At 38.3% G+C, this 72089-nt stretch overlaps 2 protein-coding genes across 12 annotated transcripts; one reads left to right on the forward strand and one right to left on the reverse strand.

Annotated features, from left to right (window-relative positions):
• Positions 1-17789: 17789 nt before the first annotated feature.
• On the forward strand, positions 17790-19841 carry LOC138894008 (uncharacterized). Its single transcript, XM_070178681.1, has 2 exons — positions 17790-18507; positions 19762-19841. The coding sequence occupies exons 1-2, from the start codon at positions 17790-17792 to the stop codon at positions 19839-19841; spliced, it is 798 nt and encodes a 265-aa protein (XP_070034782.1).
• A 12046-nt stretch (positions 19842-31887) lies between these two features.
• LOC104097004 (uncharacterized) lies at positions 31888-59528 on the reverse strand. 11 transcript variants are annotated; one of them, XR_011408564.1, is made up of 22 exons: positions 59211-59528; positions 58843-59035; positions 51946-52008; positions 47881-48221; positions 47622-47712; positions 47452-47529; positions 47310-47369; positions 47092-47196; positions 45902-46012; positions 44859-44900; positions 44655-44747; positions 44382-44566; positions 42669-42940; positions 42247-42368; positions 42046-42088; positions 41880-41971; positions 37823-37871; positions 36530-36600; positions 36282-36401; positions 33844-34038; positions 33480-33525; positions 31888-32078 (listed from the first exon to the last, which is right to left on the reverse strand). XR_011408564.1 is itself a non-coding variant. In XM_009603501.4 (22 exons), the coding sequence occupies exons 2-22, from the start codon at positions 58981-58983 to the stop codon at positions 32028-32030; spliced, it is 2064 nt and encodes a 687-aa protein (XP_009601796.1). In that variant the 5' UTR covers positions 58984-59035; positions 59211-59528; the 3' UTR covers positions 31888-32027. The 11 variants fall into 11 exon arrangements, 9 of the variants coding, with proteins under 9 accessions (XP_009601796.1, XP_009601794.1, XP_009601793.1 ...); XM_009603501.4 differs by having other exon boundaries at positions 33938-34038; positions 47881-48008; XM_009603499.4 differs by having other exon boundaries at positions 33938-34038; positions 47452-47508.
• Positions 59529-72089: the final 12561 nt, after the last annotated feature.

Consider the following 72089-nt stretch of genomic DNA (forward strand, 5'->3'; position numbering starts at 1 on the left):
CTCCAACCATCATATGCTTCAGTGATATCTTCTCCCATGAACGACACCTCCTCGTCGGGAAAATATCTTTTCAATGGTTCGTATTCTCCGTCTACGGGATTTTCTGCCAGATGATCTGCCAATGCTTGTCCTTTGACTGCCTTCTGAGTTACATAGACGATATCAAACTCGCTCAGCAATATTTTCCACTTTGCTAACTTCCCCGTAGGCATGGTCTTCTGAAAGATATATTTCAGTGGATCCATCCTTGATATGAGATATGTAGTGTATGCACAGAAATAATGCCTCAACTTCTGAGTTATCCATGTCAAAGCACAATAGGTGCGTTCCAGCAAAGAATACCGGGCTTCGTAGGGTGTGAATTTCTTGCTCATATAGTATATTGCCTGCTCCTTTCTTCCAGTTTCATCATGTTGTCCCAAAACGCAACCAAAAGCTCCATCCATTACAGACAAATAAAGCAGCAGTGGTCTTCCTGGCTCTGGTGGGACCAGAACGGGTGGTTTAGATAAATACTCATTGATTTTGTCGAAGGCTTTCTGGCATTCTTCAGTCCAGCTTGTTGCAGCATCTTTCCTCAGCATCCTGAAGATCAGCTCACATAACACGGTTGATTGTGCTATGAAGCGACTTATATAATTAAGAAGCCCTAAAAAGCTCATCACAACTTTCTTATTCTTCGGAGGTGGCAAGTCTTGGATTGCTTTGACTTTTGATGGGTCTAACTCAATTCCTTTGCGACTGACGATGAATCCTAACAATTTCCCAGCAGGGACTCCAAAAGTACACTTTGCAGGATTCAGTTTCAGGTTATATTTTCGAAGTCGATCGAAGAATTTCCTCAGATCCGCTATGTGATCCGTACTCCTTTTGGATTTGATGATAACGTCATCCACGTACACTTATATCTCTTGGTGTATCATGTCGTGGAAAATAGTTATCATGGCTCTCATATAGGTGGCTCCGGCATTCTTCAGACCGAATGGCATCATTTTATAACAATATATTCCCCATGGCGTGATGAAGGCTGTCTTTTCAGCATCCTCCTCATCCATCAAGATCTAATGGTACCCCGCAAAGCAATCCACAAAGGATTGGAGTTCATGTTTGGCACAGTTGTCGATCAATATGTGTATATTAGGCAACGGGAAATCATCTTTGGGACATGCTTTGTTTAGATCTCGGTAGTCAACACATACTCTGACTTTCCCATCTTTCTTTGGAACTAGCACAATGTTGGCCAACCAAGTCGGGTACTCGACCACTCTAAGAACCTTGGCTTTGATCTGCTTGGTGACCTCCTCTTTTATCTTCAAACTCATATCCGACTTGAATTTTCTGAGCTTCTTCTTTACCGATGGACATATAGGATTAGTGGGTAACTTGTGAGCTACTATGGATGTGCTCAAACCCGTCATATCGTCATAGGACCATGTAAAGATATCTTCATATTCTTTTAGGAATCTGATGTACTCTTATTTCTCTGACGGTGATAGATGAATGCTTATGCGTGTTTCCTTGACCAGTTCGGAATCCCCTAAGTTAACTACTTCAGTTTCGTCTAAATTGGACTTTGGCTTGTTTTCAAAATTTTCCACTTCTCTGACGATTTCCTCAGGTATCGTATCATCTTCCCGGTCTTCTGAATCATTATCCTTATGTTGCATTGTTTCATTACATGTCACAGTCACAGATTCATCGTGATAGGTAACAATAATGCTGTAAAAAGAGAAAATGTAGAGAATAATAGTAAATACTAAAAGTAGCAATGCATTAGTTGAAATCTTTAAAATGTTAACAAATGCGACTCGATGACTCGAGCAATTATTTCAAAGCAAAATACTGAAAATGTCTCAAATGCTTAAAAATAATTGATACTAATCTGCCAAGCTACCCAGAAACTCGATGGGCCCGGGATGGTGTAGCAGTCCAGTTTTTGAGAACAGCTCCTTGGTGTAGATCGGGTTGCTTCCATCCCCATGGATAATCACTTCTTGATGATTCCATTCAAACTTCACAGCCTGATGCAGAGTAGAAGCCACTGCCCTAGCGGTGTGTATCCAGGATCGTCCCAATAATAAATTATAGGTAGCAGATATATCCAGCACTTGGAACTCAACATCAAACCAGGTCAGGCCCATTTTTAGGTTGAGGTTGATTTCTCTGATTGCGGCTCTTTGGGATCCATCAAACGCCTTTACATTCATACTTCCCATTCGTATCTTGTGCAGGCCTTTACCCAACCTCTTTAGAGTAGTCAGTGGGCATATAATGAGACTTGAACCCCCATCTATCAGGACCCTGGCGATGAACTTATCCTCAAATTGCACTATGATGTGTAGTGCCCTGTTATGACTTAGTCCTTCTGGTGGTAATTCATCCTCGTGAAAGGTGATTTTGTGGCTTTCCAGTACCTGCCCGACCATGTTGGCCATCAACCCACTAGTGATGTCAGTGGGAACATAAGCTTCACTCAGCACTTTCATCAAGGCATTCCTGTGTGTCTTAGAGTTTTGCAACAGTGACAAGATGGATATCTGAGCGGGAGTTTTGTTCAGATGATCGACGATAGAGTATTACCTTGCTTGTACTTTTCTCCAAAGGTCATCAGGACAGTCTCAACAATAGGCGGCTTAGATGCAGCTTATTTGCTTGTTCCTCCTAAGTGCTCAAGTGTATAAACTCTGCCAGTTCTAGTCATGCCTTATGCCGCACCTGTTTCCTCCATTTTCTTTTTCCTTTCCTCCTTGCTTTCGCAACATAATCCCATGGGATAGCATCAGACTTGTAAGATATCGTGGGATCTACCATCACAGTGAAGGGTGTGGTTACCTCGACTTCAAACAATGCTGGTGTGGTTACCTCGACTTCAAACGGTGCTTGGGTTTGTACCACAATGGGTGTGAGGGTGATCGGAGATGTTTTAGGATAATCTCCCTCTCGAATGAGTCCAATTGACCCTTCCGGATCCCACTCCTCATTAGTCTCTATGACGTTCACTCCATCACCTCTGTGATCCGGGAGAGGATTGTTACGAACATTTGGTGTAGCTTCATTTGCCTGTATGACTTTAGTGTCAATTAATGTCTGAATCTTGTCCTTCAGTGTGCGACACTCATCAATGGTATGACCCTTCATGCATGAATAATAGGCACATGTTTTGTTGGGGTTAACCCACTGAGAAGAATTCTCCATGGCAATGGCGGGAATGGGAGTGACATAACCAGCAACCTTCAGTCTCTCATATAGTTGGTCTATGGGTTCAGCAATTGGGGTGTATTGTCTAGGTGGTCTGCAGTCGAAGTTTGGTCTTGGTTTTTGCAATTGGAGTGTTATAGGCATGGTAGGTAGTAGCAGGTTATCAGTATCTGGGGGATGAAATCTGGTATGTGGGTAGAGGTATTTAGTATGTAGGTGGAGGTGTTTGGTATGTGAGAGGAAACTTAGGACCCTGGGTGAAAGGCCCCGTAAAAAAAGGAATTCCTAAAAACCGGGGTTCCGTGATGCAGGGGTAGGCGTAAAGGTTAATAATGGTAGAAATTCTTCGCGGCGAGCTTGCGAACTGCGGTTCAAACTTTTTGGATTGAACAGTACGCAAGGGAATAGAAGGAAAATGTTGGGCAGAAGTAGGCATTTCTGCGGTCCGTCCTGCGACCGCAGAATCACTCTGCGGATCGCAGAATGGCCGTAGAGTGGAGCAGTCTTTTGGGCCATTTTTAATGTCATTTTTGCGGTCCATTATGCGACCGCATAACCATTTCGCTGGCCGCACTCTTGTCGCAAATCCCACTTTGAGATTTTTCGGAGGGAGGTTCTGCGGTGCACTATGCGACCGCAGAACAGGTCTGCAGGCCGCATAGTGACTGCAGACATGGTGAGTTCTTTTCCAGTTTTGGCACCCCAATTTTGCGGTCATTTTGCGGACCACATAACCATTATGCGGTCGCATATGCGACTGCAGAACCTGTTCCGGAGATTCATTTTGGGTTTTTAAAAACCGACCCTACTTCGTTAAAATAGATGTAAGGGGCCATTTTTTAGCAAAACCTGATATTTTAGAGTGAGAGAGAGAGTTCTAGAGGGATAAAGTGATCTTCATCAAGTTACTCTTCAATTCTTGCATAAACCTTTTAAGATTATCAAGAGAAGCACCCTAGGTCTTCATCATAAAGGTAAAAATCTATACCCTAGCTCTTAATTTCGAAAATCTTCTAAACAAGGGGGATAATTCTTGGGTGTGGGGGTTGTTGTCTTGCATGCATGTATCCTTGAAGTATGTGGGAAGGTTGTGAGCTAAAAATGGTAGAGAATGGGTTGGGGAACGGTGGAATCATCCACAAAAAGGGCCTTAAAACATTAATGCCTACCTAGTGTTTGATAATGTGCTCAAATGAGCTAGAATCATGATAATCTTCCTAATTTTAGTCCAACTTGTTATATTTCTAAAATAGATCGAAGTTGCTAAGAATTCTGGAACGTTGTAAAGTTTAAGGAAGCTCAATTGAGGTATGTTGGCTAAACCCCCTTCTTCTTAGAATCGAATCCCACGGTGTTCATGTAATTGGAGTAAGTCCTTGATTATTATTGAATTGGCTATTCCTAATGTGGTTGTGTTGACGGATGTATGTTCAATACTTATTCTAAATGCTTCATCATGTCATCTTGTCATTTGAGAATGTGTTCAAAATGTGGAATATGTGTTAGAAATGTTAAGACTTCATGTCAAGATCAAAATAAATATTGTTATGCCAATTAGTATGAAAAGCCTCTATGTGCCTAAGATTTCCCAAATTTCTCATATGTGAATTTAATGTCTTGAATGGGAAGCCCTATTGTTGTTGATAATGATAATGATATTTGAATGTGGAAAAGGGAACTGGAACTATGAAATACGGCCAAGTGCCAAGAATGACTTTGTAATCGTGATCGATAGTGCCAATGAATCGAAAGAATATGAACGAAGTATGATGTGAGATGATTGACTGAAAAAGGTAATGTCTTGGGTGAGACGGCCTAGTCGATGGGGCCGTGATCGGACACCATGCTGCACACATGGTGGTGACTGTGCTGAAAATAATAATTAAAATTGTGGTTATGGTTGATGTCTCAAGTGAGACAACCTAGCCGATCGGGTCGTGATCGAACTTCGTGTAAGAATACGGTGGTATTGTGAATTGTGGAATATCGGCACTAAAGATCACCCAACCTAATAACATGGAAATTGACTTGAAAACTTATGTGATACTTATTTGATGTTTTAGTATTATTTGAAACCCTTATTGAACTCATGCCTGTTTTCCCATTGTATTATTATTCATTCTATTGAGATGGTGTTTAGCTTTACATACTAGTACTATTCGACAGTACTAACGTCCCTTTTGCCGGAGGCGCTGCATCTTTAAATGGATGCAGGTGGTTCCATAGTAGGTAGTGTTGATTAGCGATAGCAGTACACCTTCCTCCTTGCAGACTTGGTGAGCCCCACCTCATTCCGGGGTCATGTTTCTTTTGTATATTTTGTTATCACGTTTTGAGGTATAGCCGGGGCCTTGTTGCTGGCACTATCATAACTCTATTTTGTATCTCTTAGAGGCTCCGTAGATCCTATGTGGGTTGTACATGGGTGCTAGAAAAGTTAAACAGATTATGTTGTGTTCTGATCTCTTGTTCCACTTTAGACTATAAAAAGGTGTGTATTTTGAGACTTAAAAGTGAAGTAATTAATATAAAGGTTTTGGTTTGTATTCATGATCTCCCTATTGTCTAATTAATGAATATATGTCACCTCTTTTTCCATGAGTGAGTTTGGGGTAGAAAGTATCTAGCAGGCTTGCTCGGCTGGGTTCACTCAGTTGAGCATTGGTCGCGTTCCCCGAGTTTGGGGCGTGACAAACTTGGTATCAGGGCCTAAGGTTTTAAAGTGTCCTAGGATGTCTCAGAGCCGTGTTTAGTAGAGTCCTTCTTATCAGTGTGTTGTCGACCACATCTATAAGTTGGAGGTTACTTGGACATTTTAGGAATGTTACCCTTTTTCAACACTCCAGATCGTGTGATAGAGCTTGACTATGAGATTGTCTTCTAACTCGTGCGTTGAGGTTCAAGGTAAGTTTAAACGCTCTTTCGTTTACTCCAAGTAATGTTGTCATATGACATGACAAATGGGTAAAGGCCTGAATATTAAATAGATGGCACATGTATCATGTTGAATGAATGGTATGGTCATATAAGATACGTATATAGTACCATGAGCATACTTTATATGAGAAGAGTGCTAGAAGTGATTACCCACCTCCAAAGAGGCATTGATGTGCTAAATGAGACCTAAGCTTAACTAGTACATGTGGATAGTGTGGGAACCATATATATGATTCTAAATTTGTTACATAGGCACGTGATATATGAAAGGCATGGCCTGAAGAGTAATGATAAATGTGTAGGTCTCTCACGGGAGATAAGAAGTTATGAAAGGAGAGTTAATTGAACCCACAATAAGAAGACCCTAACACTATGAATATTATAAAAATCCCAGGAATGTGCGAAATTGTGTTACACTCCAAAAAGGATATTGACACGAGGGATTTGGATCCCAAGCCTGTGTGGCTGAATAAGAGTAGAGAACTTATGAGGTTAATACCATGGGGACTTAAATCTCCCTAATAATCAATCATATACAAAAGGACTAGAGATTTGAAACATGTGTCCCTCAAATTTCTAAATTCAAGACTTGTGTCGAAATGTGAAACATTTACCCCAAGTGGGGAGGGAAGGGTCATGGTGAGGCTATTTAAGTACAATAAAACGAGAGTAGGGCCATGTAGCTATGATTTTTGGATATTTTGTTGAAGATATGTGTAGTCTAGAAAAGTGGTAAGGGATAACGTGATTCTCTGAAAGGATATGCAAATGATAAACCACTAGTACAAAAATAATGTGGAAGGTTAAGAAATGTAAATTCTTCGTATGTAACAATATACATGACATGGTCAACGATACTAGAAACTAAGAGTAAGGTTTGCAAAAGGGTTTTATACTTGTCAGAGAGTCAGGGACAATGGAACCTAAGAAAGTACTGCAGATCAAATGTGAAAGGCTTGCGAGTTCTTAGAATGAGTTAATCACGGATTTATGATTTAGCTAAAGTTCCAAGGCTTTAAGAAAGACAGAATGAGTGGGAGAGATAATTGTGATGTTATAATAACCCAAGAGTGCATCTGGACTTGATGGAGAGTCTCTTAAGAATATTACAATCAAGGATGTGTTAAGTGATACACGGATGAACACACTTTCCCCCGGATATCCCAACAAGTGTCGAGAGGCGAGTAGGATGAATTCATAACTAAGGGAAAAGACCACGTAACGTATAGAAGAGTGCATAACTATTCACTAGCTGGGAAGAATGAGGCGAGAAGAATTGGAAGAAAATCTATAAATTGAGATGGTCATGGTTATCGCAAAATAAATCGTATCAGAATGGTGGATTCGCCTAGAGCACAAGTGTTAATAGAAGATATAAAGGATCAACTATAATGTAGCCGACTTGAGTAATGCTGAATATCAACTAAAAGATTTAGAGGGAGTTCATGTCTACATATTACATTGGAAAGTGAGACGACTGGTGATGAAGTGGTGGTGTGATAAACTCAACAAACCAGGCACAAGGGTACTACGAGTTCATGGGAGGTAGATAAGTGCATGGCACAATAAGGCTGCCAACTATGAATTAAGGGCAAAATGGGATGGGAATGAATTCTCCAGTCACAAAGGAAATATAGTACCAGCATATGTTCGAAATAGATTGAGAGAGGATGAACACTTGTTACGAACCAAACATGTTTAACATGATAGCTCTTAGGCTGCAGTACTAGGAAACACTATTGGTGACTACAACACTCGAAATAAGGTGAGTTACTCATCGAGGATGGAATCTAGTGGACTAAGTCCTACATTTATAAGGAAAACAAGAAGTCGTCGTTGAAGAATTTAAGAGGATCTCAAGTTTCAGAAAAGGCCCTGTTTGGGCCAATGACTTTTACTGAATTAAATATATATGAAGGGAGTAGATATGTATTTTGGGAAGTGTTTAGGAGTGAAGAGGGATCGTGAGAATGTTCACAAGGTAAGTAGAGTGGTTTCTTAAAATCCTATAAGACTTATAATGAGGAAAGAGGGTGGCTAAGAAAGGTCTGAGCATGATGTTACTTCACATTTGAGGCAATGCCATGCAGGTTGATGTTATCAGGGTGTGCGCGCAAGCTAGTAGATGTTATTCATTTGAAACAGATGGTCCTATAAGAAAACTGGCCTAGTAATGCCTTTTGTTTAGAAATTTGGAAAAACAAGTTGCAAGTACTAATAAGATTGTAACTGTATCAAGGATATTTTTGTAGAACTCAATTCCTAGGAGGCCATATGAAAGAGAAATCTAATATAGATGTTCCACTAATGATGCAATGTGGCAAGATGATCATTTATGCCTCTAGGCAACTCAAGAATCATGAAAAGAATTATCCAACACTTGACTTAGAACTTGCGACAGTGGTTTTTGCATTAAAGATTTGGCGTCATTATCTGTATGGGGTCCATGTGGATGTATTCACGGACCACAGGAGTCTTCAATATATTTTTAAACAAAAAGAGATGAATTTGAGGCAGAGAAAATGGCTGGAGTTACTCAAGGATTACGACATCAATATTCTGTATCACCCCAGGAAGGCCAATGTTGTGGCGGATGCTCTTAGCTAGAAATCTATAGGTAGTTTGGCTCACTTTGAGGCATGTCAGAGGCAGTTGGCCAGGGAGGTTCACCAGTTAGCTAGTTTGGGAGTTCGTCTTGCGGACTCTAGTGAAGGAGGGGTAATTATGAAAAATAGGGTTGAATCATTGCTTGTTGTGGAAGTCAAAGAGCATCAATACGAAGATCCATTGTTGGTACAGTTGAAGGAGCGGATTCACAAATATAAAACTATGGCTTTTACTCTTGGCACGGATGATGGTACACTAAGGTACCTTGGCGGCTATGTGTTCCAAATGTAGATGATCTAGGGGAAGGAAATATGACTGAGGCTCACACTTCTAGGTATTCCGTGCACCCAGGTTCTACGAAGATGTATCATGATCTCAAGGAAGTCTATTGTGGAATGACATGAAGAGGAATGTAGCGGACTTTGTGGCAAGGTGTCCAAATTGTCAGCAAGTAAAGGCCGAACACCAACGGCCTGGTGGGTTGGCACAAAACATAGAAATTCTAATGTGGAAGTGGAAAATGATTAACATGGATTTTTTGGTAGGATTACCACGTACTCCACGCAAGTTTGACTCAATTTGGGTGATTGTGGATCGGCTCACAAAATCAGCACATTTCTTGCCAGTTAAATCTACCGACACAGCGGAACAATATGCTTAGTTGAATATCAAGGAAATAGTAAGGCTACATGGTACTCCAGTTTCTATCATTTTCGATCGAGGGGCTCAGTTCACGGCTAATTTTGGAAGAAATTTCAGCAAGGTTTGAGTACTCAAGTGAATCTTAGTACAGACTTCCAACCACACACCGATGAGCAGGTAGATCGGACTATTCAGACGCTTGAGGACATGTTGCGTGCTTGTGTTCTCGACTTCAAGGGTAGCTGGGATGATCATTTTCCACTCATATAGTTTGCTTATAACAATAGCTTTCATGCTAGTATTCAAATGGAATCATTTGAGGCATTATATGGTAGGAGATGTAGATCTCCCATTGGGTGGTTTGAGATTGGGAAAGCGGAGTTGATAGGGCCAGATCTCGTGCATCAGGCTATGAAAAAAAGTTAAGATCATTAAGGAGCGGTTGAAGACTGCACAGAGTCATCAGAAGGCCTATTCAGATGTTCATCATTGGGATTTGGGGCTCAAAGAAGATGATTGGGTATTCTTGAAAATTACCACCATGAAACCGTAATGCGATTTGGTAAGAAAGGGAAATTGAGTACGAGGTATGTCGGACTGTACAAAATCATTCAGAGGATCGGTGAGATGGCATAAAAACTTAAGCTATCACCTGAGATGTCATTAGTGCACCCGGTATTCCATGTATCTATGTTGAAGAAGGTAGTTGGAGATCCGTCAGCTATTGTGCCGGTTGACACCATTGAGGTTAATGAAGAATTATCATATGAAGAAATTCCAGTTGCCATTCTTGAAAGACAAGTCCAAAAGTTGAGAAATAAAGAAATTGCCTCCGTGAAAGTGTTATGACGAAACCAGCAGGTTGAAGAGGCCACTTGGGAGGCCGAGGAATAGATGAAGAAGAAGTATCCTTACTTGTTTGAATAGCTGTGTAATCCTTTTTATGAACTTGTCGCCTATGAATTTTGAATCACTTGTTCAGTTAATGTAAAGGTGTTCCTTTTGATTATATGTTGTTTACATGAGGCCATGGTTGGTATTTTTATGAGTAATGTTACATCGTTGGTTTGTGTACATGTTTTTTTGGGTGTGATTCTGGGGATCTCTGACAGGTGGATAGGCCTAGTTATAAAGGAAACTCTGGCGAAATTTTTGGAAATTTAGGGAGTTAGTCGAATTTGGGGCTGCTGGTGTGGGGTATGAAAACTGAGTTGCATAAGATGCTAATAGTGAACCTTGACCCTCATTCGAGGACGAATGATCTTAAGTGGGGGAGGATGTAAGGCCCCGTAAAAAAACAATTTCTAAAAACCAGGGTTCCGTGATGCCGGGGTAGGCGTAGACGTTAATAATGGTAGAAATTCTTCGCGGCGAGCTTGCGAACCGCAGTTCAGACTTTTTGGATTGAACAGTGCACCGGGGATTTGAAGGAAAATGTTGGAAGAAGTAGGCATTTCTGTGGTCCGTTCTGCGACCGCAGAATGGCCGCAGAGTAGAGCAGTCTTTTGGGAAATTTTTAATGTCATTTTTGCGGCGCATTATGCGACCGCATAACCATTTCACGGGACGCACTCTTGTCGCATATCCCACTTTGGGATTTTTCGGAGGGAGGTTCTGCGGTGCACTATGTGACCGCAGAACCGTTCTGCGGTACAGTATATAATCGTAGAACAGGTCTGCAAGTCGCATAGTGACCGCAGACCTGGTCAGTTCCTTTCAAATTTTGGCACTCCAATTTTGCGGTCATTTTACGGACCGCATAACCATTATGAGGTCGCATATGCGACCGCAGAACCTGTTCCAGAGCTTTATTTTGGGTTTTTAAAACCCGACGCTACTTCATTAAAATATATGTAAGGGGCCATTGTTTGAGCAAAACCTGATACTTTAGAGTGAGAGAGAGAGAGAGAGTCCTAGAGGGAGAAAGTGATCTTCATCAAGTTACTCTTCAATTTTTGCATAAACCTTTCAAGATTATCAAGAGAATCACCCTAGGTCTTCATCCTAAATGTAAGAATCTATGCCCTATCTCTTAATTTCGAAAATCTTCTAAAAAGGGGGATAATTAGAAAGACAATTCTTGGGTGTAGGGGTTGTTGTCTTGCTTGCATGTATCCTTGAAGTATGCAGGAAGGTTGTGAGCTAAGAATGGTAGAGAATGGGTTGGGGAATGGTGGAATCATCCACAAAAAGGGCCTTAAAATATTAATGCCCACCTAGTGTTTGAGAATGTGCTCAAATGAGCTAGAATCATGATAATCTTCCTAATTTTAGTCCAACTTGTTATATTTCTAAAATAGATAGAAGTTGCTAAGAATTTCGGAAGGTTGTAAAAATTTAAGGAAGCTCAATTGAGGTATGTTGGCTAAATCCCCTTCTTCTTAGAATCGAATCCCACAGTGTTCATGTAATTGGAGTAATTCCTTGATTATTATTGAATTGGCTATTCCTAATGTGGTTGTGTTGAAGGATGTATGTTCAATACTTATTCTAAATGTTTCATCGTGTCATCTTGTCATTTGAGGATGTGTTCAAAATGTGGAATATGAGTTAGAAATGTTAAGACTTCATGTCAAGATCAAAATAAAGATTGGTATGCCAGTTTGTATGAAAAGCCTCTATGTGCCTAAGATTTCCCAAATTGCTCATATATGAATTTAATGTCTAGAATGGGAAGCCCTATTATTATTGATAATGATAATGATATTTGAATGTGGAAAAGTGCCAAGAATGACTTTGTAATCATGATCGATAGTGCCAATGAATCGAAAGAATATAAACGAAGTGTGATGTGAGATGATTGACTAAAAAAGGTAATGTCTTGGGTGAGACGGACTAGCTGATCGGGCTGTGATCGGATGCCATGCCGCACACATGGTGGTGACTGGGCTGAAAATGATAATTGAAATTGTGGTTATGGTTGATGTCTCAAGTGAGACAACCTAGCCGATCGGGTCGTGATCAGACTCCGTGTAAGAATACGACGGTATTGTGAATTGTGGAATATCAGCACTAAAGATCACCCAACCTAATAACATGGAAATTAGCTTGAAAACTTATGTGATCATTATTTGATGTTTTAGTATTATTTGAAGCCCTTATTGAACTCATGCTTATTTTCCCCTTGTATTATTATTCATTCTATTGAGATGGTGTTTAGCTTTACATACTAGTACTATTCGATAGTACTAACGTCCATTTTGCTGAGGGAGCTACATTTTAAATGGATGCAAGTGGTTCCATAGAAGGCAGTGTTGATCAGCAATAGCAGTACACCTTCCTCCTAGCAGACTTGGTGAGCCCCACCTCATTCCGGGGTCATGTATCTTTTGTACATTTTGTTATCATTGTTTTTACGTATAGCTGGGGCCTTGTTGTCGGCACTATCATAACTCTCTTTTGTAAGTCTTAGAGGCTCTGTAGACACTATGTGGGTTGTACATGGGTGCTAGAAAAGTCAAACAGATTATGTTGTGTTTTGATCTCTTGTTCCATTTAAGACTATAAAAAGGTGTGTATTTTGAGACTTAAAAGTGAAGTAATTAATAGAAAGGTTTTGGTATTGTATTCATGATCTTCCTATTGTCTAATTAATGAATATATGTCACCTTCTTTTCCATGAGTGAGTTTGGGGAAGAAAGTATCTAGCAGGCCTGCTCGGCCGGGTTCACTCGGTTGAGCGTCGGTTGCGCTCCCCGAGTTTGGGGCGTGATACTGGGCCACCATTACAACACTCACCTCTTTCTTCTTCGAGATACCTCCTGATTGCAAGGCTTTATTTGTGACCTGCAGTACTTCGAAATTCGTCACCATCCCACTTTTAATCCCTTCTTTTATTCTTTCTCCTAGCTTGATGATGTCAGAGAATTTGGGTTCTGACTGATATACCAAGACAACACATCTCCGGTGAGGCTTCGCGTGAACAGTTTCATACGGATTTGTTCATTTTTTCCCACTCCCACAAATTTGTCACAATACATCCTCAGATGCACTTTTGGATCACCAGTTCCATCGAACATTTCGAACTTAGGAGGTTTGTAACCCTCCGGCAGTTCCACATCTGGCTGAATGCACAAGTCCTCATAGTTTAAACCTTTAATGCCTTTACCACCTTCGACACTCTGAACTCTACCAGTGAGCTTCTTGAGTTCTTCCGCCATGTTCTTAATGAGCAGGTCTTTCTCGGTTGATTCAGGTATGAATAGGGTTTGTTGCGGGGTGTGGGGTAATGTCTCCACATATATCGGGTTGCTTTGGTGGACTCCGGGGATCTGGGCATAAGGGTGATCATTTGTTGAGTTTTGGAGGTCAGCAGTGGGTTGTGGTATATTCTGGGGAGTATGATAAGTGGTAGTCTGTGGGTATTGGGTTGGGTGGTGATGATATTGTTGCGGGGTTGGTATTGGAGGAGGATTAGTGTTTTGGGGAGGTGTAGGGTACTAGTGTAGTGCAGGAGGGTTTGGTGGCGGGTTTTGATTTTGTGGGTTTTGTGGTGCTTGGTTATGGGTATTTGGATTTTGTTGGTCAATATCAGGGACATTTAGAGTGAGAGAGAGGTTTGCCAAGTTTTGGACCTTCTCAAGTTCTACTTGTAGCTCCAAAATCTTTTGTTCCAGATGTAAGACCAGTTCATTTTGTGTCGGGGTGCTTCGACCATCTGAAGTTTCGACGTTCTCAGCTATAGTAGCATTGTCCTTCCTGATACCACTTAAATCATCCATTTTTCATTTCCCTTTGCTTTTGCCTTTAGGATCACTTTGTGGAGGACCTTTGGATCTAGTGTGATATTCTAACGATGCTAGTATGCACGAACCAACCTTAGGGAATGGGAATAATCAAAAAGAAGAAAAAGCAAAAGCTAACCAAGTTAGGAAGGGGTATTGAAAGAATGCTTGCAATATAACATGTATTGCAAAATCATGTAATAATTCGCGTCCTAATTTGGGGACCTCCGGGGTAGGCCTAAGCGACACATAGACTTGAAGAAAATTGATGCCAATAATTGCGTGTTATATCTCGCGTTTCTCGTACGTTAAATTTTCGTCTTCAGTTAATTGACATAGACTCGGGGATGAGATTATCTTGAGGTTAGCATATTTATGCTATTTATAACGAGCGATAAGTAAGTACCATGAAGGATAAAGGGTACACGAATTAAGAAAATGAGTTTCGTTGAAGGTTGTCGATTTGGGATCAAATACAGTCCGAGCTATAATACCTGATATTTATGGACTAGTACCATACAAGGTACCATATGACCGTAATTAGTATGATGTATAAAGTATATTAAAAATGAGTAGAATTTTAAGTAATTTGAGATAATTTTTAATTATGCGGGTAATTGGTTAATTATCGGATAACGGAACATTACCTAATTACCTAATAAGTGGATAAAGATAAATATTTCCCACCCCACCCCCATGTGGAAGCAAGGAGCTAACCAAACAAATGACTAAGGGTCATTTGGGATTAGGTGTCAACCTAATGTATGGATTTCAAGACACATCAATTCCAACACATTCAATACAAATCAAAATGTGTAGCCTTGGGTAAAGTTAGTAACGTTCCAACATTGTCAGTATAATTAAGATGTGAGCTTTGCACATTAGCAAGTGAGTGCTTAAAAATTTCTACAAAATAACACTACAATTAGAAGTGGGGAACGTTGGCCATTACTGATAAGTTTCCAACTTTTCATTTTCAAACACTTAAGTCAGATTCTAAATATTACATTAAGCAACGTGATTCCTACAAGTTTCAACAATTCCAGCGAGAATTATTTACATATTAGCAACGTAAGATTTTGCGATTCTAAGGGAGTACGGTGCTACCTTTTCCAAGAATATAATACGAAATTTTTCCCTACTCCAGGTATGTTAAGGCTAAGTCCTTCCTTCATTTTGGCATGATCTTGTAATTACATGTTTTTGATAACGAGGCATAAAGAGAAGTTCATACTCCCGAATTTATATACATTATCCTAGTCTCATAAATTACAGTATTCTCCTTATCGGGACTTAATATTTAATTGAGTATTGCCTTCTTCCAGTCAAGAGAGCAGAGAGCCTATATATACAGTATTACAGTATTTACATTACCATCGAGCTATAATCGATGGGCATGCCCCTATTGGGCAACCTCTGATCAGATGGTAAGTTATATACCGAGCCTGTTGTGGCCGAGCGCCTATGAGCGAGCCCAGTTGGCCGAGATACAGAGCCTAGTATGGCCGAGCACCTATGAGCGAGCCTACTACGGCAGAACCGTTATATATATATATATATATATATATATATATATATATACCGAGCCTTATAAGGCTGGACAGCTATTTTACTTACTATAATAGAGTCAGTATCAACAGGTGACCATATCTTCAGATTATCTTTGACCCCCAGTTGCTTTCAGTTATTATATTATCAGTTCAGTTTCAGCTTTCAGTATATTGCCTTACATACTCGGTACACTATTTCGTACTGACGTCCCTTCCTGGGGGCATTGCATTTCATGCGTGCAGGTTCAGACAGACAGATGGGTAGACCTCCTCAGTAGGTGTTGCCCGAGTTTAGCTTTATCGGTAAGCTCCCCGTCCTTCAGAGTTGCCGGGTCTAAAAGTTTTATGTACATCTCGTGTATGTATGTAGATAGGTTAAGGGTAGGTCGGGGCCCTGTTCCGATCATGGTACATCTATCAGTAGAGGCTTGTAGACATATCCTGTCAGTTAGTACAGTATGTTGGGCTTATAGGCCCTGTACGTATATTTTGTTGGCTTGTCAGTTATAGTAGTTATGACGGCCTTGCCGGCCTAGCTTTATGTTGACATTTAGTCAGCGTTAGTCTCTATTCAGTTTTATATTTTTCTTCGCAAATTGTCTTGCAATGTGGCCCCTGGCCAAAGTATGATATTATATGTCCAAAATTCCTGAGTCGCAAGTTGGTAAGTAAGGATATATGAGGCACCGGGTGCCGGTCTCTCCCCCAGGCTCAGGGCATGACAAAAGTGGTATCAGAGCAGTTCTGTCCTAGGGAGTCTACAAGCCGTGTCTAGTAGGGTCTTGTTTATAGATGTGTGGTGAACCACATTATATAAGTAGGGGACTACAGGGCATTTAGGAGTTGGTTACCCTTCTTTCAAATCTAAATCGTGATGTAGAATTGAGTTATAGGAAATTTGAGTTAAACTTACATGTCGGCATTTACATGCACAGATAACGGTAACTAGGAAGACTACGGCTAGCCAGAGAAGCGAAACAGCAGTAGGTGAGGGGACTAGCAGGGTACCCCTAGTAGATGGGGCCCAATCGAAGGCCTAGGGAGAGACCCCTACTCAGCCATTACCGGCTCCTCCGCCACCAGAGGAGATTCCTAGGGAGACCGCACATCTAGTTCCCTCTCCGCTTCCATCAGATCAGGACTTGAGGAGTGCGGTGCATTTGTTGGCACAGTTGGTAGCTACCCAGCAAACGGCTAGGGCATCCGTTAGTGCAGGACCTTCTGAGGGATTTGGGAGTTCAAGGGTCCGAGAGTTTATTGCTTTGAGTCCCCCAGAGTTCACGGGGACAGATCAGAGGGAGGACCCGCATGATTTCATAAATCAGCTTCACAGGATCTTTCGGGTTATGCATGCCATGGAGAAAGAGGCAGTTGAGCTAGCAGCTTTTTGACTCCGAGATATAGCCATCCTTTGGTACGAGGGATGGGAAAGGTCCAGGGGACGTGATGCACCTCCTGCTATTTGGGAGAATTTTTCAGATGCCTTCCTTGACCAGTACTTACCGCGAGAGATCCGACAGGCCCGAGTCGATCCATTTCTAGCCCTCAAGCAGGGCAATATGAGTGTTCGAGAGTATAGTCTCCTCTTTGACTGATTGGCCAGATATGCACCATCCATAGTTGTGACTATGCGGGACAGGATCCACAGGTTTATAGAAGGGTTGGCCTCAGAGTTGACCGAGGCATGTTCCACTGCTGCATTACAGGATAGTATGGATATCTCCCGGATTCAGGAATTTGCCCAGAATATAGAAAGGGGTAGGCGTCGGCAGTAGGGTACAGAGAGGACTGCCTTAGGGCAGCGTAAGAGGATGAGATTTGCCATGTCTCAAGAGCAGTCTCAGGGTAGTTACATGCCCCAGTACTTTGAATGGCCACCTAGACCTCCGCCACCTCAGCTACAGGGTTACAGGTATGACCGCTATACTCAGTCAGGACCAGGTGAAAGCTCCCCCAGGCGTCAGGTTTGCAGCGACAGCGAGGTTCGGGGCAGACATGGCCATTTCCGCCGCGGTGTGCCATCTGCGGTAGAGGACACTTGGGCCAATGCCGAGCCGATTTCGATGCTTGTTATAGATGTGGACGTCCGGGGCATATGATGCGAGATTGCCCAAATAGAGATTCTAGGGTTATGGCGCAACCAGCGAATTCAGCAACAGGATTATTTATGTCCGTGCATCCTTTAGGGCACGAGTCTCAGTCTTCGGCTGGTAGAAGTCGAGGCAGAGGTAGAGGTTTCAGTTCATGTGGTAACCAGAATCGTAGATATGCGTTAGCAGGTCAACAGGACCAGGAATCCTCACCAAATGTTGTGACACGTATGTTGACCATTTGCTCTCACGATGCTTATGCCTTGATAGACCCAGGATCTACTTTATCATGCATTACCCCATTTGTCGCGGGGAAGTCTAGTATAGTGCTTGAAATACTAAGTGATCCTTTTGTGGTATCTACACAGGTCGGAGAATCGATTATCGCTAGACGGGTTTACCGAGGTTGTACGGTGTCAGTTTATGGTCGTCAGACCTCAGCCAACCTAGTTAAGCTAGAGATGTTGGATTTTGATGCTATCATGGGCATGGACTGGTTGGCAGCTTGCTATGCCATAGTTGATTGTCGAGCAAAGATACCTAGATTTCATTTTCTGGGTGAGCCAGTCCTTGAGTGGGTAGGTAATACAGCGACACCCAGAGGTAGGTTTATTTCCTATCTGAAGGCGAGGAAAATGATTGCAAAAGGGTGCATTTATCATATTGTGCGAGTTAGAGATGTGGATGCACAGATACCCACACTTCAGTCTATTCCAATAGTAAAAGAGTATGCAGATGTATTCCCAGATGAACTTCCAGGTATTCCTCCTGAGTGAGAGATTGATTTTGGCATCGATTTACTTCCGGGAACTCAACCAATATCCATCCCTCCGTATAGAATGGCACCTGCCGAATTGAAGGAGTTGAAGGAGCAGTTAAAAGATTGACTGGAGAAAGGTTTCATCAGACCCAGTACCTCACCTTGGGGTGCACCGGTACTATTTGTATGGAAGAAAGATGGCTCGCTGAGGATGTGTATCATTTATAGGCAACTAAACAAGGTAACTATTAAGAATAAGTATCCACTTCCAAGGATAGATGACTTGTTTGATCAGTTGCAGGGAGCTAGATACTTTTCAAAGATAGATTTGAGGTCGGGGTACCACCAGGTCAGAGTTCGGGAAAAAGATATTCCGAAGACAGCCTTCAGGACCCGATATGGCCACTTCGAGTTCCTTGTCATGTCCTTCGGGTTGACTAATGCACCCGCCATATTTATGGATTTGATGAATAGCCTATTCCGGCCATTTTTAGATCTGTTCGTGATAGTATTTATTGATGATATTCTGGTTTATTCCCGTTCAGAGGATGAGCATGCGGACCGCCTGCGAGCGGTACTCCAAACCCTCCGTGATCGTAAGTTGTATGCTAAGTTTTCTAAATGTGAGTTCTGGTTGAAGTCTGTAGCATTCTTGGGGCATATTGTATCAGATGAAGGGATAAAGGTAGACACTCAGAAGATTGAGGCCGTGAAATCTTGGCCTAGACCTACCACTCCGACAGAGGTTCGTAGCTTTCTAGGCTTAGCAGGATACTATCGGAGGTTCGTAGAGGGTTTTTCTTCCCTTTCGGCACCATTGACGAAGTTGACACAGAAAGAAACTAAGTTTCAATGGACAGAGGCTTGCGAGCAGAGTTTCCAAGAGCTTAAGAACAGGTTGACCTCAGCTCCAGTTCTAACACTTCCAGAGGGTCTAGAGGGTTATGCCGTGTATTGTGATGCATCAGGTGTCAGGTTAGGATGTGTCCTGATGCAACATGGGAAGGTAATTGCGTATGCTTCAAGGCAGTTGAGGAAGCACGAGAGGAATTATCCGACCCACGACCTCGAGTTAGCTGTGGTTGTCCATGCACTTAAGATATGGCGGCATTATTTATATGGTATTCATGTTGATGTATTTACTGATCATAAAAGCCTACAATATATTTTCAAGCAGAAAGAGTTGAATTTGCGACAGAGGCGATGGCTTGAGTTATTGAAAGATTACGATGTTAACATTCTCTACCATCCAGGGAAAGCTAATGTTATAGCAGATGCCTTAAGTCGCCTATCTATGGGTAGCTTAGCACATGTGGAGGCCAAAAAAAGATAATTAACTAGAGAGATTCATCAATTGGCTTGTTTGGGGGGTTCGGTTAGTAGACTCTGGCAATGGTGGAGTTGTACTCCAAAATACTGCAAAATCATCCCTCATAACTGAAGTAAAGGAGAGGTAGTACGAGGATCCAGAGTTGGTCAAGTTGAGAGAGCGAGTTCCGCAGCAGAAGGAGCCGTTGTTAGAGCTCAAGGGAGATGGGGTTCTCAGATACATGGGTCGTTTGTGTGTTCCAGATGTAGCAAGGCTACGAGACAGGATTATGTCAGAGGCACATCATTCGTGGTACTCCATTTATCCTGGGTCGACGAAGATGTATCATGACATTAAGGATGTGTATTGGTGGAACGATATGAAGAAGAAAATTGCTGAGTATGTCGCTTAGTGCCCTAGTTACCAGCAGGTAAAGATAGAGCACCAGAAACCCGGAGGGCTAATGCAAACTATAGAGATCCCGACATGGAAATGGGAGGCGATAAACATGAACTTTATCATGGGTTTACCTCGTTCTCATCGTAAGTTCAATTTCATATGGGTGATAGTCGATAGGCTCACAAAATCAGCTCATTTCCTACCGGTCAGATCTACATATACAATAGAAGATTATGCAAAATTATATATTAAGGAGATAGTGCGACTACATGGAGTACCAGTATCTATTATATCTAACTGTGGGCCCCAGTTTACAGCACATTTTTGGAGGTCATTTCAGAGAGGTCTAGGAACTTAGGTGAATCTCAGCACAGCTTTTCATCCACAAACTGATGGACAAGCCGAGCGCACAATTCAGACGCTCGAGGATATGTTACGAGCATGTGTGTTGGATTTTAAAAGAAGTAGGGATGAACATCTACCTCTTATCGAGTTTGCATATAATAACAGTTACCACTCCAGTATCTAGATGGCTCCATACGAGGCTTTGTATGGGCGTAAGTGCAGATCTCCTATAGGGTGGTTTGATGTTGGAAAATCTCAATTACATGGGCCAGACCTGGTTCAGCAGACCATAGAAAAAGTAAAGCTCATCAGGGAGCGACTGTTGATAGCTCAGAGTTGTCAGAAGTCATATTCTGACATGCGGCGACGAGATTTAGAGTTCGGGGTTAATGACTGGGTATTCTTAAAGGTGTCACCTATGAAAGGTGTGATGAGGTTTGGCAAGAAAGGCAAACTTAGCCCACAGTATATTGGGCCTTATAGGATCACTCGTAGAGTGGGCCAAGTAGCTTATGAGTTAGAATTGACCATAGAATTGGAGTCTGTCCATCCGGTTTTTCACGTATTGGTGATCCTACTCGAGTGGTGCCCATAGATGATGTACAGATTACGGAGGACTTGTCATACGAAGGAATTCCGGTTGCCATCCTAGACCGACAAATCCGCAAGCTTCGGAATAAGGAGGTGGCCTCCGTGAAGGTTTTATGGAGAAGCAAGAATGTGGAAGAGATGACGTGGGAAGCGGAGGAAGAAATAAAGTCTAAATAACCCCACCTATTTCAAACTCGAGATATGACTCGAGATGGGATACCTCAGCACCGCTCTATTCAGGCCAGTAGGTCATCAGGTAAGCTCTTATTTTTGACTTTCCGAAATGATAATAGACAGTTGTGTGAGGCCAAGTGTGGCATATATAGTCTGTTATCTAGCTGCGTGCAAGGGTGGTTTTAGTCTAGTATGCGGAGGAGACTCTAGCAAAAAATTTCCAAGGTATCTAAGAGTAAACATTTGAGGACGAATGTTTCTAAGGGGGGAAGGATGTTACATCTCGCGTTTCTCGTACGTTAAAGTTTTGTCTACAGTTAATTGACATAGAGTTGGGGATGAGATTATCTTGAGGTTAGCATATTTATGCTATTTATAACGAGCGATAAGTAAGTGCCATGAAGGATAAAGGGTACACGAATTAAGAAAATGAGTTTCGTTGAAGGTTGTCGATTTGGGATAAAATACGGTCCGAGCTATAATACCCGATATTTATGGACTAGTACCATACAAGGTACCATATGACCGTAATTAGTATGATGTATAAAGTATATTAAAAATGAGTAGAATTTTAAGTAATTTGAGATAATTCTTAATTATGCAGGTAATTGGTTAATTATCGGATAATGGGACATTACATAATTACCTAATAAGTGGATAAAGATTAACATTTCCCACCCCCATCACCACGTGGCAGTAAGGAGCTAACCAAACAAATGACTAAGGGTCATTTGGGATTAGGTGGCAACCTAATGTATGGATTTCAAGACACATCAATTCCAACACTTTCAATACAAATCAAAATGTGTAGCCTTGGGCAAAGTTAGTAACGTTCCAACATTGTCAATACAATTAAGATGTGAGCATTGCACATTAGCAAGTGAGTGCTTACAAATTCGTACTAAATAACACTACAATTAGAAGTGGGGAACGTTGACCATTACTGATAAGTTTCCAACTTTTCATTTACAAACACTTAAGTCAGATTCTAAATCTTAAATTAAGCAACGTGATTCCTACAAGTTTCAACAATTTCAGCGAGAATTATTTACATATTAGCAACATAAGATTTTGCGATTCTAAGGGAGTACGGTGCTACCTTTTTCAAGAATATCATACGGAATTTTTTCCTACTCCAGGTATGTTAAGGCTAAGCCCTTCCTTCATTTTGGCATGATCTCGTAATTATATGTGTTTGATAACGAGGCATAAAGAGAAGTTCATAATCCCAAATTTATATACATTATCCTAGTCTCATAAATTACAGTATTCTCCTTATCGGGACTTCATATTTAATTAAGTATTGTCTTTTTCTAGTCAAGAATGCAGAGAGCCTATATATACAGTATTGTAGTATTTACATTACCATCGAGCTATAATCGATGGGCAGGCCCCTATTAGGCAACCTCTGATCAGATGGTAAGTTATATACTGAGCCTGCTATGGCCGAGCACCTATGAGCGAGCCCAGTTGGCCGAGATACAGAGCCTAGTATGGCCGAGCGCCTATGAGCGAGCCTACTACGGTAGAGCAGTTATATATATATACCGAGCCTTATAAGGCCGAACAACTATTTTACTTACTATAATAGAGTCAGTATTAGCAGGTGAGCATATCTTTAGATTATCTTTGACCCCCAATTGCTTTCAGTTATTATATTATCAGTTCAGTTTCAGCTTTCAGTATATTGCCTTACATACTCGGTACACTATTTCATACTAACGTCCCTTCCTGGGGGCACTACATTTCATGCGTGCAGGTTCAGACAGACAGACGGGTAGACCTCCTCAGTAGGTGTTGCCCGAGTTTAGCTTTATCGGTAAGCTCCCCGTCCTTCGGAGTTGCCGGGTCTAGAAGTTTTGTGTACATCTCGTATATGTATGTAGATAGGTTATGGGTAGGTTAGGGCCCTGTTCTGATCACAGTACATCCATCAGTAGAGGCTTGTAGACATATCCTGTCAGTTAGTGCAGTATGTTGGGCTTGTAGGCGCTGTACGTATATTTTGTTGGCTTGTCTGTTATAGTAGTTATGACGGCCTTGCTGACCGAGTTTTATGTTGACATTTAGTCAGCGTTAGTCTCTATTTAGTTTTATATTTTGCTTCACAAATTGTCTTACAATGTGGCCCCTGGCCAAAGTATGACATTATATGTCCAGAATTCCTGAGTCGCAAGTTGGTATGCAAGGATAGATGAGGCACCGGGTGCCGGTCTCTCCCCCAGGCTCAGGGTGTGACATTGCGTCATTTCATTAATGTGAAAATGAGCCAAACCTTCACTAAATAGACAATAATAATAAATCAACTAATGGCATTTACCCTTATTACAATTGAAATCTAAAACTAAGCTAGAAAATGATAAAGGATATTATTTGCTAGTGTACTTGGTCCCTGAAGGACCTTCTCCATGCTTGGCTCTTTTGACTCCATCAATCAAGTTCCCCGAGTCGCGCATATCCAATAATAAATAAGCCTTTTCTAGATGCTCTCATTCACTGCCATCCATGTTTTGACAATCCGCAAGCCTCTTTTTTATCTTTCCCTCAAGCTCCATTAATCCTTGTTCTAGATCTTCCAATCTCTCGGTGGACTTAGTGGCAATTTCCTTCCATTCATTAATTGCCTCCATGTCCATTATATGTTGTTCCAGATGTCTAGCTTCAGCTCAAAAACCCTTTTGCGAAGCCTTCTATACTTGACTTGTGCCTCGGCATCATCATCAATGATCCTATTTTCTAAATTGACCCCTAGCTTGACGTTTCCCGCGATATCATCTACCAACCATGATGGATAGAAATACAGATGACCGGCATGGTACCTGTCTGGCTCGATAGTCTCCCTTTCCACAATGACCTTCTGGTTCCACATATGTTGCGCCTCGAACTTGAAAGGAATAATGTCCCCTTTGAAATGTGCCTTGTACTAGACCATGTTGGAAACCCGAGGTATGGCATGTTTTCTTTCTGCTTGTCTCATTACCCTTATAGGAGAATAAGGATAAATGCCTCGCAACCCAATCAATACCAGATGAGTAATATCCCTTGACCTGAGGATGAACTCATTGTTAGGAAACCACTCAAATATCCAATGTACCTTCTCATCTGTCAGATTGCTGAAGAAATGTACCCAACTTACAGCACTTCCGGGCTATGCGAACCTATCTGGGATGAATGTCATTTTCTTTGGATGGTGATAAGTTATGTAGTCATTCAATGGCCATCGCAGAAGCTCTTGGCAATATTTTCCCTTCTGAAAGTGCTCCAATAGCCAGACTTGCAGTAATAGATTACAACCTTCAAAATGTCTGAACCCCTGCTTGCACCGGTCTAGAGCGTGGTACAGTTCAGCTAGGATCATAGGGATGATGGTGTAGGTTTGCCCCTTGATTCCTTCCATTAAAGTCCTTGCAACCATAGCTAAAGGAGTGTGAATCCTTCCCTCTTTCATTGGAAATATCAATAATCCCAAGAAGTAGATGAAGAACACATAAACCCAGCGGTGCGTCCAACCTAATGAAGTAATGGCGAGTTCATCATGATGAAGGTGATATGACTTACTATTCCCATAACGCTCATAAAGGAATTCAAATGGGATGTATGATTTCTTCAAACAAAGCAACTCATCATTTTTCTTGAAACCTAGCATTTTTAGAAAACTGTGAGGGGTGCGATTTTCCGGTACTTACACAATAATGATCACTTATGACCACTTACACAATAATGATCAACATATTGGCACGTTTTCTCCAAGTAATGCACATAATATGGTAGTGTCCATTGGGATTGTAAAAATCCCGCCGGACTTTGGACAAGGCTTATCTTAGCGGGCTATTACGTTAACAACGTTCTAACCCGTACTAGGTTTGACATGATGCATGTATATTTGATATTGGAGTAAGGTTTCTAGAATGGCCTAGACTGGCACTCCCAAGTGGACAACTTGAGAGGGAAAGACACGGGACCATCGATTGCATCGCTGATCGACTAGTCTACTGCAAATAAGCCTTTTCGATTTGAAAAAGGTAATTTTGGAAGAGCGCAGATACTCATCAAGAGCCGCTATGTTGATAATTTGCACGAGTGGAGTATGATGTGGAGCATGAGTTTATGCAGAGATAATAACATGTTATCAAGTATTTGCACGATAAATATGTGAAAGCAGTAAGTACAGTAGTAAGGTAAAACATGAAAAACATAGAAAAGAAGGACAAAAGGAAGAAGTTAGCTCGTGGAGTATATGCGAGAATGTAATAAAGCAAGTAAGGGAGTAGGGATGGGAGAGGCATGATATGGTAGTCTTAGGCAAAATGAAGAGCAATGAAGAGTAGTCATAGCAAATAGAGGTGAACGGGGAAGGGATGTGCATGTAATAGCAAATTTAAATAAATAAAGGTGGAGAAGGGAAGGGATGTGCATGTCATAGCATGTAACAGAGAAAATAATTCACATAAGCCAAGTTCATTATGGTAAGAGCCTAAGCGTAAATCCCCAGCAGAGTCGCCATGCTGTCGCACCTCGTTTTCTCACGAAAGCGGGCTTCGACATTGCGACAACTCTTTTGAGTGGGAGGTAAAGTGTTAAAAGAATAAAAGTAGCCACCTAATGATTTTTAAGGTGCATTAGGGCACCAATTATGCAGATAAATCTATTTGACTAGTCAACGCCACCAAAGATCGGGTAAAGGCTCAAATTACCTCAAAAAAAAGGTGTTAGGCAATCTTCGAGGTCCACAACTGTGGGTCCCGGCCAAACTTAAGACTATGTGGATTATAACTAGGCAAGATGATTAAATAAACAAAGAGAATAAAAGGTCAAAGAGTTTCATTATAACACAATGAGAATTGATACAAATCTTAAGGACTACAAGGATACAACTATAACGGTCTATATTAGATGACTAAGTGTATAAAGAGAAAAGGGGGGTCCTAAGTTTTTTAGCCTAAAGGATCACCCCGTGCAACATAAATAATACTTCACAACTCTTTTTAGATAGGAGTTGCTCATATTATTCAGCGGGCACAAACTATTATCTCCTGCTACCCGATTACTATGTTGAAGTTATTTACTTAGATCGTTCTAATTCAATTCCAGGTCGCATCTTATACGTGCACTACCCGTCCCATGCCTATGGACCTGGAGGCGTTGGACCTCTATTTGGGTGGTTTTAGACTTTACTTAGGCTGCTCAAAATGATAAAACTAAGCGACATTCAAAACAAATAGGACTTCACTTAATGACAGTTAAAGGCTCAAGTTAGCCTCCACACTTAGACAACAAATGCACGCAAACAGATTTCTACGTTAGGCACTAGACAGTTTCAGAATTGATATATATTTGAGTTCGTGGTGTCATGAGTAAAGTTTATCTTCGAACATTTTCGGAATCCGGGCACGTGGCCCCGAGGGTGATTTTTATCGACTTTTCAAGCGAAGTTAGAAATTGTTATAAATTGGATTATAATAAGTATTAAAGTGTATATTTATGGATTTGCACGTTTATTGACTAGTTTTGAAGCGTTGGGCATCGATTTGAGTTATTGGAAGTGCTTGGGAGCCGGTGATAGAACTTCGGAGCGAGGTAAGACTTTTTTCTAACCTAGTAAGAGGGAATCTACCCCATAGGTGAACTTAATTAATATGTGTTGTTATTTGTGGGGGCTGCGTATGCATGAAGTGAGGAGAGTCCGTACGTAGCTACTATTCCTATTTATGTCCGGGTAGTTTTAGGTTTACACCATGCTTTGTGGACATCGTTATTTGATTATATTTGTTAATTGTATCAAATGGAACTAAGTCGAGAATTTTAAGGATTTAAAAGCTTCAAGTTGAATTGTCTTTATTTTGAAAAGAATCAAGGAAGGGTATGATTTATTGATAATTTATATTTGACCGCGTCGCAAGTATATTCCGCGAGCGTGGTAATTCTTTCTTCTACTCTCATGGGAGCGGGTCGTTCGCCTCGGCAGGTTAATAGATGCATCTATGGTTCGTGCCGTTCGACCCTCGGCAGTGCACAGTTTACATTTATATTGGATTGGGCTGAATGTCCTCGGTGGAATTTTGTGCGTGATAATAGAATTGGAAGTCCCTTTTATAATTGGTATAAATTCATTATTTGAAAGATTATTTATTTTAAATGAAGGAAGTGATTTGGGTTCTTAAATATGGTGATGAATTGTTCAGTTATTTCTTGTTCTGAGTTTTATTGTTACATATATCACGCTTAATTAGAATTTCATATTATCATATTGTTGGCCCTTAGTAAGTGTCGGAGTCGACCCCTCGTCACTACTTCTTCGAGGTTAGGCTAGATACTTACTGGGTACGCATTGATTTATGTACTCATACTACACTTGCTGCACATTTTTGTGCAGGTGCATATATGCCTAATGGCCTTGTGGGCGCAGAGGCGCGGTTATTGCGGGGACTTAGGTGAGCTGCATTCCACGTTATGAGTACGCAGCCAACATAGTCTCCTTTAGAGTATATATTTTTCTGTTCAATTTGTATTTCGGACAAATGTTATATTTTATTTTACATTCTTAGTTGAGGCTTATGCACTTGTGACACCGAATTTTGGGGCGATTATGGGTTTCACTGTATTGGAATTATTAAAAATATTATTATTTATTTTGTAAATTTTATCTTTTACCATTTAATTGAAGGAAATATGATTTCAAAAATATTAAAATGAGAACCAAATTAAGTATTTATTTTTGGCTTGCCTGACAACGGTGTCCGACGCCATCATGACCTTTAATGGATTTTGGATCGTGACAGTAATGATTCGGGTGTCCTTGTTGATGTTGTTTATGTGTTGAAACGGGGTTGATATTTTTATTTCACACATATTTTTTAAAAGTTTATGTCTTGTATTTTTAATGAGTTGTCAGTTGAATTTGACATGATATTACATGCCCCACTTATTTGATGATTTGTTGACTAAAATGAGTTTTCTACATTGAGTTGTCATCACATGCTCTATGAGATGGTTGATATTATTTTTTCTTGTATATATTTTGATGCTAGTTATTGATATATTGCACAAAGTTTTGACTAGTGAGTATCACATGACATGAACCTCGTCACTAATTCACTGGTAGTCTTGATACTTACTAAGTACAGACCATGGTGTACTCATACTATATTTCTATATATTTTTGTGTATATCCAGGTGCTAGAGGTAGCAGATCTGGACAGTGAGAGCTTATTGACCGGGAGGATTCAAGCTAGAGTTACTTTGACCGTTGCAGCCCTTTGGAGTCCTATCCTTATATTGATACTGTCATTTCTATATTCCGAACAATATTGTATTTTGAGATATTCTTATGTATTCAATTAGAGCTCGTGATTGTATACTACCTAGTTCTGGGAATGCGTTTTAAGTATTGCCGCTTTTGTTCGTATTGATTTTATTTCCGCTTTTATATTAAACTTTGTTCTATTATATCATGTTTTGTTGATTTAAATATGGTTAAGTGTTCGGTTTGCCTAATTTTAAAGACTAGATGCCCTCACGACCCATATGGTGGGATTTGGGTAGTGACAATATATTACTTGAAGATTGTAGGTTAGCATTCTACCCATCTTTTACTTTATGTTTTACCCTTCTAAATACATTTACATCCTCTTAATACCAAGGACCTTTTTGTTATTTCAGCAAAAACCTTCTTTCTTCAAAATCGGACATGTCGTTCTATTCGCCTTTTTTTTTACCGGCGAATCCCCGTATCCATTTCTATTTTTCGGTGACTGGTCAATTATATTTCTTTCTCCGGAGAATCCCATTAACATAATTTATTTATTTATTACTGTTTACCCTCAAAACAAACTAAGAGCCCGTTTATAAGAAATTTTTTCCTTTTTTTCAAATAAAAATTTATTTTTTTTCGAAATCGGTGTTTGTTCATAAAATTTTTAATTTTTACTTGAAGATGCATTTTGAAAATTTTAGAAAATTTGAAAAACTCCAAAAAGCTGTTTTTCAAAATTTTCACTCAAATCACTCACAAAACTTCAAAAACAACCCAAAATTATATTATGTCCAAACATAACTCTAAATTTCAAATACTATTTTCACCGGAAAAAAATTTCACCTATTTTGGAATTTTATAATTCTTATGTCCAAACGCCCACTAAATGAAAAAGATCCCGAGATATTTCGACTACAATATTTTCAGTAGTGTAAATTGCTCACATCAATAGAGTAACTGTTAAATAACAAGAACCACCTCCTTCGCCTAGAATGTCAATTTATAATAAATTATTTCTTGAATTTGTTTCATGTCCTTAATACTCCTAAAAGCTTGACAACAAAACCTGAGAAATCTAGCCATTCAAAAAGAAATCTAACCCAATAACAGTTCACCTAAGAGATTGGCTTTGAATTTTTGCATCTTCTAATATCATACCTACTGACAGTAATGGGCAGAAGAAAGAAAAGTGGGAAAGGACAATAAAAAGAAATTATCATTACCAACCAAATTGATTTAAGAAGAGAAATTGTTGCTTGTCTTTGATCTGTTTCCCAGTTTTGTGTTTGTTGCTGGGTAGAGTAACCATTGATGAGGGAAATAGAGAATTGACTTTAGATTTTTGGTAAGAAGACAATAAAGCCCATCCTATTAGTGTTGGTAGTATACTGGTAAGGATATTTGTAGAAATTTAAAAAAGGGTATAATGCCAGCTCTATCTAGCTCCATATATATAAGATAATAAGAAAATACATTCAAGGATTTGTAAAGAACTAGGGGACTTAGATGCAATATATAATCTTTACATGCAACTTTGAACAAGACAAGACAATCACAAAAAAGGAATAAATTACCCAAAAAAAACACCTCCATATGTGAGAACCACCATTATTACCAAAACAAATTCCATTCTAATTGACCTAACAATTCCATCTTCCATATACACTAGAGACACAAATTACACTCTATCCATTCGTCTAAAATAACTTACCTATACACACTAACACATTTACAACCATGCTTCACCATAGACCACATGTAACTACAATAATTAATTTCTCCATCTTCTTAATTACACCACGACAATACGGTTGTCGAAGGATTTGTGGTGACTAAGAGGTGATGGAGACTTGGAGTTCAAAATGGGCCCTAGCAATGATCGAATTGCAACTAAAAAGTCTGAGCACCATTACAAATGTGGTTTCTAGGCCAGTAAAGTGTAATCCTTTTTGCCGCAAAAGTGCTTGTGCGCTTTTGAATTATAAAAGTTTTTTTTTTTTTGTGGAAAAGTAGTTCAAAAATGCAATTTATCCTCACAAGCAAATGTGTCAATTTTATACTTTTTCCGGACAAAATTAACCTTGCAAAAAATTTATATTTAACAAATTATCCTCGATCGCATTCATTGGAACTAACACATCTCTGACGAAATCATATTTCAATTGTTACATTCTAATTGAATGTTAATAACTAGAACAGAATACGTATTTCAACATATTTATCCAATTGATAATATCACTTGTACAATAAATCTTTACATGTCTTTTTTCATAATTTGACACTCAAATTACCTTTTTAGAAAGATTGACCAAACAAATATTATTTTAATAATATTAAGAAAGACACTACTAAAATATACTCCAGCCGTTTCAATTTAGATAAGATAGTTTGACTTGGTACGTAATTTAAGAGGAAAAAAAAGACTTTTGAAACTTGTGGTCTTAAAAGCTTTGTGGGGCTATGACATTTGTGTGGTTATAAAAACTTCTCATTAAGGATAAAATAAAGAGTTTAAAATTTAATTATTTTCAATTGTAAAAATGTGTCATTCTTTTAGAACAGACTAATAAGGAAAGTGTGTCATCTAAATTGAAACAAAGGGAGTACCATAAAATGATTTAGCTAAATGCAAAGTTGCTATTGTAAAAATGTAAAGATTCATCTTTTTTGAAACTTCATTTAGCAAAAAAGCATTTTCTGAGAATATACTGGACCTTAAAAGCTTGACTAAACAGGCATCAATCCTGTGGACTCCATTTCATCCACTTTAATTTAACTTTCCAACAATATTCATCTCAAGCTTCCTTTTAATTTCTGTATGGCTTAATTGAATAGCTTAAGAAAAAAGGGTCAATTATATAGATCTAAAAGGAAAATAAGATTACGTCCACAGGAGCTAGGCATATAAAGAATATACTCTCCCGAAATGATCTGGGACTGAAATTCAAGTACATAGCATCTCATTTTTAATGGCCAAATGATGGTATCTTACTTGACATATGAACCATTTTACTTGTTGAATGGAAAAACAATTCAAACGCCTAGACTGAATTTCTTATTTAGTTTAAAGGCCACCAAAAATTATTAACCACAATCACTTCTGACATCATTAAAATTTTGTAAATTTTTTGAGATTTACATGAATTTTCAAATTACTTCAAGAAAAGTTTTTCCTCCAATTTTTTCCTCTGGATTCTCCCTTTGCAATGATGCATTTTTCATCTCTTTTTATCTTGTTCGGATAAGTCTTTTCTCTTTCTTTTCTTGTAAGATATAAATAAAAAGAAAAATAATAGATGGGGCCAATGATAACCTGAACTTACAAAATATAAGAGGACGGTTAACCCAAAAAATAACAAAAGAAATTCAAATCTAGAAGCTTAACTAGTCACAAAAGAATACAAGTATCACTAATAAATATGGTTTTCGGTAGGTTGACAATGGTCTTTTCACTTGTTGAAGAACAACCCTCTCCTCCTTCCTTTTTTCTTCTCACCAGCCTACAACAAGTTCAACAATGAGATCCAAAGGAGAATGTCACAAATAATTGGAGCTTGAAAACTGATGTTAGAAACAAGCTAACAACTAATGAAGAAAGAAAAACATTTACATCATGATTTTAGCACCAATTCTTGCCACTCATTACCTTGACAATTAACTAGCCATCTAAGAACTTCACTGATTTAGCCACGAGAAGAAGACAAAATGCTCTAGAAATTTCATCGCTGAATTCCCAAAACCATGATTTAGTATCCACATGGTATTAATTGACATCTGTAAGCATATGGTCACCCTCAAAGACTGGCGTATCAATACTCTTCAGTAATGTACACAGATCACATAATTTTTTTTATGATGGTGGTGTTAGGGTCAGCTTTCGCGCACCTCAATTATTCCACCGGCTACCTACTACCTCCCACCAGCACAACTACCAGGTAACTTTGCCCACCAAGGCTAAGACAAATGGGAAGAAACCACCTAGTGTTTTTTGCCTAGGAAGAAATCATAATGATGCCGCAGGAACTTAAATGGTAGGTACTAAAAGAAGCAGCAACAGGTTCCAATGTCAAATATGTGAAGAATATAGACGTGCCACTCCACAAAAATAACACTAGATCATAAAGAAGCATCTAACACATGAAAGATATAACACCAGATACGCTGATCGTTGATCAATAAAGATCCTATGTCGGTCTCATGTACTGGAGCTAACTCTATTCCGTAACTCTTTTGCTTAGCATCTGCCTGATGCTCTTTAATGATATCTTTTTACTTCAAAAAAAAAATCCTGTGTCGGAATTTGATTAATGAAAAGAGAGCCTTTTGTGCAAAAACAGTTTTGCGGCTTTTGCCAATCAACAACAACTATGCCTCAGTCCCAAACAAGTTGAGATCGGCTATATGGATCCTCACTTCTTTCTTTAAGCTCAAGTCATATCATAATCACTACCAAAGTAACATAAAAGTGAATAATTGTCAACCAAAACGTACAAATTCATGTGTGGGAATCTTATATCAGATGCTAGCTGAGTTTCATGCTAAAGCAAAGAAATAAAAGAAAAAGGTACAGTACAGATCTCGCCGGAAGAGCTTTTGGTGCTAGCTGACAGAGCTCTTCGTGCAGAGAAATTCACAGTTTTACCAAGACATACAAATTCACGTGGTAATGCACCTATCAGATGCTACCCAAGTTTCTTGCTAAAGCAAAGAAATAAAAATTACATGATCTGAACCATGACTAAGAATAGGAGTAAAAGAAAAAGAGCACATGACAGATCTAGACCACAAATGCATTATGTTGTAACACTCAAATAGCCCGTAAATTTCATTTGAACCTAATAGAATACATGTATCATTCACATCATATTATAGAAATAACTTTCAGATTGTAGAAGTCATACCCTTATAATAAACAGTCTCATGGTTAGGACAATTGTATCCCTTGAACTGCAAAATAGAGCCACATGTCACTTAAATAGAGAAAATGAATTTTATGATAATTTGTTGGAAAAAGTAAAATGTACACACGCAGAAGAAGAAAGTGAAATATAAAAAAGGTAAAATGTCAAGATGACATATTGATGTGACATGAATGCTTCCCAACAGAAGCAGAACATAAAAATGATAACAGGTAAGTAAGGAAGTCAAGAATCCGCTATGTGTTGCTTCATCTGGGTTGAAAGACTTCGAGAAGCAGATGTTAGAACCACTTGAAAAACTCTTTTTAAAAGCTGGATTGTCCATAACTATGAAAAACGAACATACCAGTTGTTTTTTTCCTTTTTCTTTCTTTATTTCAGTCTTTCTTCTTCTTTTCCCTTTTTTTTGTGGGGTGGGGTGGGGGTGAGTTGTGATTTACCAGCTAATGTCTCCTTGATCATTCTCAGCCTTCAAAAGATGCTCAACTCCCCGACTATCGAAGATTGAAAATTCCGTAGGATTTCCATATGGAATAGAAACCTAGAAGACAACAGCATAAAATGGTGAGAACGGAGTGGAGATTTAGGAAACAATAGAAGTTATAGCACTATGAACTAAAACTATTATTTGTAAAATAGACGTCCTGAGAGAAACATTATACAACTAAGTACCCATCAATTACAAGAAGCTTATGTGTCTCTTTCTAGTGTCTTTACATCGGAAATAAGAGCCATCATCTATTACCAATGCTTCTTAAGCTTTTGATGGAGTTGGAGTTGCCAGCTTAGCACTTCCGTAGGAAAGCAGTTTATCATCCTTTACCTTTATGAAGACCCCAAAAAGTTTAGCATTTTATCCTCCACAAAATGTACAACTTTACTAAGACATAACAGAAAAAATGTATGCAGTCACTAAGAAGTTGAGAAGGTTGGAGAAACAAATTATTTTGTCAAAGTTGTTCCCTGTAAAGTTCAGTCAAATGTGAAAAACCCTTAAACATGCTGAAGTTACTGGCTGAAGCACATTCCAGCCAACTTTAACTACACAGAAATAAATAAGTGTATATACATATAAATGGATATGGGTCTTGCTAACATACTGCCTTCATGGCAAATTTCTCCAGTCAATTTCATATATCGAATTGCGCCGTCCATTTTTTTTCCTCCGATATCTCTCTTCTCCGTTTCTTTCCTCCATCATCTTTTGTTGTGCTTCAGTTTTTATATTTTCCTTCAGTCATGAGTATAGCCAAGTGCTTCAAAAACAAATTGAAAGATATGCATATCAGATTTGCAATTCCGTCAGTTCAGTTTCAGACTCCGGAATTCCTTTCTTGTCAAATATCTTTCTCTGGTGAACTCGTTGTCCTTTCTTTGTTTCACTGTGCCACTTCTTTTTCTGGGTATACTCTCCCTTTTTTCTATCGTAATAGCAACTCCAACAACCATTATCGTTTGTCGGATCTCCATTCGAGCCACCATCAGTTTAAGTTTTCAAACCAGTAATGGGACCCCAAGCCTGAAACTGGTGTGATTGCTATTCTTAAAGTTAATTAAAAAGTTAATTTCGCCGGAATTTTTTGTTCGCGACAGATCAAGATGGAAACTAAAGGAGAGAAAGAGATTCTTTAGGCCAAAAGTACGAAAATAACCCTAGAGTGGTAGAGTGACAAAAGCAATTTAAAGGGCAATTAATGGAAATAGAATTTGGGTACAATGCTATACATATATATATATATGTGTATATATATATATACACATACACAAAAAAAAAATCATTTTTAGCCTTTTGATCACCACCCTAGACTGAGATTTAGATCTAAGCACAGAAGGGACTAAGCCAGATATATTCCTAAAAATTACCCACAAACTCGTAGACTTCTGTGACAAAGCACAGTACATTATCCAGCACTGCCTTCCACCAATAAAAGAATACAAAGGTAAATGGAAATATAAGTGTCAAGTACAGAGTTCAACAAACATATCTATTACATTGACTTTTTCCTGACTGATGCCAAAGGTACAACTCACTGAGGAATATGCTTTCCGAATATGGTCTGTGGATATGACAAACTTTCATCCTTGAAGCTACTTAAATTCCTGTCTAACTTGGATGAGATATTGTTGCTAAATTCTGTGGGTCCCAACAGATGGAAGTTGTTCAATGCAACTAAGAGAAGAACTGGAAGTATTTATGACCTATATCCATTTCGGTTACTAGTGGGCCTCCTTTACAGCTCTAGACATCCAAAGTTCAACAGAATTAATCTATGCTCAACCAAGAATTTTTTATTTTTTTTTGATAAGGTAAAAGTTTCAACCAAGCAAATGTTTGATCAAGCCCATGGTCTACCTCAGTAAATAAATAAGGGAGAAATCCTCCGGAAGAGGGACTCTCATGATATAGGGACAAGTTCCCTAAATTTATTTATGTGGCGGATAATACTCCTTAAGCTGTGAGGAAAAGTAAGTCCTGGGTCAAATAGTAGGGAATATTCCATCTCCTGAGGGTGAGAAGCATCAAATCATGGAAGGCTACCTTTTGCTTGCAGATTAAACTAGTGAACGATAGCAGGCACAATTAGAATGAATACTTCAATGAATATCCTCGCATTCAAGAGACTCATGTGCATCTTCAACGCCACTCACCAGAGGGCTCACAAACATGGAGTTGGAGAGGTGTACAGATACGTCACAAACTGTTCATGTATACATAATTTAAGGTATACAGATACGTCACAAACTGTTCATGAATATAAAAAGGCAAAAGACAAGAAGACATACAATTGTAGATTGAGAAAACTTCTCACTGACTAGAACACCACCAGGCCCATTACCCTTGATGCTGTAACCATCTCTCTTGATGGCCAAGGTAGCAGGCTCCCATATATCAAGATATCGTGTCTGTACAACCAAAAAAGATAGAGCAAGGGAAAGCAATAGATCAACCAGAATAATTATTTGTGATCATAAGAAACTGAATAAGGCCATCATGATATTATCCACACCTAGAAACTCACAAATTTCCTTACCGACAATGAAACTTTATACGAAGCATGACCACTATAAAGGGTTTTCTCTATGCAACTATGCATTACAGGATCTGCAAACATGGAAAACAGAGAGTTCATACAAAATGACTTCAAAGTATGTGGAGCAACCAAACAAAATTAAGCCCAAGCATCCCCAGATTTTAGCTTTCCTGTATTTATTGTGATTCATGCAAATATAAGACAGGAAACGTATTTGGCTCATGAAATCGTGACAGTCCACACAGGCATCACTAAAGATGTAGGTAAAAGTCCAAGGAAAAGATTTTAATCACCCCGAAGAAGTGTCATATATTGCTGTCTCACTATATGAATAGAGATAAGTTAGAGACTGACAGAAGGTCAGTGGATTTTCCCTCCATAGAGCTTAGTCCTTAGAAACAAAAACTATTCCCAGATAATAAAATAAAGGGAAAGAGAAAGAAACAGCTCGCAGAATGATGGACAGATCTAGACAAAGCTCCCAATACTACCCCAACATTGTAGCATCACTTGCGAAAAACAAGATCAAGCAAACTCTAAATAGGGTTCTTTTCACCTTTCTCTATAATCAGTATGAAAAAACAGATCAAGCAAATAGAATATTGATCACTTCAGAACCCTGACGAAGCAGCTATGAAACTGACTGAACCCGTGTTAACCACATAACAAATTTCAAAAACAATCCTCCCACCATCTTGTTAAATAGTGATGAAGACAAAATTAAGTAAATTAAATGTGCACTCTCTAACAGTTTAAACTTTTAGATGAGATGGTCATACACTTCAATGTGGTACCAAAGCAAGCAGAGGTCAAGTCTAACTGCCGTCCATTATCAAAAGGGAGTTTTAGCGTGCTTGGCTCATGAAAAAGAAGCAGACCCACACATGAGGGGGCGTGTTGAAGATGTAATTAAGTAAATAAAAATATGCTCTCCAACAACTTAACCTTTTAGATGAGATGGCCACACATTTCAATAAACAGAAAAGCCTATCTTTCTCCTTCTCAGATGTATGATGAAACACTACCAAAGAATAAAAAAAGAAAAAGAATAAGAAACTACTGACAGATTAAGCACTAATTCAAGCTTGCATCCTTAAACATTTATTCAATATCGACAGCTTTCAAACTCGAAAATCCAACTTTTATGAAGTAACATGTTTGCTCCAACATGGAGAATGATAGCAACAATTCTAAGGGGTTCGCATATTTGTCTCCTAGTATTGATGGAAAGAATATCGACTTCTGTAATTTGCAAAACGGTCAAAAGTTTCAAATATTGGATGAGAATCGTACCACAAGTGATCTTCCTATGCTCATTTGCAAAGACCTTCACGAGTTCACCCTGATAATCAAAAGAAGAAAAATCATTGCAGTATTTCCCTTCAAGATAAACCCAAAAAAAAGAATAGCTTTTTTCATTAGAAAAAAAAAAAGAACAGTTTTTATAAATAAATAAAACCACATTCTTTTTGCAGTCTTCCTTTTTTTATTATTTTATACTAAAATAAGCACCAAAGGATGTTTAGAAACTGCAAAGTTGGATGTGAATGGTTGCAGTTTCACCCTACACCACTTAGGTGCATGGCCTTCTTCTTCCTCCCACCCAAATTCACCTCCCCACCCCCCCAAATGAAAAAAAAAAAAAAAAAAAAAAAAAAAACTCTACAAAAAGGCCATACACGAAATATATTATGTTGACAAAAGGCTTGGAATTTTATTTTTTTTCTGAAAAAAGAAAAACAGTAGCAAGTATGCCATCTCAACGAAAAGCACTAGAAACCATATGCCCTCCTTGCTATTTCAGGTGACAGACACTTCCATTTTGGAATGTTGAATAACATAGAAGACTTCAATGAATAATGAAATTTTGAGCTTTGACAACTCTCGGTATGCTAATATCCCTGAGCATTTCAAATTAGCACAAGAAAATTCCTTTTCCTCTAGCAACAACTTAACACTTCAACATCCAACTGTATATTGATACTTCCTCCGTTTCAATTTATGTGAAACACTTTCTTTATTAGTCCGTTCCAAAAAGAATTGACGCATTTCTATATTTGGAAAAAATTTAACTTTAAAATTTTCATTTTACCCTTAATGAGAAGCTCTTACAGCCACACAAATGTTACGACCCCATAAAGCTTTTACCCTTTAAGTTTTTAAGACCACAAGTTTCAAAAGTTTTTTTTATTTTTTTTCTTAAACTTCGTGTTGAGTCAAACTACGTCACATAAATTGAAACGGAGGGAGTACCTTATTCCATCAACATAAAAATTATAATATGTCAATGAAATTAAGATGAGATGGAATACGACCTTTTCTCAAAACTTTATAGGTAAAGGTTCACTGTTTTGCTATCCAGAAAACATAAATTGAAGCAGAAGATCAATAAATGAAAAAGGGATAACAAATAAAAAAACCTTGTAATTGTAATTGTCCCGAATTTCGAGCTGTACGCCTGAACTTTGTGGGGGTCCTACGACTACTCCCCCACCCCCAACCCCTCTTTGCCCGAAGTAGTATAAAATACCACCTTTTCTGACCAGCACCAATATTAAGGAAACATTGTATCTCACACACCCAATCATATTTTGGCACATAATTTTTTAACGCTATTTTTAGAACCACCAGAAAAAATTTACCTCTTTTTCTTTTCCTCTTTCCTTTTTCCTTTTCTTTTTCCTTTTCTTTTTCCTTTCTCCTTTTTTCCTTATCTCTGCCAGAAGCCTGCAGGTCGAATTGTCTCACCGACAAACAATTACTGCGGATAGTCATGATGCATGGAGATGAGGAACGGGGGTAAATGGTGTTTTTTCCATTAAGTCCTATGATGAGAAGCTTCTGATTTAGAGAGGAGTCTGCTTTTCCACATATTTCGATATGATCCCGAGGGTACCGAGAAAGGTGTATTTTTTCCCTTGGTTAGCTGCGAGGGGGTGATACTGATGGCAGAGAATTTGAGGAAGAGGAAGATTACATGCATTAATTGGTGTTTCATGTGTAAAGACTCGGGAGAAGATGTGGATCACCTTCTTTTACATTGTGAATAGCGTCTTGTTTATGGTGGAGAAATTCTGAAACGGTTCAATCTGAGTGGGTGATGGCGGGCACTGTGAAAGAAACTATGTTTAGCTGGGCGTTTAGAAGACGAAGTCACGGAAGAGAAGATGCAGAGGCATGGGATGTCGCTCCTCTAGCACTTGCGTGGAACGTATGGAGAGAGAGGAATAGAGAGCTTTTGAAGGAGTAGAGAAAGACTTTGTACACTTGAGGAATAGCCACTTTTCCCTTGCTTCCTTTTGGTGCACCCATGAGGTTTCTATTTGTATAGATGATTGGTGCCATTGGTAGAAAACCATGTCTTTTTGTAAGGTTTTCTATTTTATGCTATACTTCTTGTATACGGACACATTTTTGTCATTTCCTTAGGAAAAAACAATTTAGCTTATCCAAAAAAAGTGTGCTGGTGTAGTTGATCTGAGCAATTCTGGTGGTATCAAGCTGAGATCAACAGGAGCTTCCCGTTTATCCATGTTAGCTCTGCTACTTCATATCCAACGCTCACATTTTTTTACGTCATCACACCACCTTCCTCTTCTCTCCCTCAAAAACAATCACACAGAGACCCACCAAAAAACTAATTGATATCAGCTGCACCAATTTGCCAAGATTTGACCCAGGAGAGATTCAGACAGTCGAAAACTTTGTTGGCCAAGTTGAAGTTTCTATTTCCATTGACAAAACCACATAAACAGAGAAGATAAAGAAGAGAAGAAATACAAAATAGAAATGATCGGGGAGATCCTGGAACAGCTGGTAGAAGCCAAAATTCTTGTGGAAACTTCGAAGTTTATCACCAACCCCCAACCCCCCTTTTTCTGCAACCTTTTGTGGTTTAATGGTGTATATCTGTTGTTCAAGTTCAACATCCTTGGCCAAAACAATATTCCACTTTAAGAAAGGAAATATGGAAGCGACATTAAGAAACAAGATCTGGAAAGTTGGGGCTCCAGCGATGACATTTCTTGTGATCTTTGAACTTTCGCGATCATGAATGACTTTCGGTGAACTTTCGAGTCTTATAATTCTGTATGGAATGAGGAGCCTAGTAGAATAAGTTTTAGTTTAATTATTCTTAGAACTGTCAGTTCATTTTGCTAGATTGTTTTGTTTTCTGGTTTTGGGTAGTACTGGGGCGGAGCAGGTGACAGTGTGTTTTTATGAAGAAGAAGAAAGAGAAAAATGAAAAGAAAAAAGAAAGAAAAAGAAAAAGAAAAGTAAAAGATAAATAAAAAAAGTACAAATGGAAAATGAAAATAGATTTGGGGCAGATGTTTTCATTCTCACATGCTAGGAGTGCATGCAAAACATAGTAGGTGCCACATGGGCTCAAAAGGTGGTACTTCTATCACTTCGAACAAATATAGGGGGTCATAGGACCCCGCGAAGTTCATGTGCACAACTGGAAATTCAGGTCAAGTACCAGGGTTTATTTATGTATTATCCCAATGGAAAACGAGAAGGGTAGACCAAGCATCTGGAAACAAATCATAAGAAACAAGAAAGATGAAGTCAAATCAAAATTTTCCACCGTTTTCCTCCTTTTTTCCTTTACTCAAACCTCGCCCTTTTCCACCTTTCTGCATTTTTCTATTCCTTCCATCCCAAAAGAATGGCAGAGCTTCGACTACAAAGGGTATCTAATTTTCAGCAAGAATTCAGGCATTGATTTCTTAATTTCTTAAAAATAAAATTGATACTCATAAACTACTTAAAACTTACTAAAATCACAATTCTATTAAAAAAATTAAAATGTTCGAAAATTTTTACTCAAAGAGAATTGTCTGATTTCACAAATAGTAATTGTGCAAACAAATTAGGATGGATGGAGTTCAAGATCTAAATCTTAAGATTCAGAGGTACGGATCCAGATACGGACACGGGTGCGAAAATTCGGCTAAAAACAATTCAAATATCTAAAAATAGAGTTATAAAAATGTATAGATTATGATACATTATGTGGAAACTTACAATGTGTTCCAAGGAGAAAATATTGATCAAGAGGAGATCTGAGAAGTAGATAAAAGGAAAAGGATTGAAATAGAAATTTCTAGATACAATGTATTCCATTTTCTTCAATTTCACCCTAACTTTTGTTTTGATTTCCTGTCCCGGATTTCTCCGTCGAATTTGGTCAAAGTAACCAAAACCGGTTGACTAGATCCGATACGGATCACACACCCACATCGTGTTCGAAATGGACGCGGCATCGAAAGTAAAGAGTCCGAGCAACTTAGGAGGGAAGCATGGAGGTTTGATACAAAGAGACAGCAAAGGGTAGAAGCAGTACCTTCCGCTTCCGGTTGTCCAATGGCTGGACTTCAATAGCAAGGTACGTATCAACGTCATCAGCGGTGACAAGGTATGTCGGTTGTTTTGCCCCTGTCACAACAGTGCCACGTGGCCTCAAAGGAGAAATAAAGTAAAACAGATATGTGAATTGTTTAGTGACATACCCTCTATATAGTTGAAAGATCCATCCTCTAAATGACGAACCCACTGCAAGTTCAAGAATAGCCAAAAAAAAGTAAGTTTAAACAGAAGGCTAATAATATACAGCATGAAAGATCAAGTGATAAAAGTGGAATCAAAAATCAGAAACAGCAGGAAAGGAAATGATTGAGGAAGGAAGCTAGAAAGGCCGAAGCACGAAACACCTCAAAATTGCAACTGGTTGTTCCATTAATAGAGTAGCCACAAGCTTGGAGTGCCTGTCCAGGATAAGCTTCACCAGAAATTTGGAGACCTTCTATTGCAGGTAGTGCCTCTTCATCTGCGGCTGAAAAATGCTCAAGTTTAGGGCACAGTAGCCAGCATAAGGTCTGACCTATTTTAACAAAACCCTAAATTGGGGAAAAACACAGTTTTCCAACTGTTTTCCTAATCCTGGTAAGACGTGGACAGTATAATAAACCCTGCAGTGAAGCTTATTTGATTTCACATTTCACTTTAACCTTCTTATCCAGAATGTTCCATTTTGGTTCAGTTCAATGGGCTTCTGTTTAAATTACATTTCCCAGGTCTCTCTACAGGTTAAAAAAAAAAAGAATAACAGCAATCAAAGGCACTAAAATTTCACCTTCCGAATAGGAGGATGAAGGTTCCTCGAGAACTGGTGGCAGATAAGGATACGATGAGCTTGGATCATCTAGCTGTGATGTATATGGTGAGCTTTTATGGGCCCAATTAGGCTCTATATCGTTTTGATGTCTCCCCATCTCAGAATCATCCATCTCATTGCTGCTGATGAGATCGCTAAAAGTGACTTGCTTACCGGGTGTTTCTTCACTTTTAGGCTTCAAATGCATAGTACCTGCAAGTTGTGATGGTATGACTTCGGTCGTAGTATTCCTGTAGAATCAGGCATATTAAAGACCGAATGAACAACGTTACCCACAATGGAACAAAATCAATAAACAAAGTGAAATCAAGCAAATCGTACGAACCGTGAAAATAAGCAAATATCAGAAAAGCAATCAAAAGGAGAACCATGATACAAGCACAAACTGTAGAAAGTATGAACATCCTCTTGCAAAAAGACCAAGTTTATACTCATGGAAACAAATGTTTAACCAGAGAGATCAGCAAATCAACACAAACCAGAATACCACATATGAGGGAGAAAAGAGTAGTAGATGGAGTCCTAATCTAGACTGAATTTATGTTTACAACTGCTAGTGCCCAAAAATTAGTCCACAGGTGATCAAGTGTTGCATGATGCTCTTAACAGTTGTGATTTGCCTGCAACTTTCCAGTTCACAACTATGTTGACAATCTTTATATTGGTCATGCAACTGCAGACAAAGACTGAGACGATTCCATATAGCTTGATTGGCAAGACTGTCATATGGTTAAATGATGTTAACAAATTCTTCCAGACAGTCATACATTGTAATAAGTGAAAGAGTTAAAAGTAAAGCTAATGTCATACCCCAAGAGAGAGGAAAAATAGATACTTAAATATAACTTTACAAGCAAATGCCTTGTAAATCATAAGCTAAAACGGGAGTGAATTCAATATCCAATACATAACGATGCTGATATTAATCCAACTCCTTAAAAGCGAAAAGAACTGATGACTTCCAGTTGGGATCATTTTGCACGTCATTGTTTGAAGCGCACACAGACTTCTCTGAAGCGCATTACGAAGACCCATGAAACGATAACCCCTCACTTCAAATCGCTTCATCGTTCTAAGCGACGAATCGATGCTTTTAAATTTTAATAACACTGAATACAACTTATCCACTCAAACACTCTTTTAATCTTCAAGAAAGTCAAACAATTTCATCTAAATTGGGATAAAGGGAGTCTACTAGAACCAGCAACCTCAATTAACCAACAAAAGCAAATAAAGACAGAATCAACCTATACAAGCACCATGCCTTCACAAAAAAAATAAAAAATAAAAATAAATAAATAAATAAAAGAGAATAAGAAGAAGAATCATTCCCTTGATAAGGAAACATACAACTATTGTTTATCCTAAACAAAATTTTGGAGAATTTGAGCTTTCCTAATCTTTTCCTGGGTATTAAATTTATTTTTATGTAATCTATTTAATGGCACATACTATGAATCATTATTTTCATCATTTTCCAATGAGCCAGAAAAAGTGGTTGGGAAATACAATTTATTTGTGGAAAGATGGGAATATGATTTTGCCATCAATTTCATCCAAAAATGACCAAGCATTTGGAGAAGTCAATGATAACAGAACCCACCACCAAAAGCAGATGGTTGGAATTGTACATTCAGTTCACAGTAGCAGTCTCCATTTGACCAGGCTCACCTGCTTGTAAGAGGTGAATACCTCCCCAAGTCATCAGTCTCCAGATTTATTGCAGCATCACGGTTTAAACCACTCTGAGAATTCCTCAAGGGATCCCATGTTGTTGTAGTCTGGGGATCTGAAGAAAGAGGAGCCTTTTCACTGGAATATGCTTGTTGTGGTACTAGTTCAAGGCCTTCTTTAATCTGTAAAAGAACATGGGAAGTAAGAAATCCATCGTACGTTGGAAAAAGAATTCCTTCAACATATTATGTCACTGAATATTAGACTTGCCTCAGCAGAACGAGGAGGTGATTGAGCAAAATTTGACAGGTTTATATCCGATCGCCAAGGTGTCATTTGGTACTGAGACTCCTTTAACTTTGCCTACAAAAAGAGTACCTATATATCTTTAAAATGTTCAATTAGGGAAGGGAAGTTTATATCCATGGGACCAGTGGTCAGAATGAACAGAATGGGTACTTCCAGCAAACATACCTCAGTAACAAAGAGCTTCTCTTGTAAATGTCTAAACAGAACCTGCAATATTTTGCTTATTGAGCTAGAAAAATTATATTGGTATTTAGAATGGTTGAGTTAAATAAACTCTACCATACATTCCATCAACACTGTTACAAGTTTGGAAATCATGGTTTTTTTTTTATTTTATTACAATTGATACAACCATCAGAATCAATTTTGAACATTATACTTGTTCTCCCCTCTTACTTTGTCAACAAATTACATCTTGAACTTTCACTTCTCTTAACTTCAGGCCAGTTAATGGAAATGAAGATAATATGATGACAAGACTTACTGAAAAAGAAGACGAACAAAGATAAAACTTGATACAGCAGATAGGATAATATGTTTGACCCATGAAATGAGACTATTTAGTGGTCCCTGTCTTATGTAAGGAGTAAGAATGCTGACAACTTATACCGCATGTATGCTGCCGTATGAGTCACAAAGATGAGTCCTAGAGGATTAAAACTATAAAATGTTACACTCTCTACTTTTAGAGAACTCTTAATTTGTCCATAAAGATAAATCATTGGGTATTGGAATGAAATAACCCAACTAGAGTGGAACAGATATAGAAGATTCATATATAGCTGCTCCCAACTAACTTCAGATTGAGGCATACTTGTTGTAACGTGACACTAAGCAGTGATTCCAACTAATCATACAACTTTTGCTGATCTGTGGAAGAGTTAATCAGTTTACACTGCTAATGTAGTATTTGCTTTCACATATAGCATCTATATGATGCAACCCCTTGGTGCCTTGCATATATTAATTTCCTTTCCTTGTGCATCTGTACAGGGAGTGGCATAGCGTTGGTTCCTTTAATAAGTGTCTTTCTCATCCAATCCACAGGCGCGCGCGCACACAGAGACAGAAAGACATGTATATATATGTATGTGTGCGTGTGTGTGTATATATATAGTGTGTGTGTATATATATATTTATACACACACACACACACACACATATATATATATATATATAGAGAGAGAGAGAGAGAAAGTCATGTTTACCTTGACATTACTGACAATTGATTGGGCATCAGTTACGGGTGGCTGAAGAGAATACTCTGCAAGAAGCGGCAGCAAAGATGATACAAATGTTGATCTTTCTTGCTGTGCAGCCTGAAGAAATACATGAACCTCAAAATAGAATCATGGAATGGGAAAATATTTGCAATAAAAAGAATCAGATAGCAGCTCAACGGCTTTACTGACAAGTAACTTGGTACAGCAGGCTGGCCCTGATTATCAAACACAAAGTAACAAAAATTCTAGTCGTGATTCAACAAAGTTGCTGAATATTCAAAAAACTGTGCATGCACCTTCACAAGAAAAAAAAATTGTAAGTGAGAAATCCCCGAGGGACTGGCGCACGGATCAAAATCTGGTGGATAATGGGCCTGTCTCTTTACCCTTATCCACCTAAATACCAGGCTTTTGTTTGCGGCAGGGTTCGAATCCTATCACTACATCAAAGCTCAGAGGGGGAGGCGGAGGGCACCTTCCCAAGAAACAATTGAGCTAATCTTCAGAAATTAAGCTCCCGTTTGGCCATAGATTTTGCCTTCAGTTTTTCAAAAAAAAAAATTGAAAACATTATTTCATTATGAAATATGATCATGTTTTGGGGAAAAAATTTTCAAAAAGTTCCAAGTTCCCAAAAACTGGTTTAGGGCAGTTTTTGGGTGAAAATTTTTCTTCCACTCACAAAACTTCAACTTTTCTTCAAATAAAATGCATGTTCAAACACAGCTTTAACTTTCAAAAATTATTTTTCAACACAGCTTCAAAAACTCTTTTTTCAAGTTTCAATTAAATATATGTCCAAACGCTAGCTAAATCTCTTCGGTATAAAGTATCAAAGCCATAGAACATAAGTTGATCGCAAACTGATAACATAGTATGACTAAAACAAAACTAGAGAGAGAGGTAGATAGCTACATGAGTGGGTATGTGGGAGAGATCCAAATAGAAGAACAAGGAACATTCAACAAAATATGAGATCACAAATAATTCTTAAAAGCAACATCTTCAACCCCTACTCACCAAGCAGCAACAAGCAAAACCAAAAATTTGGATTACAGGGCACTAATGAAAAGAACTGATCATATTCTTCTCCATAAAGATTATAAAATCACTAACACACTAATAGATAAACATAACAAAGCAAAATATTAGTCCCTGTGAATGTACAGGCATACCTGCAGTGCATATGTAAGACGTATATTTTCCTCAATTATGTCTTGTCTGTACGATATCGCTTTAGATGCAGCATCAACAAGATCTTGTTGCTGCTGATCGAAGGCCTATACACATATGAAGAGCAAATAACCTCAGTAAGTTCAAGGACTAGTAAGAAGATGGATTAACAAACAGAAAATGAGTGGAATTGGTAAGTATGACAGTCACTCTGACCCACCATGCGCATATATGCAATTCGCTTTTCCAGAACATATTTCTCGTTGCGAATTTGTGCTTCCTACCAAAAACATAAACCATTCACTTTGACAATGAAATAACAAAACGAAAATGGTATACTAAAAACACAGGCTCTTATTTACCTTGATGGAATATTCAGAAAGATGTTTCCTCAATTGTATAATCTCCTGTTCATGCTCCTGGATCTTCAAAACAAGATCCTAGAATGATACATTACTTATAATTTGGGGGGGGGGGGGGATCAGTATGAACAGTTAAAAGATGAAATTTCATCATAGTGACAGAGAGGGACCTGCTTCATATTGCTGCTAACTTCGGCCACTGGTATCAGACCTTGTCCAGATAAATTGAGCCGTCTGTCATATTCTGCTTCTATTTGATACCTACCTAAGCCAGTCTAATGTCACTATTTCGGTTTGTATCTATGAAGAAAACTGCTGCCTTTATCTCTTTTCTCAAACATTATTAATACAGCAGCGGTAACACCTAACTTGTAATGTCTGCGCCTGGTAAACTGATGTTTAGATGATGAATTGTACTTATGCTAATACCTGTTAGGTGAAAATGATGCCGAAGGTGATGAGAAATGAGAGACGCCAGAATTATCAGTTGTTGTCTGACCACCAGGTAGTGCTCTCAATGTACCATTCACCTTGCTATATTCGGTGTGGCTTTCTCCCTGATTTTTAAGAGTCAAGTTCAAATCATTTTGCCTGGGATCTTTTGCAAGAACCATATTACTAGACAAATTATGTCCTATACTGTCCATGTATGTAAGTTCAGGAATTTGACTTCCAAAACCCAAAGTTGATGGATGAGCTCCATCAGCCTCATTAAGATGATCCAACTGACCAAGAGAACAAGGAGTTTGACCTTTCAGTTCTCCTGATCTCTGCAAAATGTGGAGACCCCAAATATTATAAGAACCTTGGATACATGAGTGGAATTAAAATTTCTTATCATAAGACTATTGACTATGTTCACATTACACTATTTCAAAGAGGTGCCGGTTGCACATATTGTATAATTTAATAAGAAGAGGCAAGGAGTCACAGAATCTTATCCGAAGCAAAGTCTTAAAAGTAGAACATTAGCACGACAACAGATTTGGTTAAATATCTACCAAACAGAACCGTGAGTGAAAATAGAAAACTTTGACAAAAAACTAGAACTGGCACATAAAACTAATCCATTTAACTCCTTGATGATCATGTCAGTCCAAGGGATAATATTGTACACATAATTAATTACCTATATGTTGGCAGTACATAAGACGTACCAAGTTGAAACATTGCTCTAAACAGTAATGACAGGACTTTTCTGACCAAAAAGAAAAGGAAAGTTCTCTTTCATTACTATTTGGGGCAATGCTTTTTTAAAAAAAAGGTTCTCTGACAGAGAACTCCAAAGCTAGTTAAATACAAGCATATGCCATTTCACTGTATTCATTTTCTTCTAGGGTTAGTGTACACCTAAACCTACAATCTTAGAAAGTGCAACAATATCGACTTAAACACTGTTGCAATTATAACAAACAGTAATTACACATTTTTATTCATTGAAAATGAAGCTAAAAGCTATTCAGCCATCCTCCTTTTCTTTTACAGTTAATTTCTCTTTCCTGTTTGCTGCCCTTTATTTCATTTTCTTTTCCTTTTTTCTAATTGTTAAAGTTAAAGTATATTAACTTCAGCAACAAGAGTGGCGCTGCAAAATAAGTACAAGAAGAGGCTACATTACGAATTGAGTAATGAGCTCAAGAAGTCAATCATGGCATCTACGTCATTTGCAATAGCCATGTTCTTGTAACACCCACTATCTGAAGCCTATGTGCAGACTTATAGCTTGTTTGGCCAAGTTGGAGAAATCAGCTTATTTTGAGAAGTGCTTTTTTCAAAAGTGCTTTTGAAACAAGTACTTTTGGAGAGAAGCAGTTTATGTTTGGCTAATCACTCTGAAAAGCACTTTTGAGCAATAATTTGTGTTTGGCCAAACTTTTCAAAAAGTGCTTTTAAGTATCAAATTACGAATAAGGACATGAATAGATTTACTTAATAGTTAATATTATGAGCAAATAAATAATCTCAAAAATTTGTTATTACATGCAATAATTAAATCTTTTCATTTTATTTAAGTACAATATGAAAATAAAATTTAAAAGTACTTAATTATTTTAATATAAGTTAAATATATTAAAAATCATTCAACAAATATAAAAACATTCACCCCTAAAGTTATTATATATTAAAAAGCTATCCTAAAAATAATAAGAAATATTTATACCTTAATATCCTAAGTATTAGGTTTGACGGTTATTTTAGTATATACTATATTTTGTTAAGGGTATTTTTGGTAAGAAGAAAAGTCAAAACTGCTTCTGCTTCTGCTTTTGGAAAGAAGCTACTTTTTTCTGCTTCTCAAAAACTGCTTCTTCTTCCCAAAAGCACTTTTTTCCCCCAAAAAAGCTTGGCCAAACACCTCAAGTTAGGAAAAAAAAGTGCTTTTGGGAAAAAAAGCACTTCTAGCCTTTTGAGAAGCTTGGCCAAATAGGCTATTACTCAGTGAGAATGAGACAAACTTATTACCACTACAACAACAACAACAAAAAAAAAAAAAAATCAGTATAGTCCCACAAGTGGGGTCTGGGGAGGGTAGTGCGTACGCAGACCTTACCCTTACCTTGAAAGTACAGAAGTTTCTGATAGACCCTAGATGAAAAGAAAGCAGTAGCAACAAAACTTATTACCAATAATGTCGGAAATACAAAATGACTTTTGTGCTCATATGTTTAAAAGAGATTATGGTACTTGTATAAAAAAAATCAAATATGTAATCCTTGTAAAGGGCAGCTCGGTGCACTAAACTCCTGCTATGCGTGGGGAAATGGCCGGTACGCAACCTTACCCTGCATTCCTGCAAGAGGTTGTTTCCACGGCTTGAAGCCGTGACCTCCTGGTCAAATGCGTAATCCTTGAAATTGGAAAAAAAAAAAAAAATAGGGAGGGTCTATGGTGCATGTACTACTTGTCACTACTTGTCGTGACTGCACTGAAAATTAGGGGTGCACTTCTATCAATAGGCCCAATGTGGTCTGGCCCTTCCACGGACCACGTGCATAGTGATCTTACTGCACCGGGCTGCCCCTTTTTTATAATGGTAAACCATTATTGGGACATTAACTTCCCCACACTTTTCCAAACTGGCAGCTCGAAACTACTGCTGACTTCCTTCATCTTCTGTATAGATGTGATCGTCACAAGAACCAGAAGCAGAAAATCGAGTATCCTTTGCAAGTAAAAAGTTGTCTGCTCTCCTAGTTATAAATTTGTTATCACATGGGATAATCATTGACAGAAGCAATCTTCAGCAAACACTAGTCAAGAGCTATAACTGAGATTTCTGTTAACTTATCCTCTTTAACTTAATCCAGGCTATGTATTGCAACTATATTTGCACTCTGTATTGTCTTCCTCCCCCAATCTCCTCATTTGTAAATCAAAGCACTTTGATGATCCATCCACCAAAATACAAAAACAATACATAAATTTAGTCTTAACCACTATCTGCTTCAGTTCTTTGGAATCATACTACAGTTCTTTTTTTCTTTTTTCTTTTTTTCGCTTCAGTGGATCCTTTCCTTCCATCACCAAAAAAATTTTGTGTGGTAATTATCCAAGTTAACCAAATTATTTTAATGAATGTTACTTTTTAATTCACCGCGGTGTATGGGTTAGTTTGCGCGCACCTCGACTAATTCCACGAGGTACCTACTACCACCCACCAACATAGGTATAATTCAGTCCAAGGTTTGGACAGATGGGAAGAAATCACCTAATATTTTTATTTTTTGCCTCTGATGGGATTTGAACCTGAGACCTCATGGTTCTCAACCCATTTCATTGACCATTAGGCACACCCTTGGGTGCAATGCTAGTTACAACCTTAAACAAATAGATTAATGATCTAGCAGTATGTTCTCTGTCTATGGAAGTTACATTTAACAATTCCTTAAGGGGGGTAAAATGATCATATTTAAGTGGCAGCGAAAACCTAATCGGCATAGACGACGTGCTAACTGCTATTGACATCAACTCTGCAACAACTATTACCAATCCTCAATCTCAAGCAAGTTGAGGTCACAGGCTCAAATTTATAGTCTACAAAATGTTGTACAACCATGTATACCCTGACTACCTTCTGCAATTTCAGAGTTGAATTATTCAACTTAAAAGTGAAGCTAGATGGTCTGCTTTATGAACTGCTACCTTTAAGTAGAAGTACGGAGCAGCTAGCAATAGCTGCCACCTTTTTATCAGCTGTTAGATCCCTACGATCTAATATAGTAGGGAATATAGGTATTGTCACTAAACATGTGTAAGTCTAGCAAAGGGCACTACATACATAATGTCGAAGTGACACAAAAAGTGATGCTTTGCATTTGCAGGTAACAAACAAAAAATTGGATTGCAGTGAAGGCTACAAGTGGAAGGGTATTAGAAGATAAAAGATAACCAGCATAATGATATTCAGAATTTTTCATATTCTGGAACCAAATAACGTAAAGCATAAGACAACTTTGGTCCACAGAGTAACCACCGATCTGATTATTTACTTACAAATATTTCAACTTCCAGAATCTTCTTTTGAAGTTCTGTTCTTAATCGATTATTCTCGTCAACCTGTAAAAGAAGAATACAGATAGGATCAGCAGACAGTCCTCTTCTCTTTGTGTGTGTGTGTGCATATTTTCATTTTTTTTTAATAGTGAAATCAATAAACAGCCTTAGATCTCATCAAGAGCCCACATCCCATTATTGAAGCAGCCACAAAACATAAAGGATTCATGCGTGACCAGTAATGAACATAAGAACAAACCATTCCATCTCCTTCACACTGCAAGTTTTTGATATTCAGCTAATTGCCCAAAAGAAGAAAGAAAGATAAGAGGAATTAAACATCCGCAGACGAATTTCCAAAATTTTAAAGCACTGTTCTTCTCGACTCTCATGGTCACCTCCAGTTCCTTCCTAACATCCTGAAGTGATATGTGTATGTAATAATAGCAGTAATAATTGGTAATAGTTCAGCAATCATCCTTGACTACTACTTTATTGCGCACACTAGCTTCATTTGAGATGACAGAATGCAGGTAAATGATAAACACTAAATAATACTGGAAAATCCAGAAATCCTCTTAAAGCTTGAGGAAAACAGCAATAACAACAATAAACCCAGTATAATTTTACAAATAGGTTCCGGGGAGGGTAGTGAGTACACCAGATCTTACCCCTACCTTGAAGGTAGAGAGGCGGTTTCCGATAGACCCTCGGCTCAAGGAAAGATGCAAAAAAAAAAAGCAATAGCAACAAGCAGTAACAACAACAAGATAATAAGAAACCGAAACGAAAGGAACAACATGTAAAATAGAAATCTAACAATAATAGAATACGAGACTAACAATAATACTACTGGTATGGGAAATAAACACTCTCGACTACCTACTAGCTTTCTACCTTAATCCCGACCTTCACACCTTCCTATCAAGGATCATGTCCTCGGTAAGCTGAAGCAACGCCATATACTGCCTAATGACCTCTTCTCAATACTTCTTTCGCTTACCTCTACCTCTTCGCAGACCCACCAAGGTCAACCTCTTACACCTCCTTACTGGGGCATTTGTGTTTCTCCTCTTCACATGCCCAAACCATCTAAGTCTCGCTTCTCGCATCTTGTCCCCCACCGGGACCACTCCCACTCTTGCCTGAATATCTCTCAACATCCTCATTTCTGCTACTTTCATCTTCTGGACATGGGAGTTCTGACTAGGCCAACACTTCACCCCATATAACATAGTCAGTCTAACAACCACTCTATAGAACTTACCTTCAAGGTTAGGTGACACATTCTTATCACATAAAACACCGGACGCGAGCCTTTATTTCACCCACTCCGCTCCAATACGATGTGTAACATCCTCGTCAATCTCCCCATTTCCTTGGATAATAGACCCAAGATACTTGAAACTATCTCTCTTAGGAATGACTTGTGTATCAAGCCTCATGTCCACGTCCGCTTCATTGGTCACGTCACTGAATTTGCACCCAAATATTCTGCCTTGGTCCTACTCAGCTTGAAACTTTTAGACTCCAGGGTCTGTCTCCAAACCTCCAGTCTCACATTAACACTGTCTCGCTTCTCGTCAATCAGTACAATATCATCCACAAATAACATACACAATGGCATCTCGCGTTGAATGTGGCGCATCAGTGTGTCCATCGCCAAGGCAAATAAAAACGGGCTAAGAGCTGACCCCTAGTGGAACCCCATCATAACTAGAAAGTGGTCCGAGTCCCATCCCCCGCTGTCTTCATCGGGTTTTAGCTCCATCATACATGTCCTTAATCACCCTAGTGTAAGCAACATAAACACCTATAGCCTCCAAACAACTCCATAGAATCTCCCTAGGACTTCGTCGTATGCTTTCTCTAGATCAATGAACACCATATGCAAGTCTATCTTCCTCTCCTTGTACTACTCCACCAACCTCCTTATAAGGTGAATGGCTTTCATAGTCGAACGCCCCGACATCTGAACTGGTTTTCGTAAATAAACACACTCCTCCTCACCCTCGCTTCCACAACCCTCTCCCAAACTTTCAAAGTGCGGCTAGACAGCTTAATACCCCTATAGTTGTTGCAATTTTGGATATCACCTTTGTTCTTGTACAACGGAATCATCATACTCCACCTAATTTTTCAGGCATCTTCTCCGTCCTAAAAATAATATTAAACAACCCAGCAAGCCATTCCAAGCCTGCCCTGCCCGCGCTCTTCCAGAATTCCACCGGAATTTCGTCTGGCCAGGTCGCTCTTCCCCTGCTCATCTTACGCATAGCCCTCTCAACGTCCTCAATTTTAATACGCCGACAATAACCAAAATCTCGACGACTCTCGGAGTGCTCCAAATCACCCAACATAATATCCTTGTCCCCCTCTTCATTAAGGAATTTATGGAAACATGTCTGCCATCTACGTATAATATGTGCCTCATCCATCAATACTCTGCCTTCGTCGTTTTTGATGCACTTCACTTGGTCCAGGTCACGAGCCTTCCTTTCTCTCACCTTGGCTAACTTGTACAATTTCTTGTCCCTACCTTTGTCCCTAAGTTCTTCATACAAACGTCCAAACACTGCAATCTTAGCCGCCATAATCTCTAACTTCGCCTCCTTCTTAGCCTTCTTATACCACTCCCTATTCGTCCTCTTCTCCTCCTCCTGATGAAAGATTTCTGGAATTTTTTCTAGTTTTTGAAAATTGGAAATACTTTTCAAAAGTTTTTTCTAACCAAGCACGGCTAGAGAAAAGTTTTTTAGTTTTGCAAAAAGTGAGAAACTACTCCAGAGGTGTTTTTAAGTTTTTGCAATAATTGAAAAGCTTTTTACTAATGGCGTCTGGTCAAAAAGATTTTTCGAAATAATCATTAGAACTTTCAGTAAACAAATGGCTAATTAACTCAAAATTTTATTTTTATAACAATGGTGTTTTGACCAGCTTGCGTGCAGCTCGACTAATTCCATAGAGTACCTGCAACCTCCCACCAGCATAGGTACCAGTAGGGTTGTCAAAACCATTCTAAAAACCGACCGAACCGAACCTAACCGTACCGATTATTAGGTTTTTTGAGTAAAACCGTAGGTTCCAATATAAATTTATAATCGTACCGAAATTACAGTAGGTTTTTTAATATTATAAAAAATAGCGAAAAAATATTGAACTGTACCGAATAAATTTATATGTATAAAACATACTTTATATCATTATACGTTAAGTTCATTAATATTTTAGACTTGAACTTTGGGCCTTGGGGTGGATTCAGATGGAACAACTATAAGATACCCAACCTGCCCTACAACTATTAAAACAAAGGTATTATACATTATTTAAGCTTCTCCCAACGGCAATTGTCGGCAAAAAGCGAAGGTATCTTCTTTCTGTTTCTCCTCCATTTTTCAGATTCTTTTCCATTGATTTGTGAACTATTCTGTTGATTCATCTTAATAAAGACGAACATTCAATAGTTTGGTCATAATCAATTATACGATTTGCTAGAATTTTTCCCCATAGAATTTATATGATTGTATTTGCAATGTACTTGTTATATTACTTCTTTGCTTTATTAATGATAATTGGATTGAAGTTCGAAAGGGAAAAGGAAAGATGCTTGGTAAGTTCTATTTTCACTAACATGTTTGGTCATATGCTCACGTGTAACTGTAAGGATAGTATCACTGTTGTCTTTGCAAAAACTTTAGTAAATTGCCAAAGAACATATGATAGCAAACTGCTTCCAGTATAAAAAAACAATCTTTACTTTGAGTTTAGTGGCACAGTTTATATGGAATTCTCCATATTTTGTAAAGAAATATATACTCATTGCGTTATATTAAAGCTTATTATTATTTTATATAATGAATTAGATATTCGTGCGACTCTTAGATGACATTATAAAAAAAGTACCGATATCGAAGAGAAATAGAGATGATTGGTACGGTTTTGACAAGTCTAATTTTGGTTATGCATAATAGAGTAATCAAGAAAATGGTATGATATAATTTTTTAAAAATAACTGCCCGAACCGTACCATTGACACCCCTAAGGTGACAGATTGGAAGAAATAACCTAGTATTTTTCTCTCCACTAGTATTTGAACCTGAGACCTCATGGTTCTCCACCCACTTCATTGACTATTAGGTTACACCTTTGGATGCCTAATTAACTCCAGAATTTTTTTTTTTATTTTTTTTTTATGAAGTTAAACTCCAGAATTGTTTTACCTAGAGTATAATTTGATTTGTCATGAAATTATTTATCTCTAAGCAGTACTTAAAGTCCCAACTCTAGAGATTACATCTCCAAAAAATCGTGTTTTCAGTAAAATCAAAAACTTATTTCTATAGTAGCTCAAAGACATTTCACTCGTTAATATTGTACAGACATATGTTCTAAATGCTATATCAGGGATAATAAGCTAGATGCCAGCTAAAAAGATCCATACAAAATAAAAATGAATGCAATGTTTTCCAACAACATTATTAAGCCTTTCACTTTTCTCCTTTGTAATTACAACCACTCTTCTTCATCAAAAAAATTACAATCACTCCCTTATCCCATTTTATTATTATGCTATTTGATAAAGTATGATTTGAGATTACCCTGGCTTATGATCTGAGAATACCCTGGCCATTGCAATTTGATTCACACCCTTAAACACTTCACTCCACTCAGTAGAGATAAAAAATCTTTCAATTATACTGGCTTGATCTTCCCCTCTAGACCATGTGAATTGTGCTCCCTGTAAAGCATGGTCAATAACAGTAGCTTTAGTACATGAGTTAGTGTTATTTGTGTATTTTTGTATTCCTTGACTTCTATGATTACTTGTTGTTGCTTTCGTTTCGGTTTTCTAATCGCAGTACTTAGTTTTAATTTTGTATTTTTGCTTCAGTTTTCTAATTTGTGTGCTTGTTGTTGCCCTTCTTTTTACTTTTCCTTAGCCGAGGTTCTACCGGAAACAGTCTCTCTGCCTTCTTGAAGGTAGGGGTAAGGTATGCGTACGCACTACCCTCCCTAGACTTCACTTGTGGGATTACACTGGATTTTTTGTTGTTGTTGTTGCTATTTGATTATGTTGTTATGGATTCACTTATGGCAAGGAAGACCTTTGATAAGAAAGATCTTTGATTTTTCTGCTTGTTATAACGGAAAATCTTTTGAATTTGTTTAAAATTTTATCTTTAAATTCCTTATAGGCCTTTTAAATGGACAGTTTTTAGTATGGAAAACCCCCTGATTTTTTGTTTGTGATCATGTAATTTCACTTTAGAGTTTCGAGTTCCTTATAAGCCTCTATAAAAAGGTTGTTGTTGTTACAATCTACAAGCAAAGATCAATAACTCCCACCCCATTCCTATTTTTCTCTCTCATAATACCATAATTAATAACCCGCCTTACCTATCTCTCTAGCCTTTTGCCCTGTCTATTTAGTTTCCTCTAGGCATGTAATATCAACTCTCCTTCTTTTTAGGGTATCCACTAATTCCATCGACTTCCCTATCAATGCACCAAAATTTAACTATTAAGTACCAGCGCCAAATGGGGAATAGAACATGTGACATCGCTGAAGGCTCGAAACCATTTGACCACCTTTACAAAGAGAGAGTTTACCTATATGGCCTCTAAATTCTTAATGAGCTAGAACTACTTATCAAAAAAAAAAATCTAATGAGCTAGAACTACATCAAAGTCCGTTTTTTAATGATACATCAGAAGAACCAAACATGTATGTCCTTCTAAGGTAAACTCTGTAAATATTCAAGCTGACAACATGATGAACCAAAAGATACAACAATAATTACGTCTCAATCCCAAGCTAGTTGGGGTCGACTATATAAATCCACTCAATCCATTTCACTCCTTTTGGACCGATTTCATTCCAATACTGAATGCTCCATTAACCAAAAGATAAGTAAATAAATAAAATTATGATACAGCATGGTAGGAAACAACACAAAGATCCTTCCTTTCTCCATTACATAACAACCCAATTACTGTTTTAAGAAAACTTCAAAATCCAGAAACTCTTTTCATCCCTTTTTGGACAAGTATACAACCCTTTTTTCACATAAGTAGACACCCTTCAATATGGAACTTTTTGATTGATATACATTCTGAAGTTTTTTGGGGGAGGATCCATTACTATAAACTGTAAGCAAAAGAAAAATATACTAAGAGACCTACTCTGAACAGGATCAGCACCCAGATATAGTAGCATTACAACCACAACAAGGTACAACTCAACAGAACCATGGAATATTTCACACTATAAGCATTAGACTATATGCACTAGAGACTGTTGGACAGGACAGTGACTGATGTATCATTTATCTATCTCTAGACTACCTTTTTGCAATTCAGTTTGCAAAACATGGCATAGGTTGTTTAAAATGGACTAGAGTTATCCATCTTGGACAGGACAAAGATTAAGGTCTAGGACAACAGCTTTATCTAACATATGAAACTAAGAGACTTAATGCCACATTCAACATTGTCTTTCAAAATCCTATTGGTATGATTGAAGTCCATTTGCAGCTTACGTAGCTTCTATTTGAGATACACAAGATAGCTCTTTTAAAGATTACGCCTGCTACCATAAGTCCATAACTATGGAAATTTACACTTGCATTGAATACAATAGAGAGAAGAGAATACACATAAGCAAGAACAAAAATTTCAACTTGCTAGAATTTTTAACTCTTTGAAACCTCAAAATGATATTAGAGTCTCCCCCATCTACAATTTAATATCTAATATTACCTAGCCAAATGCAGGCAGCTTAAAAGATCATAACCATCAAACAATCTAGAAATCAAAAACTAAAATTAGAACGTTCCAAACAGACTCATCATCAGAATAATTAAAACCCACATTCAGGTGGGGGAAGGAATAGCAAACCTGTTGCTTAATGGTGGCTTCAGCAGCTTCAACTGCTTTCAAAACCTGAAACAGCCCGTCATTGTTCTTTGGAACATTATTTGAATCATTCAAATTCAATCCCACAAGTTTAGGCACCAAACTGTCTCCTCCATTTTCCATATCTCTCTCACTCTCTTTCTCCTCCCTCAACCTTCAACACTTATCTTCTTCACTACAAAAAATCTCTATCAGAAAATGGTATAATAAGCACAACATAATCCATACAATTTTTACCCATGTGTATTTACAACCCTATTCCCTATAACTTCAAGAAAATAACATAAATGAAACAAAACCCCAATACCCATATAAAATAAGTTAATAAAATATTAGAAAACAAAAAGTACCTCAGTTCCCTATTGAATACATTGAAGGAAGGGAAAATAAAGCTGATAAAAATGGGGGAATACGTAAATAGATACAGGAAAAGTAGAAGAAGAAGAAGAAGAAGAAGAAGACTTGGATATGGTGGTTTGGTGGGGGTGGGGTGATAGTCTTGTGATTGGGGGGTGGGTGGCGAAGCACGCGGGGTTTATCTGTCTTTCGGCCTTTTCTGTCGTCTTCTTTGTCTCTTTAGGATTCTTGCCCGAAACGAAGTTAACTCAGAATTTCCGCCTACTTGCTACGTCCCTCCGTTTCATTTTACTTTTTAATTCGGGCAGAGAAGAATAACTCCCTTCGCCCGATTTAGAAACAATTTATTAAATTAAACAATTATATCCGCACAAAATATATGTGATTCATTTTATATCATAAGTTTAAAAAAAAAAAATCTTAAATTTTTAACCAGTCAAATGGGTTCACATAAATTAAAATAATATAATATTATTATTTTTTTTATTTATATTTTTTATTATTTTATTAGTATGATGACTTTTTCTTCTTTTATTTTATTTTTCTTTTTCGCGAGAATACTACAGCGTAGAGGGAGCTGTGATAATTATGACGGGATTTTATTAAGCAGACAACTTTTATTATTTATTTGTTTTATTTGTTTGTTGGGTTATTTGTTTAATGTGTGAATTGCAAATTTGGCCCTTGAAGTTTAACAGTATAATTATATTTGGTCATTTGATATTTTCATTATGAAAAAAGTGCACTTAGGCCCTCATTTATTTGTATTTAATGCAGGTCTGAATCATAATTATTATGCGTTTGTTTTTTAAATCTGAATTTTAATCATTCAGATCTTAACCACTAAGACTGTTTATTTTTTTAATTTTATAACCACTTAATGAATCTGAATAGGTCTTAGTGATTAAGATCTATAATATAGTCTTAGGCTTCATTTGTTATTTTTAAGATTAAGACACACGTACGTGAATATCAAGATGTGTATTAAAATTAAGACATCTGAAACTGAATACACATCTGAATATTAAAATGTATTTCAAGATCTGAATATTAAATGATTAAGATCGTTTGTTTTTTAAACATCTGAATATATAGAATTTATCCTTATTTAAAAATAAATAAACATAAATTTAATAAAATATTAATTAATCTAATATTTTGTCGGTATATATATATATATGGTAGTTGGTGTGGGTGTTGGTGATGGTTAACGGATGTGCTTGTGAGTGGCAACTACATGCGATGGTTGGTGGTGATTTTGGTTGATGGTGGTTGTTCTGGGTAGTAGCTAGTGGTGATTGGTAGCGATAGCGATTATGGTTGAGGATGTCGGTGGTGGGTGGTGATAGTTAATAATGGTGAGTGGTGGTGGTTGTGATTGAGGAAGGTGATGGTGGGTGGTGGTAATTTATAATGGTGGGCGGTGCCGGCTATGGTTATTGATGGTGATGGGGTGGTTGGTGGTGGTAGTTGGGATGGGTGAGTGTGTAGTTATGGTTGAGGATGATGGTGGTGTGAGTGGTGGCGACTATAGTTGAGGATGGTGGTGGTGGTAGCTGATAATGGTAGGCGATGGCGGTAGTTAGTAATAAATGTGGATGATAGCATCTTAATAAAATTAAATCTATGTTATAGATTTTAATCATACAGACCCATTAAGTGGTTGTGAAGTAAGAAAAATAAACACACTTAATGATTAAAATCTGAATGATTAAAATTCAGATTTTAAAAACAAACGCACTTAATATCTGATATCTGAATGATTAAGATTCAGACCTCCATTAAGTGCAAACAACTAAGGCCTTAATATCATTAAGATGTTATAAATTCAAGAATTTTTGTAAAATTGGTATTTCACTATTACTCCTACACTTTCACCACTGTCACGACCCAAAATACAACTAGTCATGATGGCACCTAACCCCAACCCTCTAGGTAAGCCAATTAACAACAATCTGATTCAATGAGATTTAATTAGAAAATAAATGAAGAAATAACTGAACTTTTATACAAGGAATTTCCAAGGACTGGTAGTACAAATCATGAGCTTCTAAGATTTAGAGTTTACAAAGCTGGTATGAAATAAATACATCATCTGTTTGAAATAAACATGAACAGATTAATAATTCTAAAGCTACCAAGAACAAAAGGCAGCAATGTCTGGAATGCAGGTATGTCTTCAATGCCAGCTCTCGCCATACACAGCGACATCAGCATCAGAAATTTGCACGCAAGGTGCAGAAATGTAGTATGAGTACAACCGACCTCATGTACTCAATAAGTAACAAACCTAACCTTAGGTTGAAAGTAGTGACGAGTTGGGACAAAGGTCAGAGTCCAACACCAATAGCCAACAACAGCTCATAACCATATAATAAAAGTGGCACAAGAAATAACTCAGAGATATAATGCTCAGCTCGTTCACAGTTTCAGAAAAATAGGCATGCTTTTCAAGTATATCAGTGAAAACCCAAATCTTTTACTGAAATTACCAAAACATGAGTAAATCTGAAAAATTGTGATTTTTTCCAAAAACTTTCAACAACAGGTAAAATGTTTCATTATTAAATGGCATGAGAAAAGTACATCTCTATGCCTACATGTTAATGTATATGTAAAGTCATGAATGATGCAATACCGTACATCATGAGGAAAATGCATCCCTATGTCTGTATGTCAAGTGTGCATGTAGAATGCAATGCAACATAGTGATAAAATCATATGCATACTGTCAGAGTATCGATTCACTTAGTCCTACCAGTCACTCAGTCCTCACAGTCACTCAATCCTCACAAACACTCAGTCCTCCCAATCACTCGACACTCGCACTCAGTAGGGGTGGATCCTTCCCAAGTGTTAATATAAGCCAATCATGGAATAAATTAATAAAGCCTATTGTGGCGTGCAACTCGATCCCATAAACATTCTCATAATCAGGCCCTCGACCTCACTTAGTCATCAATCTCTTCAGTCTCTCGGCCTCACAAATCTTATGCCAATCGGCTCAAACAATGATAATATGATGTGAGACAAATGATAACAGAGACTGAGATATGATATGCAATGAATGAGTATGCCTCAGTATGTAATTATAATTTAAGCAAATAACTCAACAGTAGAAATGACCTCAGTGGGTCCAACATGATAAGCATATAGCCTAAATATGGTTTCTAACATAGATCACAACTCAATTACACTAGCACGTAAAAATATCATGGATAAAGATAAGATTAGGTAACTACAAGTACCACAGAAACAACCGAGTCATAATTCACACAGCGCACACCTACACGCCCGTCACCTAGCATGTGCGTCACCTCAACACCAAACACATAACACGTATATTCAGGCTTCATACCCTCAGCACCAAGTTTAGAAGTGTTACTTACCTAGAACAAGCCAAATTTGATACCGAGCAAGCCAAATAATACTTTAGAAATGCTATCGCGCGCGATCCGACCTCCAAACGGCTTAAAACTAGCCAAAAGCAACTCAAATACATCAAATAATGCCTAAGGAAACAATTTCAAATGTTAAAGGTCGGATCTTTAATCAAAAGTCCCAAAGTCAACCAAAATGTCAAACCCAGGACAACACCTCAGAACCCGACAAAACTTATAAAATCCGACAACCCATTCAATTACGAGTCCAACCATACTAGTTTCACTTAAATCCTACTCCGAATTGATGCTCAAAACTCGAAAATTCACTTTATGAAATGTTTGGACAAAACTCCTAATTTCTCTTTTAGATTCACCATTTAAATACCAAAATCAAAGATGGAATCATGTAAATTAATCAAAATTAAGCCAAATTACCTATGTCAATTCAAATCCGACTTCAAATCGACCTCCAAATCCATAAATTTCATCCTCATAAATTTTAGGGATAAAACACACAAATCTCCAATCAAAACATGGGTTAATTCATAAATGAACTAGAATAATAATGTTAAAATACAAAACTGAGGTTAGATACTGACCTCCATGAAAAAACGAGAAGAACGCCGTGAAAATCACCTCAAACGGAGCTCTAGAACTCAAGATATGCTCAAAATACTAAATAAATGCAGTATGATTTTTTTAATACACAGGGAAATTCGCTTCTGCGCTTAAAATCCGCACCTGCGATCTGCCAACTGTAATTTCCGCATTTGCGGTCCATTTTTTGCACCTGCAGGGTCATAGATGCGGACCCAACTTCGCATATGCGAAGCACCATCACCAGCTTTCTTCTCTGACACTAAAATGGGCATAACCCCCTCATACAATATTCAAATTCGATGATTCCTTTTGCTATGGCTCTGTAATTACGATACAGATCTAATGCTTCAATCAAAAAAGAACTGGAGCTCATTTGCTTAATGTGGTGCCATTTATACTTGAATAAACGACGTCAAAACATAAAAAATGAGCGCAACACAACCCAAACCTATCAGAAACTTACCCGAACCCCTCGGGACCCCGTCCGAACATTCCAACAACTCAGAATGGCCTCAAATTTTGCACACAAGTCCCAAATGACATAACGAAGCTATTTCAATTCCCGGAAGCATAATCCGAACTTGATATCATCAAAGTCAACTCCTGGTCAAACTTATGAACATTCCAAATCTTCAAATTTCCAATTTTTGCCAAATAGTGCCGAAACCTTCTAGAAATATCCAAATGCAAATCCGGGCATATGCCCAAGTCGCAAATCACCATCCGGACCTAACGGAAACATCAAAACTCCGATCCGAGTTCAAATACTCAAAAGTCAAACTTGGTCAACTCCTCCAACTTAAAGCTTCAAACACAAAATTCATTCTTCCAAACTAATTCCGAATCACCTGAAAACCGAAAGCGACGATGCACACAAGTCATAATACATCATACGGAGCTACTCATGCCCTCAAACCGCCAGGCGAAGTGCAAATGCTCAAAATGACCGGCTGAGTCATTACACTCTCCCACACTTAAACATACGTTCATACTCGAACGTGCCAAGAGTTGTTCCTAAGCTGTCAAATCACTATGTAACCTTACCACGCACATACCCGGGGGTGATCCCACGTCACCCTAATCCATATAAGCCTGACGACACAACCTAACTGAAGATCCTTAATTCAACCTTACCCCATAAATCTTAGAACCCAATTTCCAACTTCCGGAATTCCTTACAAGACTCGAATCTCGCACATACACACTGTATAAGTCTGAACAAGCTGTATCAAGTCATATCCATAACCCAAGATGTAATCTATGATATACCACATAACTCAGATGCTCACAACAATAACTTTTGACCACAGTAGCTACTCAAACACACCTGGTACTGGTAACAAACCTCATATCAAACAAAACCTCATTCTAAAACCTTCGTACGCTGCCGATGATGAAAGAAACATACAGAAACTCATAACCACTCATCAGATCAACAAGTCATGGAGCTCCCTCTCTTTCGACAAGAACTATAACCAATTTCTAAGCTGACCTCCGATATTACTCTTCCAAACACATTGTAATCAAATTCGATAGCAATCACTTTAGGCCCAAAGACTTCATCTCGTCAAATACAAGCTACTCTATTGACATGCCACACCAATACTACCTAGAGCCACAAACCGTGCAATCCGTGCACCAATACGCAACAATTCAAATGCACTCAAAATGAAAAATGACTGAAATGAGAGAACCGTCCCGCAATCTCAACAAGTACCATCACAACGCAATGCTAAGAACTCATCACACACAGTAGGACCAAAACACACGAATCTATCACAAAGGATCATATCCCATCATAACCCCGATGCAATACATAACCTATCCAAACACTAGTCCAGATGAAGTACCTCCAGTCACCATGCTCAAAATCAATAACTACACGCAATTCGACACAAAATACACGAAGTGTATAACCATAACCACGGTGAAGCAAATAACACAATATACTACAGTCCGAAATGACCATAACCAAGGCGCAAACAACCATTCAATACCCCAATAACCATTTCGCTCGAATTTCGCTACAAGGCCTAAACAGAACCACATTGGTGTGCATATAACTAACAAATCACAACCCCTCGTAGCATAGAACAGTAACACATAGAACATATCAAATACTAATAAAATCAATTATAACTGAATGTCACATCCCTCAATAATAGCAGTACGGAGTCAACAAATCCAACCCGGTGTAGAATACACATCCTCCTTGAGCCTACCAATGGGCCCTCAAATTGACTCTGGTCATCCGTAAATAGATAAATAGCCCTCTAAAGTCCTCAATGATCTAACCATAACACGTATCACCATCTAGCTAACTTTGGCCACATCTTCACAATCCGCAACCCCGAAACAAATTGCTCCTAAGAACTACTAGTCTCCAAATCCATAGAACATATGAATCGCCATAGCTGATCCTAACTCAACCGCCCGAATGTCTAACATATCTCTCATACACGATCATCCCACGAGAAATACTTCTATAATTCTTCCGTGCCATATAGCAAAAATCTGAACACCTGCGGAATTTCCATCGCAGGTGAGGACTTGACTTAAAACACTTGGGTCCGCTTCTGCGATCAAAAGGCCGCACCTGCGAACATTGTCCACTTCTGCGGACTCCCCCTCCCAGCTCACTCTCCGCTTCTGCGGAATTTCAAGCGCATCTGCGGGCTCGCAGATACGGCATTTCCCTCGCACCTGTGATCCCTGGCCACATCCTCAAATCCCGCTTTTGCGAGCTCACACCTGCAGTTAGCCTTGCGCATGTGCGATTACACCAGAACCAGCCCAGCGCCAGAAAATCTTCTAAGTCCAAAAATGATCTGTTAACCATCCGAAACTCACCCGAGACCCCCGGGACCTCAACCAAATATACCAACTAGTCCTAAACTATCACACGAACTTAGTCGAGCCTTTAAATCACATCAAACAATGCTAAAAACACGAATTACACATCGATTCAATCCTATTGAATTTCAAAGTTTCAAACTTCTACATCCGACATCGAAACCTATCAAATCAAGTCCGATTGACCTCAAATTTTACACACAAGTCATTATTGACATTATGGGCCTATTCCAACTTCTGGAATCGAAATTCGACCCCGATATCAAAAAGTCCACTCCCTGGCAAGCTTACCAAAAATCATCAAATTTCCAACTTTCGCCAATGACGTTAAAATGACCTACGAGCCTCTAATTCAACATCCGAAAATGCTCATAAGACCAAAATCACCCTACAGAGCTATTGAAACTGACGAAACTCCATTTCAGAGTCATCTTTATACAATTTAAACTATGGTTGATTCCTACGACTTAAACTTCCATTTCATGTACTATGTGTCCCATTTCACTCTGAAACCAAAAATAAAACTTCCCGGCAAGTCACAAAACCCAAAATGAAGTAGAGGAAGCAATAATTAAGGGTTCAGGACTAATACTCTTAAAATGACTGACCGGGTCGATACAATAACCATATAATAAAAGCGGTACCAGAAATAACTCAGAGATACAATGCTGAGCTCATTCACAGTTCCGAAAAAATAGGCATGCTTTTCAAGTATATTAGTGAAAACCCAAATCTTTTACTGAAATCACCAAAACATGAGTAAATTTGAAAAACTGTGATTTTCCCAAAATCTTTCAACAACAGGTAAAATGTTTAATTATTAAATGGCATGAGAAAAGTACATCTCTATGCGTACATGTCAATGTGTATGTGAAGTCATGAATGACGCAATACCGTACAACATGAGAAAAATGCATCTCTATGCCTGTATGTCAAGTGTGCATGTCGAATGCAATGCAACACAGTGATAAAATCATATGCATACTGTCAGAGTATCAATTCACTCAGTCCTCCCGGTCACTCAGTCCTCATAGTCACTCAGTCCTCACAGTCACTCATTCCTCATAATCACTTAGTCCTCCTAATCACTCGGCACTCGCTCTCGACACTCGCGCTTGGCACTCCCACTCACACTCGCACTCAGTAGGTACCTGCGCTCACTGTGGGTGTGCAGACTACAGAGGGGCGAATCCTACCCAAGTGCTAATATAAGCCATAAATCAGTAAAGCATGTTGCGACGTGCAGCTCGATCCCATAAACATCCTCACAATCAAGCCCTCGGCCACACTCAGTCATCAATCTCTCCAGTCTCTCGACCTTACAAATCTCATGCCAATCGGCCTAAATAATGAAAATATGATGTGAGACAAATGATAACAGAGACTGAGATATGATATGCAATAAATGAGTATGACTAAGTATGTAATTGCAATTTAAGCAAATAACTCAATAATAGAAATGACCTCAGTGGGTCCCAATAAGATAAGCATATAGCCTAAACATGGTTTCAACATAGATCACAACTCAATTACACTAGCACGTAGAAATCTCATGGATAGAGACAAGATTAGGTAACTACTCAGTACCACAGAAATAACCGAGTCATAATTCACACGGTGCACGCCCACACGCACGTTACCTAGCATGTGCGTCACCTCAACACCAAACACATAACACGTATATTCGGTGTCCATATCCTCAACACAAAGTTTAAAAGTGTTACTTACCTAGAACAAGCTAAATTCGATACCGATCAAGCCAAACAATACTCTAGAAACGCCATCACGCTCTATTCGGCCTCCAAACGGCTCAAAACTAGCCAAAAACAACTCAAATACATCAAATAATGCCTAAAGAAACAATTCCAAATGTTAAAGGTCGAATCTTTAATAAAAAATTCCAAAATCAACCAAAAGGTCAAACCTGGGCTCGCACCTCGGAACCCGACAAAACTTATAAAATCTGATAACCCATTCAATTACGAGTCCAATCATACTAGTTTCACTCAAATCCAACTCCGAATCGATGCTCAAAACTTGAAAATTCACTTTATGAAATGTTTAGACAAAAACCTCCAATTTCTCTATTAGATTCACAATTTAAGTACCAAAATCAAAGATGGAATCATGTAAATTAATCAAAACCTAGTAAAAAATACCTATCTCAATTGAAATCCGACTTCAAATCGACCTCCAAATCCATAAATTTCACCCCTTAAGTTTTTGGGATAAAACCCACAAATCTCCAATCAAAACATGGGTTAATTCATTAATGAACTAGAATAATAATGTTAAAATACACAATATGAGGTTAGATATTGTCACGACCCAAACCGATGAGCCGCGACGGGTACCCAGTGCCTTACTCAATCGAGTACCAACATAACATATCTTTGCGTATTATACTATCATAGATAACTGAGCCGGAGAGGTTGCCGTGAGATAAGTAGAATACAACATGTAATACCAACTTATACATAAGACATATGGGCCTCTAAGGCCAAAATAGCCACTCGTACACTGAACATAGGCCGACAAGGCCATGCAATCTTTTATGTACATGACATCTGTCTACAAGCCTCTAAGAATACATAATTGTCATAAAGGTCAGGACAAAGCCCCGCCATACCAAACAATACACATCTAAATCGTACTGACCAAATAAGTAACTCGGGAGCAAATGGAGAGCACCAACATCTTCCGCTGAGCTGATAGCCTACTTGGAGGACTCTCGACCTGTCTATCGGGACTTGCGGGCATGAAACGCAGCGTCCCCAGGTAAAAGGGACGTCAGTACAAATAATGTACCGAGTATATAAGGAATAAAAATCGGTAAGTAATTGACATGAGAGAAACATGGAGTAAAAGACTCGACATGTACGTCTGCATAGCTCTGTGAATCATTTCATTTTTATAATGTCATGCATATGCGTATAAATGTCATACCATGCATAGGTATATGCATTCATAACATCATCAAGCCTCTGAGGGCATCCCATCATATCATTTCGGCCACTGTGGACAAATCATCAACGTATACCGGCTGATCAGGTGGTGGTGCGTATATAACGCCGTAACCTTTTTCCATATCCCATATATATATATATATATATATATATATATATATATATATATGTGTGTGTGTATATAAAGTTATCTGGTCACGGGTCAATGTAAATGAATGCAATGCATGATAAGTATGTCAATAAAATCTTTCGGAGTGTCATAAGACCATTATGCCTCTAATTAATAAGATTTCTCGGAATGTCATAAAAATAATAAGCCTGTCAGATAGACTTTATCAAATACGTATTTTTCTGGGACCCATGAACAGAAGATATAATAATAATTTATATGGGGAATCAAGAATATAGACACCCCTAATATTTCTATGAATAGTCATTTATGAAAATTGTGCATTTGCTCGTTTAGTTCGTGCCACATAGATCATGTCAACAAGAAATAAATGATAGCCTTAACAAACCTGAGCCGATTCTCTTGATAATCACTCTATCACACGTCATTTGCGACAAAACACATAACGACGGATCGAAGTAGGGAAATATTCGTATGATATTCTTGAGAAAGATTGTACCGTGCTCCGTCTATCTTGGTCTTCAAAATCTTCTGTGTGTGTATTAGAGAAAGTATCATCAGCATCTTCTGAACTACTCATAGAGAAAGGACCTCTCGCCAAAAGAGAATGAATATTTGCAATAGAATGAAGTAAATCACGTTGCTTTCACCTATATGAGTTTTGTTGAAGCATTCTTCTTTTCATTAGAGATATATGTATATCCCTTAAGTGATTTAGAGGGGTGCTTTTAATTTTAGGGGGTGTGGGCCCCACTTATGTGGTGATTAATCCACAAACTCCTCTAAATAAGCCACCACCTCCTTAAGCATATGACTAGATGGCAACTTGCTGCCAACTTTCCAAAATCCCACGTGGATGTTGCCCTCCTTATAGTTATCCAACAAATCTCTCTTAAATATTTATTCATAAATCTAATAATTAACCAATTATCCACATAATTAAGAATTATCTCAAATTACTTATAATACTACTCACTTTAAACAAACCTTATACACCTTACTATCATGGTCATGTGGTACCTTGTATGGTACTAGTCCATAAATACCGGGTATTTTAGCTCGGGCCTTATTTTATCTCAAAATGTCAAACTTCGACGAAATTCATTTTCTTCGATTTACTTACCCTCTCAACTTCACGAATTTACTCATCACTTGTTTGAAATAGAATAATGCTTATAATTTCAAAATAACCTCATTCTCGAATTCACGTCGATTAACTTACGACATAATTTTAACGTACAAAAATGCAGGATGTAACATCTCATTTCCGAACTTTCATCAATTTATTTATGGCGTACTTTCACGTACGAAAATATGGGGTGTAATATCATTCCCCCCTTTGGAACAATCTTTCTCGAATGTTGATTGATGCACTTATCATTCTCATAATCCGTAGCTCTTGCGAATACTTTAGTACTCCTCTTGCCATCTAGGCAACTATTATGTGAATGAATCTCAAATGCCAGGGCATCCCCCCTTTTGGCCTCTTTCTCACACCACGACTCGTGGTCGGAATCATTCCAATCTTGTAATTGTTGCTATCTTTTATCATGCAGCCTGCACGATTCTGACTCTTCTTTCCTTTTTCCTCCAGCTTTTAGCCAATCCCTAGGCCTCATTTTGTGAACATATACAAAGCTTAATAAGATGTCCCTCTGGGCATCTATAAGTACAATGAAGTTCTTCACTCGATACTTTATTGAACTTACGAATATTGTTATATCTTAATTCATAGACCCGGTTATCCATTCGTATGACTTTACTGCATCTAGGTAGGTCATACTATATCATAACTCTTACTTCGATTCATCATTACTGAGGTCTACTACCAAACTCCAGGTTACTCTCATTGCTTATCCTATAGGTATAAATCTGAGTCCTTTAACGCTTCTTCATTACTATTCATCTTAAGACCGATGGCCTAATCTCATCTCATACTTTGTGACTTTTGTCCATCCATTGTTGATTCACCTCAATATTGATCTACAATTTACCACTGATAACTTGAAACTTCTTACGTAATCACTAGGGCCCATGTTGCATCGAGGAACATTTGAAGTGATTATATGTCCCCCCCCCCCCCGAACCTGGGGGCGATAAGATACTATATTTCCATAACCGTATTTCATAGCATCCCAATGTGATTTTCCTCACGTGAGTATTTTAATCCTGTACAATTTATGAAATCATTACTCAATCGAAGGCCCAAACGTCATCCTTCATTTATCACAATTACACCCTCATTCTACTACCAGGGCAACGTTCCATCTCTTCTAAATGCTACTAGTCTCAGACTTCTTTGAGTTCACTCAGGCTATACTAAGCTTTCTATAACTTAGAGAGACCATTAACTAACTCGTTTTCATGGCCTTAATCCTGAGGACTTATCCATTCTCGTCACCTTCTCACTCGCCCTTTCTTATCCTTACTCTTGCCTTTCTAAAACCTTGTCTCTTTATTATACTTTAGCTTGTGACCTATACGTATCTATTTATACTACTCGCAACCTTCCTTCAACTTGCTTGCACCATAGATTTCTTTATGTCATCCTGGAACATCAAGTGAGACATCACGTCATCTCTCACTCTTCTTTACTCTCTTAATTAGACCTCTCGATACTTAGAAACCATAGGTTGGGAGATATGCCACTGACGACGCCGCTACCATTCCTGGATACTGAATCCCAGCGCTTCTAACCTTCTATCTGTAGTATGGATTATTCACAACCTTCTGCATTTGAATATCTCATACGTTGTTCACCTTTACCTTACTTACCTTAAAATCTCGCATCACGTCTTCTATCTCTTTCATGACCTTGCTTTAACACAGGTATAATTCACATCCACAACTTGAAGCTCTATTATAATACTTACACCTTTGGTGCATACACAATCCGGTGGGAGCTTCATACTGACTTCTTATGAGGCTTGGCTCTTCTAA

This window comes from Nicotiana tomentosiformis, chromosome 6 (assembly GCF_000390325.3).
Source record: "Nicotiana tomentosiformis chromosome 6, ASM39032v3, whole genome shotgun sequence".
NCBI lineage: Eukaryota > Viridiplantae > Streptophyta > Magnoliopsida > Solanales > Solanaceae > Nicotiana > Nicotiana tomentosiformis.

Coding starts and splice junctions, on each gene's coding strand:
- LOC138894008 (XM_070178681.1), top strand. CDS start 17,790: ATGGCGCAACCAGCGAATTCAGCAACAGGATTATTTATGTCCGTGCAT. Junction 18,508..19,761: donor ATTCCCAGATGAACTTCCAG/GTATTCCTCCTG, acceptor TCTACCATCCAG/GGAAAGCTAATGTTATAGCA.
- LOC104097004 (XM_009603494.4), bottom strand. CDS start 58,983: ATGGAAAATGGAGGAGACAGTTTGGTGCCTAAACTTGTGGGATTGAAT. Junction 47,713..47,880: donor GCATCATTTTCACCTAACAG/GTATTAGCATAA, acceptor TGGCTTAGGTAG/GTATCAAATAGAAGCAGAAT. Junction 32,079..33,479: donor TGAGACTGTTTATTATAAGG/GTATGACTTCTA, acceptor AACTTGTTGTAG/GCTGGTGAGAAGAAAAAAGG.